Below are 72089 nucleotides of genomic sequence, written 5' to 3' on the forward strand. Positions count from 1 at the left end.
GGTACTAAATATTAACTATAGGTACAATGTTGTACAGCAGATTTCTAGGACTTATTCATCTTGCATAACTGAAACTTTATACCCAATACGAAACAATTCCCCATGTCCTCCTCCCTCTAGCTCCTGGAAGCCACCATTCTATTCTCTGCCTCTATGAGTTTGACAGTTTTAAGTAACTTATATGAGTGCAAAAGTTTGTTGACATTGGTCTTGACAATGATTTCTTGGATTTGACACCAAAAGCACAGGCAACAAAACCAAAAATAGACCAGTCATAGTATATCCAACTGAAAAGTTTTAGCACAGCAAAGGAAATAATCAATAAAGTGAAAAAGCAACCTAGGGAATGGGAAAGCATATTTGCAAGCCATCTATATCTAATAAGGGTTTATTATCAAAAATATACAAGAATCTTCTACAATTTAATAGCAAAAAAAACAAAAACAAAAGCTCAACAAAACCCCCCAAAAATGCTGGTTTTAAAAATGGGAAAGATGTGAATATAAATTTCTCCAAAGAAGACATACAAATGTCCAACAAATATATGAAAGGCTGCTCAACATTGCTAATCATCAGGGAAATGCAAATCAAAGCAACAATGAAATATCAGCTCCCACCTGTCAGAATGGCTATTATCAAAAAGACGAGAGATAAGCATTGGTTAAGGGTGTAGAGAAATTGAAACACATACACTGTTGGAGGGAATATAGAACGGTACAGCCACTATGGAAAACAGTATAGGTGTTACTCAAAAATTGAAAAACTAGATGATCAGTAATCTTACTTTTGGGTGTATATCTAAAAGAATTGAAATCAGGATTGCGAAGAGATATCTTCACCCCACGTTCATTGCAACATTACTCACAATGCTCAAGATACGGCGACAACCCAAATGTCCATCTATAGATGACAGGATAGAGAAAATCTTACATATACATACAATGGAATATTATTCAACCTCATAAAAGAAGGAAATCCTACCATTTGTGACAACATGGATGAACCCAGAAGACTATGCTAATGAAATAAAACAGTCACAGAAGAACAAATACTTCATAAATCCATTTCTATGTGATATCTAAAATAGTCAAATGTACTGAAGAAGAAAATAGAATGAACTCATTTATATGAAAAACAGAAGAATTAAGGAAGAGAAAGCATTTGTACTTTTAGCCCAATTGGTACATAAACCTCAAGGAGACTCAAAGTCTCTTTAGGATGCATCTTTTGGAGCATTCACTCAGACCTCCCAGGGACCAGTCCTGCTTGAAAGAACATAAATTGGGACAACTTGAACAAGCCTATTGTTGAGCTGCTGAAAAAGTTTGGTGAAAAAGAAGGAAAGCCTGAGGCTAAAGGAGAAGTCCCAGTGACTTAAGCCTATTTCTGTATCTCTGTTTCCAGCATAAAAGGACCACACTAATAAATGTCCATGATTTTAAATATTGCTCCAACTTCATTCCACTGTTTTTATTGTTAGTATTAATATGGGTTTTAGTGAGTTTTTCATCTATTATGATCATCAGTAAAAAAAAATGCAATTATTAGGCTAAAAGTCCATTTTAAGAACATGTTTTCCTATGTCATGAAAAATACTTTATAGCATACTATCATGTGTTTTTACACAGAATAAATGTATCTTTAATAGAAATCATGTAAAGTGGTGAAAATTGTGGGATTTAGAGTAAGATCTTCATTCAAGTCATACTTTCTCTGTACTTTTGAGCAAATTACTTAACCTCTCTGAATTATAGAGAAATTTTCTTACTTGTGAAATGGAGATAACACTAATATGATTAAATATTAGCATAGCCTTGGGGAGGAGGACGCTGTAGACCAGGCAGAAATGCACAAGGGTTTCACGTGGGAGCACAATGAGCAGCCAGGGGCTGTGGGAGACAGGCTAGGCAGTATTAAGAAAGTGAGGTATCCCAGGTTTTTATGAGAGGATATAATTGTCTTATTTGAATAATTCCACAAGCTAGAAGGGAACCCATTCAGGGATGAGCAGGAGATGTACCTGGTTCATTTGATAAGAAGGTTTGTGTGGCTAGAGTACTTTATTCACAGAAACAGAATGAAGAGGGGATTTTCAGGGTAGGCAATATGAGGAAATCCCCATTTCTCCACATGTCAAAGCAACATATGATATTGAGCCTTAGTTTTAGGCCTTACAGCACAGTAATGAAACTTAATCTTCCTGTGATTCTCTTTATCCTATTTTTTCCTTGAAAGAAAAAAAAAGAAAAGACTACCAGGATATTTATATTTTTCAAAATGACTAACAATCCCATAGATGGTATTGTAAGCTAATGATAATTTTACATGGAAAAAAGGAGGACAGGAAGAGGAAGAGGAGGAGGAGGAGAAGAAGAAAGAAGGATTTTTCAAACATGGAGACTTCTTAAAACCAATCTGAAAAGTTGCATTAACTAATGATGCTGGCTCTATGGATCCAGTCTTTCAATTAATATTCCAGGTTAAGACAGCAAAAGGTGGGGGAAAAAAGGATAAATGACAGCATTGGTGAAATTTAATTAATGGCTGTTTAAGTTAACATTGTTTTTCCCTAAACCCTTAACACAAAAGTAATACATGTATTTTAGAACAAGCAATCAAGAATAATAAAACAATAGAAAACTATCTACTGATGTTCAGCAGACCCCATTATATCCTTCCATCATTGATCTCAGTCTTTGGCCCTAATCTCAACTGGTTTCTTTTGTCTGATGTTGATCTGATAACCTGTTTTCTTCAACCACATGGTTAGAAGTTTCATCAAAATCTCACTTAGTTCAGCTTTATATTGCATCTCTAGATTTACCCTTTGCCTAATATTTAGCATATTATGGATGTAGTAACGCCATAACTTTTTTAGATCAAACTTTTTATTTTGACAATCCTTTTACCACTAAGATCTCCCATCGTTACTCAAGCAGCAGCAACTATTTCATTTCAGCCTTGGTTTCATAGTATGAATAAGAGGAATAACACAGTCCAATTTCAGGCTTTTGAGTTCTTAAGTAGATGTTGCAGAATCTATAGGAAAAGAAAATGTCTCACAGTCTATAGGTTAAGAGCTTCAGAGCTAATTCCAACTCAAAAGAAGTTTCTACATGCTAGAGAGAGAAGCAGTAGGAATGTGATTAGATTAAAAACTGTCTGGGTTCCTGAGAAAGAGCCCTACACATACCTTTATCCCTATTTCCTGCCTCTATCCAGTCTTCGGGCTGTGTTGAAATGTAGTTTATATCTGGTATGAAGAATACGTGCATCCGAAGATGCTTAGCCACAGACATCAGTGCAGGACAACAATGAACACTGATAAGGACTTTCTGAGTTACAGCTCAACATAGTCCAGAAGGGGCAGGAGAAACCAGGCAATACAAGATGTCCCTTCCCCAATGTCTGGACGGTACAAGTTAGGACTTCCTCTACTGTTAGTCCATGTAGAAGTAAAAGACAAGAGAAAACAGAAAACATTGAATAGACTCAAAATCAAGAATCAAACTTGTTAACTCAGGAATGACATAACTCATCTTGAAATGAGGTGTTAGATTGCTTTTACTGAAGGAAAATAGAAGCTTAATTTTACTAAATTCTTCAAAACAGTTATTTTGTATGTTCTAATAATAACTATAAATTTAAATCTTTTTGCATGGATAATGTCATTTTAAAAATATTGTATTTTATCTTAAAGTTAAAGGAAACAACAAAAAACAAAAAGCACCTCACACCTGCAATATTTTCTCTTAAATGTGACCCTATAACCTGTATTTGATACTCTTTAGACAGTCCATAATTTTCTATATAATTATTACTTTGTGAGTCAGCCCACGACAATGCAGGCTACTAGTTCTCCCTGGTGTTGTGATAAATGAAAATGCATCCTAGCAAGCAACCTAAACTCTTCTCAAATTAGAACAATATATAATAGCATATGATACAGTGTATAAGGAGCCCTTTAATATGCCAGGCACATTTGAAGTACTTTAGTGACATTCTCTTATTTAATCTTCTTAATAAGACTATAAAATAAATATTAGTATATTATTTTGTCATTTTATAGATAAGAGAAGTGACGCAAAACAATATTCAATAACTTGCCAAATAGTCTAACTCTTGAGCATAGTTTCTTAATCCCTAAAACATACTATGCAGTACAAAATATATTCAGATTACTATTTGATTTTATTTTTATTTATTTATTTTTTAGATATAGCGTTTCACTCCATCATCCAGGCTGGAGTGCAGTAGCATGATTACAGCTTTCTGTAACCTTAAACTCCTGGGCTCAAAGCAATCCTCCTACCTCAGCCTCCTGAGTAGCTAAGACCATAAGTATGGGCCACCACTCCCAGCTAACTTTTTCTTTTTTTTTTTTTCTGTAGAGGCAAGGGTCTCTCTGTGTTCTTGAACTCCTGGCCTCAACCAATCCTCCTGCCTCAGCCTCCCAAAATGCTGGGATTGCAGGTGTGAGCTACCATACCCATCCTACTGTTAATTAAAAATGCTTAGTTAAAAATAGCAAATTCCAATGGAAAACTGACCATACATGAGGGATTAATCATATAATTTAATTTATCAAGTTATATCACACGATTTTTGAAAAATAAACACTGCTAAATATTTCCTAATAATAGTAAAATGATTAATAACAGTTTTCTCATTTTTATATTAGAATCTGAGACCCAGGGAAAAATCTGGTGACTATGTTCACACAATTTAGTAGTGAACACATTAAATTCAACCCCTAATCTCTTGACTTTTACTACAGTGAGTTTTCTGCCAACAGATATCACTATCTGCTAAGATGTTAGGGTTTAATATGATATTGTATTTTCCATTATGGACGTTATATCCAGATGGAGAGAACAACATACATACAAAGAATATTAGTGAACTGCTCTGTGTAATAAATCCCTTCAGAGTGGCACATACAAGCCATGGGGAGGGTTGTCAGATTTGAGCTGATATAATCCAAAACAGCATCCTGGACTATGGCAGAAACAGTTAGTGTGATAGGTTTTATCAGTCAACTCATTCCCTCTGGATGTGTCTAGCTAAATCAGTTGCAGAATAATTGGAATATTTATTTAAGATGGCCATCTGTAGATCGTACTGAACAGTTCTCCCATTATTGCTGTTGCCTTAGTTACTATTTTCACCAGCATGTTTTATTTTAAGACAGTCTCCATCTTCACATATTTTTGTTTTCTTACATTCACTCACAGGCAGTGCCCGCTTTGGATGCAATGTGTTCTTGGAGACTGGGTCTTAAAGTGGATCAGCCAGAATCCTGAGTGCACAGGCTCGAACCATGGTTAGACTCATTTGTTCAAAAACTGACGAAAGTTACTGAATAATGCCGTAGATATTGCAAGAAGTGAAGTGCGGATATTAGGAAATTCTGATTCAGGAAAAAGCTAAAAAAAAAAAAAAAAAAAAAATTTCCTGAATTTGTATTTGAAAGCAAACCTGTGTCTCTCATTTTATAACAGAATTCTGCTGTTTTAGTATTTATTGCTATTATAACAAGTTGAAAGAACTAGTCTGAGTTAGGACCTTATACTTTTGCTACTATAATATTACAGTCTCACTTTTCTTTTCTCTAGAAGACAGAAATGTGTGCTTGCAAATGACAGAGAAGTCAGATTTATATGAGTGATTCTAACTGATTTCACATGGAGTTGAGTTCAGCCTAAATTGCCAACCCACAGAATTATGAGCAAATAAGCATTTGTTGTCTTAAGCCACAAAGTTATGAGGGAAAAGAACAAAAATACAAAAAGAAATAAAATAAAAGAAACCTCTTAATTAACTCCCCCCTTCCAAAGAGTAAATAGGACAAGTAAATAGGACAAAATAAGAGCGAAGCAAAGCAAATAGGACAAAATACGTTGGTAGGAATAAATCAAATTTATGAAACATATAAGTAACTGCAATACATGTAAACAAACTATAAGAAAAGCTCCAAATTTGAGTTAAATTGGCTAGAGTCATGAGGAGTATCTCAGCAAAGATGTTAATAATTTGTGAAATAGTAAAATAATTCCTTTCAAAATTAGGAATAAGATAAGGATGCTTCTTAATACTTGAGATATATTTAATACTGAATGGCACACAAAGATAGGATATAAAATGACGTATTAAAGCAAATTAAACTAAATCGTATCAGAATATGATATCAGGTCCCAAGAAATTCTATTGTGAAACATAAAGAAGATTTTGCTACTGTAGATTTAATTAAATTACCAGAGTTCCAGGAGGCCTGCTGTGCCATCCACATAAATCCTGGACCATGGTATATTGAGTGTTACTTAGGAACAATTTAAGGCTTAGATAGCAGCGAGGATGTTTCTGGGTATTGTAACTAACTGGTATTTTAGAGAGAGAAGTAAAGATTCTAATGATATTCTCGTAAATTAGAGCTCATTTTGTTGGTCTAACTAGACTACTGGGAACTCAAGGACTACAGCCTTCTTCCTCTCTTTTCTGGGGATGGTGTTACCTTGTATTTCCTTATCAGGACTTCTTCATCCCTATTTATCCCCTATAGACTACCAAACATAAACTGTTAAGAACAGATTTTGGAAGAAGAATAGACAGTAGTTAAACCTCAACAGCATTATATTTAAATTTACATTGTTATGGACATGTTTTCAGATGATTTACTGTAATGAGCAAAATAAATAAGGGATAACCATATTAATACCAAATTTTAAGAGAAAATATGTAAGATATATAGAACAGAAACTGGAATTTCCTTAATCTGAAAAGATCTACTAAAATTTTATGGCTAATGTGACACTGAATTTAAAATATGAGAAGCATTCTTTTTAAAATTACTAACAAGAAAGTGATACCAATGCTTCCCCTATTCACCAAATCATTGGAAATCTTAGCCACCACACATTAAAGAAAAAAAGAATTTATAATACTCTGAAGGAACAATACTAAACTGTTATTATTCATCAATTGCATTATCATCTACATAGAAAGCTGAAAATGATATACAAATTTTTAGAATGTATAAAATATTTTTAATAAGGAGGAGGAATAAAATATCAATATCAACAAATATAATTGCATTTTCATACATCAGCAACAAATAGAACATTTATAATTAAAAGAAACAACTTTTAATAGCAAGAAAAATAACTAAGAGAAAAAATATGTACTTCAGGTTGGGCAACTTGAAAGTAAACTTTTTTTTTTTTTTATTATAGTTTACATAAAACTATAACAGAGATACAGTAGTCTCCACTATTTCCAGTTATTTTCTTTATCCAGACCCAAAAGAGGATTATATTTCTTGATTATATAATTTACTTTGGTCAGTGAAATATAATTTATAGCATTTCTAAGGGGAAGCTGTTGAGATCCATTGAGTGTTTCTCTATGCCTTTTCCTCTGCTATCATAAGCGCTGAAACTTTCTAGTGAGATGGTAATATAATAAGTAGGTGGAGCCTCTCTATGACTGTGTCTTCAAGAAACTATAATAGCCACAGCTAGATGTTATTCAGAAAAACAGATGTTACTTTAAGGCATGGTGATCTCAGCTTATTTGTTACCACGGCATAACCTAATCTCCTGTCATGGTGAACATATTTATTATGGTCTTTCTAAACACAGTTCATATACTTACACTTCTCAGTGAATATTGAATAGGCTAAAACTTCTTTTTTTCTATGAAATACTTTTTCTAATTCACTTCAAATTCAGCCCACAATAGTCACCATAACAACCAAGATCTTACACCAAACAGTGAGAACTTCCTGAGGTCAGGAGGAGGGGGAGAGAACACACTTTTCTTTAAAAGTCTCACTGGCATGTTTCCTGTAGGAGTCTTTTGAGTTTTGTAACCTCAAGATTAGCCCTATGAGTATTCAGGGGAATTCTGGAGTTCTCACTATCTTGGTAATTGTGATACATAAAACCTACATGGAAAAAAGATTAGAAAAGTAAAGTCTGTGTTTCTGCTACCTTTTTAATCATAAAGGGGGTTGTAAAGCAATAATGGACACATAAATACATCTATACTACATTTATTTTTAAGTACATAATTGTATTTGAATAAAAAATTATTATACTTATAATAGCTTCTAACTAATAAAACAGAAGGCAGCAAGAAAAGCATACCAAAGTCTTGCTTAAAATTTTCTGTATCTTTAAGTCAGATGAATGCAGCTCATTCCAATGCTATTTGAGTGTGAATATAAGCGCGCGCGCGCGCGCACACACACACACACACACACACACACACAGGAGGTCTGTCGGGAAAGTATCCAGCCATGTACTATGAAAAATAGAGACATTTGTTGAAGAAACAAGATACAAGAAACATTGTACATAGGACAGTGATGCATCAGTCCCCTTCAAAGTAGGCACCTTGGGACCGCACACAGTTCTCCCGGTGTCTCTTAACCTAACCCATACACAGTCAACATTCTCAGGTGTTCTGCTTGTTGCAGGCCTTCCAGAACATGTATCACTTTCAACAGATTCTCGACCATCTTTGAAGCAATTGTGCCACACTTTTATTTGTACTGCACTCATTTTATCATCTTCAAAAGCCTTCTGAATCACCTGAATAGTTTCCATGGAGGAATGTTCAAGCTTAATGCAAAATTTGATGCAGATTCATTGCTGTACTAGCTCCCTTATTTTGCATGCGACAGCCACACAGTACACATACTCACTTAATGGCATCTAGCACCCCACTGACTAGTGCAGTGACATCATCATTGTTCATGCATGCATATTCTGGTCCACTCTCCTTGGCTGCCAGGTTACATCAATGTCGCACAAACCATTCTCATTATATTAACAATCGCTGGATATTTTCTGGACAGAACTCATAGAGAGAAAGAGAGAGATGTTGAGAGAGATATCTTTCCTAAAACAGGGACACTGTACAAGCCTAGACACTAACTGACTAGCATATTTAATTTAATATGACTGTGTCTTTATAAGAAGGTGATATGAAGGCACAATGGTGTCATCACAGGGAGATGATGACAAAGCCAGAGTTACATCGTTGCAAGCCAAAGAATGCCAGAGATAACTGGCAACAGCAGAAACTGAAATTATCATACCTGCTTACTGAAGAGTTTCCTAAAAATTAAATTCACAACTATAATTAGTGCTTGAAAGAGAAAATGTATTATGTAAATTTTCTGAGTGAATTTTATTTTTTTTTTCCTGCTGCTCTGGTCTGTGAAGACTAGTAAGTATATTATAGACCATATTAGCTCTTATTACTTTCAAAATGTAACAGCACATATGTGAAATTCTAATCTACTTTGACTTTTTATTATTTATCTAAGCTATTTTTGTACCTATTATTTGTTGATTATTTCCTATGTGCTAGATACAGAGCTGAAGAGGAGAGGAAAAAGAACATCCTCATTATTGAAGAATCTTTAGCAAGATAATGTGAAAGGCTAAGGTATGTTGTTGAGAGGTGATTATTTTTCCAGTGTTCCTCAGCTGTGACAAAAACCCACTGTATGTACGTTATCCCCCTGGGTCTCTCCACATCGTCCCTGGGGGATGTGGGGGCCAAAGGGAATCAATGTGAACTTGAAGCTCTTGAATGAAGCTCATGCTTCCTGCTTCACTACAAGTAATAAAGCCCATTGTGTCTGCTCCAGAAGTTTCACGTCTTCTACCAGCATCCATGACACTGCTGCAGGCTGACTTGTTAGCTTGGAAATAGGATAAAATAGAAGACTTTTCACAGGTCCTGACATGATCTATAAAAAGGTAGATGCCTCAGATCCCTGTAACTTTTAAATAAATTAAAAGGGGGAAAAGTCATGAAATTAAAAGTGAAAGAGTTAGTCTAAATTTTGCAAACTCTTGACCTAGTCATTTAATTATGTATCGTTTATCCTAAGGAAAGTGAAAAATGTATACATAGACATAGATATAAAGATATTTTTATAGTATTGTTTATACCATTGTTCCAGATAGTTCTACTCTGATCAAGGCAGTAAGAGAATTGCCTGGCTGAGGCAAACCGTGGTCTATTCAAGGTTTGATATAGGCCACTTTCTGAGAGACTTCAATATTCCCATAAAATAGTCTTTTTTTATACTACTGTTCCCAAGATTTAATCCTAGTTCAGATCCAAATCATTAATCTACCATTATGCTATCCCTGTCACCTCAAGTTTCCCTTATGACCACTTGCTTTAATTTAGACTTGGCTAGACAATGCTCTCTTGCCTTTTTCTTAGAACATCTTAATATTCATTAAATTTTAGATTTGATACCACCACCAACAGAAAACCTTCACAGTGTTAGTATTACAATCAATTTATTTCCTCCACTACAGTGAGTGATTAAAATACTTAGCTTTTTAAAATCCAAATTTTATATTAGTAATAAAATGCAAAAAAAAAAAAAAACCCACACACAAGTTAAAAATGAAATGCAGTTAGAATTGATGCAGTTAGAAACAATGTAATTATTGCGACTTAAATCACAATGGTCTCTTAAGTTTTGGACTAACTCTTTCTGGATATATGCTAAAAGTTCTTCCTCTAGGGAATGCTAAGAGGGATCAGGTTTCAGGCACTATTTCAGCAAGTCACATATTTGAAGACAGATCACATCTGTGACTGGGACTCAGTTCTTTCTTTAATATTTTCCTTCTGTTTCAGTCATAGAAACAAAGCCCTGCTTGTTCATAATGGGATCCCACCAGCCCGCCCCCTGCTTTGGAATATTGGAAAAGATTTCCCTTTCTGTAATTTTTTCCTAAATCAAACTGATTGTAAGAGAGAGTATTGGGGGCAGGGGAGAGGTTGGTTTATTATCTTTATCTCAAAGAAGCATTGTTTCTTGGCATCTTCTAAAGTGAAAGCATGTACGTATATCATTGTATAACAAAAATAATTTAGATTGATAAGATTTTAAGGGCTGGGACTTTTAAAAGAGCAAACTTAGAAGAATCACTCAAAAATATACTAGTCATTTCCAGAATAACAGAAAAAATATTAAAAGGGAGGAATAATGAAAGCATCCTAAAATATAATAGCATGAATTTTCTCAGTAATGCTTAATGCCTAGGATCAGAGCATGTAAAGAAAGCAGCAAAGTGTCAAGGAAATTGAGCATTTTAAGGAAGAAATAAGATTATTATTAATCTTCTGAAATCCTTGATCAATATTGGATGGAAAGGTAAGTGAAAAGGGAGCAGAGGTAATGATTTGAAATAATTGGCAGACACTGATCAATCTAAATTTACTGAGATAGTTCAAATTTTGAACTGTTGTAAACAAAATAGTTTCTCTCATTATGGGACTGTTTGAAGAACAATTCAAAATTTAGAAAGTAAAGCAATCATAGAGATGGCTGTCACTGTAGTTAGAAAAGTCATGGGGTGTGTGTGTGGGGGGGGTAAGGTAGGGGAGAACAAAGCAAAAATATTTTTCTTGGCATAAAAATGGAATTTTTCATCCTACTTTTCCCTTTCTTGTGTTCCTATCATATTATCTACTCTATGAAGTTAAGAGAAGAAACAAAAACGTATTAGAAATTTCTGCACCTAGGCATTACCTTTAATTTATTCTGCTGGAATAAACCATAAAATACAAGTGCTTGCTTGTTTTACCCAGGTGGTCCTCAGCATGACTAGAGTAAGCCATAAACCATGCAAATATAGCTCTTGCTCTCTATACCCAGGATAATCTGGAGTTTCTGTACATCTCTAGAAGATTGGGAAATTTTAGAACTTTCATTGGATTAAAAGTTGAGGAACTGATGTTCTAAGAAAACAAGTGATTGATATCAAAGTCATTAACCTAATAATTTTTTTTACTGATTTACTTGCACTAGTTCATTGAATTCTTCCACAAACCCTATAGATTGCACACAATATAAGAAGCTCAGAGAAGGATTAATTAATAGAGGCATTTTGAATTGCAGTGTCAATCAGTAGTTATGCTCCTAATCACGACATTCTGCTGCTTCAAGCAAGTCTGAGCACAAGATAGGCGGTGGGATTCAGGAAAAATATTTTGAGAAAAGACCGTGGTCTCTGTAGTCACACAGATTAGGTCCAAATCCTTAATCCATTAGGTACTAAGTGGGTCACCACAAGCAAGTCTACACATTAATACATTCTTTTATTACTTTTTATTCCTTTACTCATTTATATATCTATTCTTTCATTCATGTATTTCACACATCTAATGACAATTATTGAGCATCTACTGTTTGCTCGGCACTATGCTTAAACACTTTGAAAATCAGTTGATTATCTCATTCAACAAGATAGGAATCCTAATAGCTACTTTACAATGTTTTGTAAAGATTAAACAGTTCAACATAAAATTATAGCTAGTATTATATCTATCCCATAGTAGACTCTCAATAAATATTTTGTAACTATTATTATTGCATGGTACACTCATTTGCGTTATGATGTGTATCTGATAAAGTGCTTGAAAAATAACATTTTTAAGCCTGACTGGGAAGTTTCTTTATTCTGATAAATTGGAAAGGATTTAAAAAGCTGTCTATATATTGACACACACGTACTCATCAATTGCAAGAGGAAAGTCCTAAATGGAGGATGAAAATGTCAAATTTAGTCTATTTAGGCCAGATATAAATTAATTAGACAGTGATAATAAATATTTTTTGTCAGATCCAGAGGTATATGATATAAAATATTTTATAAAACCAAGTATTAAAGTTTTAGAAAATTTCTATGGGAGAAGATTCAATAGTATAGGAACTTACCTCTTTATGAAAAAATAATAATTTAGGAGATGAACTTATCATAGAATATTTGAAAACATTTATAAATATTACTATATATTTTATATGTTTTCCCAAAAATAAAACAAAGATTAATGAACAGTGTGTACATGACAATTTATATATCTTAAATTAAAAAATAGTGGGCATGTTAAAACACATTTCTATCTAGAATCTCATATGTAAGCTTTTCAGAAGTAAGTCCCACTAGAGCACATAAATATATATGTATAATATGATTTTTAAAATTGTTCTTCGTTGTGTATGTATCTCATCTACATGCTTAGCAACTTTTTGGTTTTTTAATTCAAATTCTCTTAGTTTATTCTTTCTATCTTGTAACTCAAGATGATTTTTTTAAAGCATTTTTTAAACCTCAGAAGAGTAAGGGGACACAAGTGTTTTTGTTATGTGAATACCTTGAAAAATGCTTAAGTCAGGGCTTTTAGTGTGCCTATCACCAGAATAGTGTTCATTGTATCCGATGGGTAATATTTTACCCTCATTTTCCTTTTTCTCTCTCCTGTTCTTTGTTGCCAATGTCCTTTACATCTCTTTGTGCCCATGTGAGCCCATCATTTGGCTCCCAGTTATTAGGGAGTCCATGTGGTGTTTGATTTTTTCCATTCCTGATATATTTCACTTAGGATAATGGTCTTCAGTTCCCTCCAATTTGCTGCAAAAGACATTATTTCATTCCTTTTTTATGCCTGAGTAGTACTTTATGGTGTGTGTGTGTGTGTGCGCGCGCGTGCGCGCACGCAGTATTTACGTACATACATACTGTATTTACACACACACACACACACATATATATATATATATATATATACTGTATTTACTTTATACACTCATGAATTGATGGGCACTTAGATTGCTTCTACATCTTTGCAATTGTGAATTGTACTGCAGTAAACATTCCAGTTCAGGTGTCTTTTTGATAAAATGACTTCTTTTCCTTTAGGTAGATACCCAGTAGTGGGACTGCTGGATCAAATGATAAGTCTACATTTATTTCTTTGAAGAATCTCCATACTGTTTTCCATAGAGGTTGTTTAATTTTCAGTCCCACCAACAGTGTATAAGTATTTCTTTCTCTCGGTGTTCACGCCAGTATCTATTATTTTTTGACTTTTAAGAATGACCATTCTGACAGTGGTAAGATGGTATCTCATTGTGGTTTTAATTTGCATTTCCCTGATTATTAGTGATGTTGAATGTTTTTTTTTTTTTTTCATATGTTTGTTGGCCATTTGTCTATCTTCTTTTGAAAAACTTCTGTTAATGCCTTTTGCCCACCTTTTAATGGGATTTTTTTATTTATTTCTTGCTGATTATTTTTAGTTCTTTGTATATGCCGGATATTAGCCCTTTATCAGATGTATAGTTTGCAAATATTTTCTCCCATTCTGTAGGTTGTCTATTCACTCTTTTGATTATTTCCCTTGCTGTGCAGAAGCTTTTTAATTTGATGAAGTCTCATTTATTTATTTTTGTTATTGCTATATTTGCCTTTGGGGTCTTGGTCATAAATTCTTTGCCTAGGCCAATGTCTGGAAAAGTTTTCCTGTATTTTCTTCTAGAATTATTATGGTTTTATGCCTCACATTTAAGTCTTTTATCCATCATGAATTCATTTTTGTAAATGGCAAGAAACAGGGGTCTTGTTTCATTCTCCTGCATGTGACTATCCAATTAGCAAAACATCATGGTACTGATATAAAATTAGAGATGTGGACCAATGGAACAGAATAGAGAACCCAGAAATAAAACCATCTGCCTGCAACCAACTGATCTTAGACAACAACATACACTGGAGGAAGGAACCCCTATTCAATGTGACTTTTTTTATTAGAGAATACTCTATCCAAATGTTCTCATTTATATAATACAATATAGCATGTAAATACCCTTATATAAGAATATCTTGAATGAGAATTATGTGGTTAGAGAAGGATTCATGTTTTTGGTCTACGTTAGCCAATACAATTTTTGTATTAGTTTGATCAAGGCAGAGAGACTCTATTTAGGGATTGTAAAGAACTAAGCAGCCAGCCAAGAAACAATAATATTAATTAGCTGTCATTTAGCTGCATATAAATATCAGCAACAATCTCTTTAACTCTTTAACTTTGTGTCGCTCATTAGGTATACTGTAAATTCTGGAATTTTTGTCAATAAGCTTAGATCTAGGGGCTACAGAGCTGGCAGAAAAATAAAACACTTAACTTGAACATCCTTTGACTCTTCCATTCTTTGCAGTGCAGTGGTGTTCATGTCGCAGGGGGTGTAAAAGGAATTCAGGGGTCAATTTGACTATTGCTTAATTTTCTCATTGCATAAATCATCTTACTTGCTTAGTACTTCACTAATAAACTCTACTTCCTCCTCCCCTGTCCACCCATTCTGTTCATGAAAATTATTTTTTATTGAATCTTAGAAAGTTTGAGGTTATGAACATCTATACTACCTATAATTATTTATTTAATCATTTTTCAAAAATAATTACCAAGGATCACAAAAATAAGATTTGCTTATTTTTAAACTGGAAACTTATTTTTAACACTTCAAACCACAGGTTTTCTGTGACCAATATATTATCACTTATGAATATTCCTGAATGCTGTAAATAACTTCTCTTTAAATATTCTAAATACCAATATACATAAAAATCACCACTATTTGAATTTTCTGTTTTTGTTCAGATTGTTCAATATTCAATTGTCTGATAAATGATTCCAAGATTAGTTGCACAAAAACCCCTTGGACTACAATGTCTACTTTGCCCCAAACACTCAAAAATTATTGCAAATAATGACACAACCAATAAAAAATTAAACTTTTCATTCTAATTATTAAAACCCACTGCACAAGGAAACTTGACAATAATTGGCACTTTTGCTACCAATCTCTCTCTGCTGTTGGATAAGTAATTACTGAGGGTCTATCTATAAGAACAATAACAATATTATTTTGGATTTCAGTATCTCTTCTTAAAGATAGCAATACAAAAATGCCATTGGAAATACGTACATCTATGGTGGTTCATTTGACTCTAACGTTGGCGTTGGGAGGGGAGGATAGCATACATTTAGGTCTACATATTTCAGTGAGAGAAGTGCTTGATTGGAACTGCTGTTACCAACCATGACCCACTGAGGTGTTTACAAGAGTAATTTTTATTGTAGGAAAACTCTAGAGTGCTGAACCTGAACCGTGAAAGTGAATCACTCATGAAGCCATGCCAGATGTTATTCATATCAGTTGCTGATTAATGCATACGTTTCATTTAGAGGAACTTAATATTGAGTTATTAAAATGGGAGACTGTCAGTGTCAGAATGATTGATAACTAGAATGGGAAAGATGGATGAGTTATGTCTGGAGAAGTATCTATAGCATTTCTAATGTGAATTTTTCAAGTGAGAAAACAATCAAGTATTTTTTAAAACTATTTTACCAAATTTGCAATGAGAGCCTGCTATAACCAAGTCTCTGAGATAGGTACTATGATCAGTCCTGAGACAGGCACTAATTTACAGCTAAGTGAGTTATGAACAATGCTCTCAGGTATCTGGGTAAAATTATATGATTATGTCAAGTATAAATAAAATAAATACTATAAAGAAAGTATACTATTTTGTTGAAACTAACAAAATTGTAATTCTTCTGTCAATTGCCATTTGAACTTAGTCTTCAAAGATTTGGTCTTCTAGAATTTAGTCACACAGAGCCAATGCAGGAAGTTATGGTAAATGATGCATGAGGGAAACAGCTGGCATGTAATAATATTGTATCACTTTGTTCTTTTTAGTATATGAGATAAGTAAATGTTGGACTTAGAAAATAAGACAGTTGGATGAGATGGTAAAATGAGATCATACAGGGACCTGAATGACAAACTCAGAAATTGAGATTTTACTTCATTGTCTGTGGGGAGCACCAGGAGTTTTTTGAGCATAACAAGCATATGTAAGCATCTAAGTTCTCCTTAAAGAGCACTAGAAAATAAAGTATTGAAAAACAAACACAACCCTATTGTGGGTTTTGAAGATGGCCTTGAGGCTGCTATAGTATATAAAGTAAAAATGCTAGTGTATCCAAATTTTCAACAGAATCATTAGGGCTTGACTAATAATTCTGGACCAAATTATAATTGAGTTGACCTAGAATTACAGAACTCTTCTATGAGATTTTTTTAAATAAGATCTTAATAAAAATTTGATACTAAGGTAATGCCTCTAGATATAAGAAGATATATTTTCATTTGCATTAGAATGAGAAATTGATACCATACATATGCAATTTTTGAAAGATTGACTTCAAAAATTTTAGAGAAAAAAAAGACAAAATACATATCCCAATTCAGTCTGCATTTCAGTATATAAGCTCTAAGTGGCTTAAGTGTCTCAGCTGAGAAGTCCAAGTTGATATAAAAAGATTAAACATTTCCTTATTTTCCCAGTCTGAGTTCTGAAGTTAAACTGTATAATTTATGGCTTTAAATTGAGAAGGAAATGTCCAGTTTGCCTTTAAATCTGACTAAAATGCCCATGGCTTCAGCCCTGTCAAGTTCCTGCTTCCTGACATTGGAAATAAGAGCCAGATGGCCACCAACATTATCAGCACCCCATGGTGATGAACAAGTGACAATTTGTTGGGTGATCAAACATAATTTAAAGTCTTTTAACCTTAGAAATTCAAGATATTATAGTGATAGATTCAATCATTTTTTAAAATGCGCAATTACCTGCTTTGTCCTCAACCTTCTTCCCACTGTGACCAAATAAATACCATAATTTACATTGCTCAAATATAAAGTCCCTTCACATGTTTCAGGTATAAAACCTTTTATTAAATATCCCAAATGAGAAAAAAATGCCATCCAAGGCATAGGTGGGCAGATAGAATAGAAACTTGCATGGCTCAGTGAAAAAGACCAGACATTGCCACATACAGAAATATTAAAAACCTTTAGGGTACCTAAATAGGTGGCCAATTGAGTTTTTCAAAAGGTTTCAAGATAATTTAATAGGGAAAAATGAATCTTCAATAAATGGTGCTCAAATAATTGGATATCTGTATGCAAAAAAATAAGTCCTGACCTTTTCCTCACACTATATACACATATTAAAATGAAATAGATTACATACTTAATTTAAGATAAAACCATATAACTTCTAGAAGAAAACCCTCATGATTTTTGATTAGGCAAAGATTTCTTAGGACACAAAAAGCACAAACCAAAAAACAAATAAATAAGACAAAAACCGTAGGTCCAGGTGCTGATAGGTTTATTTTTTATTCGGAGATCTAGCTATTGTTTTCTATATTATAGTTTTGAAGAAACTTTCTATTTTGCCAAATTATTAGCTTTCTCAATGCAGGAAAAAATTTAAACATCTTTGTATTTTATTAATAGTATCTGATATGGTGCTCATCATTTTAAAAAATGCTTAGAAAATGTTTACTAAGATAAAAAATCCAGTAAACTAAACTTTTCTTCATTTCTGTTATTATACTATTGAACACTGAATCATAATAAAACATGTGTGCAAATGTGTATTTATTTACCTGGAGCAATGTGTCTAGTCATAGGCTCCTCATGGAACTAAGCCAGGACATTATTTTATCTTTATGGGAAATACAAAGACCTCTTCTCAACTGCGCTTTTGAGCTTTCATGATTTTGTAACAGTGAACAATATTTTTAGTAAACAAATTTTTATCTCTATGATGGTCAGTGTCCGTAAACAACAACAACAACAAAGTGAATATGCTTCCCCCATGAGCAAGTGCACAGAAAGATTTGTTTTCCTCATATATGTATAGACTTCTTCAGCTACAAAAATATGCTCTTCAGTATCAAGATAATTAGGTCTCATAAATCTTAGACTAGTTGAGGTTGTAACATTGTGACAAAGACTGCTTTTGGGTATTGGTGATAATTTCCCTCCCCTTTAGGCCACTTACTCATGATAATAAAATTTATTATTGCCTTTATTTATTTATTTTTTTTTTTTTTGTGCTAACCTCAAGAGCAACAAGAAATGCATATATTCCTAGGAGAAGAAAGGTCAACATGAGCTCTGCAACTCTCACTCTCTTTTCAGAAGCTACCCTGCTACAAAGAATCTCAGCAAATGCCCTACTACTTTCTGTGTAGAATCATCTCAAAGTACATTTTAATTTAAAATAAGCATAAGTTCTCTCAAAGTACCATAGGAGATGTCAGGAAAAGAAAAAGACAGAACTCTAGAGGTAGGCAATTTTTTTCTTTTGCAGAGTTATTAAATTATTAAAGTTTCATGGTGTGCTATTGCAAGAACAAACTTGTCCCTGTAAACTGGATTAGAAAGATGTCACCTTCAAGCTTCCTCTCATTATTATTTGATGTGTGTTGAACACCAACAGGGAGCTTTGATAGCTTTTAGGATCTCCCTGAATCGTCAATATTAAAGATGAGGAGTAGAAGAAAAAAAAAAAAAGACACACATACAACAACAAAACTAGCGGGTCCTCTAGTCCCTAATGGATCTGGTTTATTTCCTACTAAGGATTTTGTTTCAGCATTATTTTTTTACAGATACAGGGTTTCACTTTGTAGCCCAGGCTGAATTGTGTAGTGGCGCAATCATAGCTGACTGTAACCTTGAACTCCTGGGCTCAAGTGATCCTGCAACATCAGCCTCTCCAGTAGCTGAGACTACAGATGCACACCAACATGCCAGCCTTCAAATCTCCATGAAGATTTGAAGGAACCTGGCTCAGTTTGTATAATACATAAGGAGGTATTACAGAATGACCAGCGCTTGAACGAACCTTTGATTCTAACAATCTAAGTGCCCATTCAGAGTTAATGTAGCTCTTTAGAAAACCATGTGTGCCACGATGCTGTTAATTCCTAAACCTACCTCTCTATTACCCTTCTCCCTTGTAGCTAGAGCCATTTCACTCCCAAAACAAGGTCTTCCCCTAAAGTTCTTCCTAGTGATGTTTACCAACTACCTAAAGGGAAAAATTTTGCCTCCTCTTCTCTACTGACTGGATGTAAACTACCACCCCATTCATATTACCATGCTCTCTACTTTGCATGTTTGGTGATACTCAAATACTGGTAGCATATCTGTGTGTGTATGTCATAGATTTTTTTTTCCCTAGTGTAGGTGAAAGTACAGAGTATTGCCAAGTACACTGGTCTTCTTTCTTTGCCTCAAACGTAATCATGCTTACTCTTACCTATTTCTTCTTAGAATCCTCTTTTTCCAAATCTTTGAATATATCATTCTTCCTTATTTTACAAGTTTCAGCTCAGCTGTCATTTCCTCAGAGAAGGCTTCTACAATCACCCAGTCTAAAGGTATATACCCCATCCAGTCACTCTAGCATAACATCAATTTTTTTTCTTATCATATCATATATGACTGTCTGGTATTATGTATGTTTGTATTACTGTATCTTCCCACCAATCCCTTTAAACATGATGCCATCTATGAAGGTAGGGATCTCATCAGTCTGCTCATAATTATTTAATCTAGCATTTAGAAGAGTGCCTAATATCCAATGAGTATTTTATAAATATCTGTTAAATGAAAAACAAAAGGAAAAAAGACTTATAGAAATGGGCTTTCATCTTGATAATCCCACCATTTGTGGGAAAGAAACACACACTGTTGACCTTTTTTCAGGAAAAAAAATACATTCACCCATAAAATAAACATTTAGGAAGCCTTATTCTGCACAAGGCTCCGTGGGGCTAAAAAACACACCATCTACAGATCCTGATCTTCCTTAGGATCCTACGGTCTGAGAAGATGGGATATGTTAATAAGTGACTATAACAAAGTGTTTTTAAAACGTTGATAGAATAAAGTTAATGAGGTTCCAGAAGAGACTGAATCCAACTGTGTTTGGGGGAATCAGAGCAGGCTCTTGCAAGGAAGCAAAAGATATACTTTAAGACAATGGAAAAGAGATTATAGAGATAATCCAGACAGAAAAAAAAAAGGACACCTGAAGGTCAGACAGACACACTAGGCCTGAAATGGTAGTATTTAGAAAGCTTGGTCATAGGATGAGCATGGATGTTGTTGAAAATAGGATAAAAAGTTAAACTTTAATCTGGAGGCCAGTGTTTCTCAAAATGGAGCACCTATATCCCTGGATTTACTGGGTGTGGAAGGAGCCAAATTTGAAATACAATTCTATATCAGTGGTCAGCAAACTATGGCCCACAGATCAAATCTGCCTGCTTGTTTTGTAAATAAAGTTTTATTGGCATATTGGAATATAATGTATGCTCATTAATTTAGAGTTTATATATGGCTGCTTTTGTACCACAATGGTAGATTTGAGCAGCTATAGCAGAGACCATACATACCACAAAAATAAAAATATTTATTATCTGGCACATTACAAAATTTATCTGCCAGCCCCTGCTATAGGTAATGGTAAACCACTTATTATTTTTCAGGAAAAGCAAAACAAAGTCATACTAGTATTTTGGAGAATTTAATTTTACAGAAACATTTAAAATGAGATAAAATTGATACATTCTAGAAGCAAGATAACAAGTTAGTGAGAGATGAAAAAGTCCAAGAAAATAAGGATTTGGAAGAAAGTGGTAGCAATGAAATGAAAGAAGGGAATAGATATGAGAAATATAACAATAGAACTGAGTACCAAATAAATAATAACGTAGAGAAAATCAAAGTTGATTGAGACCCAGAGCTTCAGTTACCAAGAACCTAACTGAAACCAATGTAGAAAAGTAGCCAAAGTAGAAAGCCCAGAATTAGAGATATATATGGAGAGAGGGGAAGCATGTATTAAGTATGTTTGAAGTTTTCAGCAGGGCATTGTTGTGGACACATCCAGTGGGCTTCCACTTGAATTGAAAAGTAGAAATCATAAACTGAAATGAACAAACAAGAGTTTACTTTGACATATTAAATATAACTCTGAGAGTTGCTAAGAAAGAATTTGTAGGAAACTAGAAGGGCTGAAAGTAGAAAGTAAAACTAAGTTTAAAAATGAGGGATAAGAAGAGAATGCTGAGATAGACACTTATGCTACTCTTTACCATCTGAAGAGTGGGTCCATTCACTCCTCAGCAAGCCTCTAGGAGCTGATGTACCTCACACCATGGTAGACATAAAAGACTAAACTTAAAATTGATCCAAGACATAATATCAATAATATCATAATACTTTGGTGCCAAATAATTTAGGAGACAATTTTTCATTTTAGACCCAAATGAGTAGGTACCTTTCCTGGACACATGGATCAAAATATACTGTAGCTCAACATAGCACAGAAATGGTATAAAAGTGAAACACAATGAACTGAAAGAAGAGACAAATGTCTGTTCAGGTTTGGCAAATAACCAGTAGACATTTTATGGAACATATTGAAAAGAGCTCTTCATAGACATTCCCAATAAATAAAAGAGTGAGAGCTTTCTTCAAATAGAATGGAGGCCTTGAGAAAAGAGAACAAATAATTTCACTGAATTTGAGTGTGCCACAAGAACAATGTGACACAAAAATTAATGGAAACTGGAAAATATGAAAACTGAATCAGAAAAGCCACATATAACAAAAACCACAAACCTCCCTTTAATGACTCTGGTTATATTCATTTTGATTCATTAAAAAAAGAAACAAGAACTTTATATAAGTAGTCATTTAGTATTTATAATGTGTTAAATATATTTAGAATCAATTCTAGAATTACATTTGTGTGGTTCTCATTTCTTGATATAGATTGAGTTGTCATCAGTTAAGCTTTTAGTTACCTTATATAGTTATAAATTGAGGAAACTCGCTAGTCAGTAAAATATAGCGGATTGGAATGGATGAATCCAAACTCACAATTTTGGTGAAGACATCATGCCCAGGGTGTGAATCAGATAAGTAGCACCCTCTCAGAACACTGCCTTAATGAGGATCATTTTTCTCTGTGTATCCTATATGTTGCATTGGCACAATCTTTCTTTCTCACCTACTTACTCAATTACACAAAGAATTCTTCCACAAAGAGTGCTTGAAATTTTGAGTGTTAGGAATTGCAAAGAATGTAATTGCACTCAACATGGTAGTCATCTACAATTACAAGAAAATACATTTACTGAGTTTATTACCTTTTATAGAGATGTTTATATTGATCCGTGCACTAGTATCACAAGGCATGTGTGGAATTAATACCTTTTCTGTTTTAGGAAAATGAATGTGTGATGGAAAGTTAAGAGCGAGTCCAAGGCCACACACAAATGATGACCTAAATTTTTGTTTCAGTGTCTTTTGAGGTGTCTGGGTGGTCATTTAGTTTTCTCCTATTTTCATAGATATTATAATCATCTGTAGTACATTTTTCTAATACATCTGTTGGCACCTCACCTCTGAAGGGTGAGAAGAAATAACCTATGAAGATATGTTTATTTTCATAGGTCATACAGTTATCTGATTTTCTGGAAAATAACTGAAAATAGTGTTCACTATAAGTATTGTGAGCCCAAACACTTCACCTTGAGATCAGGTGAATACTTTATTTCTGACATGAAATACAGCCCTTATATACTGTAATTGATCATAATTAGCTCAAAGTAGAAAGATGTTGCCAACCCACTAGGTATGGCCCATGAATAGTCAGTATCCAGAGATTTAACCCTAGCAGTAAACTGTCTGACCTACCATTAATTTTGATGTGAAGACATTTAAACGGGTACATCCACTAGAATTGTTTTACTAAATGTGAAAGTGGAAGTTTTTGGAGAAAAAAATGAGGGTGGGATAAACGGAAGGAGTAAAATATGCACATTTCTAATTGTGGGTATTTTCAAAGCAAGTAAAATCATCAGTACTTTCCTTCCATTTCATTACTCAGCCCAAATGCTATCAAGCTAAGTTGTGTAGGAATTATATACAGGAATGGAATTACCATGGCAACCAGCTTAAAAATTTGTTCCCCTGCTGAGAATTTAGCTCACTGGATAATACTTTGTTTTTACCTTTCTGGAAAATTAGATGGAAGATAATTTTGGAAACGTGCATAAGCCATCTCTAAGTTCAAGTCATTACTTGGGTTAGTTTTCCTAGGGGTAAAGTTTATTAATAGTTGTTTGTCCCTTAAAAAGTAAAATACAGAAATCTGAAGAAACTAGACATTCAGTCCATTATAAATTCTAAGTCATCAGTGTTCAGACGAGGTCCCAGGTGCTGTTGTGGTCATCCATTGAGGGTCTGCTGGTGAGAAAGAGCACAAATAATCATGACATCAGAGGAAATGAGATGGCATTCTGTCTAGTGATATGGTAGAATAGACACTGACACACATTCTTACTGCAGTCATCTAAAACATTAGGGAAATATTAAGAGTGAAACCTTTAAAAACTGTATTAATTAGGAGCTTTACTTGTGGTTAGACTATTAATTCCACTATAACAACTTAAAAAAAACAAAATAAAAATGCATGAGTACATAGTGTGCTATCTCTAGTTATTTCAGCTTTTGGAATCTAATCTGCAAGTAATACTTTCATTGATAGGTGATAGTACACGGATTAAGTCTGATTATTTATTTCATGTCTGCATTTAATGGCAAGGGAAAGATAAAAAAAGTATTACAGTGATGATACATGGAGTTAAATTCAGTAAGTGACCCCAATCTTGTGAAGGAATGTGTTGCTTAGGATGTAGAGGAAGAAATTCAGTTCTATGGATTGGAACATCTTGTTAGGTGGTGAAGCAGGGTAAAAATTTGAACATCTGTGTAGCAAACACATGCTTATCTCAGAAATCTTAGAAGTTTGGAAAGAGACTCAGAACAGTTTATATCTATTAATACACCACATGACATATATATGACTTGTACTAAATTTAAGAAGCTTAGAAATAAAAGTATAAGCATGAGCAACTTGAACCAAAAGTCTTGAAAAACGTTTGAATAATTTGTGACCTCCCACTCCTTTATTCCTCATCCAAGAAAGTTTCGTGACTTAATTTATAAGCCAGAGATTATTGCTAGCTCACTCTTTCTAAAGGGCATAGTCTCATTAAACACAAATATACACCTCTGTAAACTATTTTGCTTCCACAGCTTACATTATTCCATGTCATTTCCTGAGCCTATAAAGAAACAGCACATTAGAAAAAGCAAAGTATTTTGGAGCAATTAATGAGCACACTAATAATTAATTTGTATTGACATGGAATAATTCATGAATCTCATGGAGACCTAATGTTTTATTCTGCATAGACTTGTTCAATAGTGAGCATGTGAGATAGCTGTTAAAAAAATAAATAAATAAAAGAAAGCCAGCTTTAGAAAAATCAGATTTATGTAAATGAAACTAAACATTAATCCAAAGCATAAACAAGGATTGTTTAAAATGTGACATTGATTAACAAATTATAAAGTATTTTATAAATCTTTAACTTGAGGGAAAAGCAAAGTTTTGAGACATTATGCATAAAAGAAGTTCTGAAGAGTTTCAGTAGCTATTTGGAATTCTTAAATTCTTTACAAAAAGAATGACATTTAACTATTCTTGTACACTGCGGCTCACATTCACTACAATTCAAGGCCAGCAACTGGACTGATATGATGCAATCATCTACTACACAGATTGGTTCCAATAAGTATTAGTGAATTTATGTTTGAAGAAAATGTGTCATTGTTTATGGCATTAAAATGTCAGATAAAGGTAGATTTTAGAACTATAAATATAAAATTCAAGGTAAGTTTTTGAAAATATTAGAATTACACTAAGATGTTTACTGGTTATGGCACTATATAAGAAGTTCCTTTAAAATTAAACTGGTTACTATGCCAATTGGAAAGTGTGTAACCTTGTTATAAAAATCTGATTTATATATTTACCTGAATTATTACATTTATCTCTTTATAAACTTGCTTTTAGAAATATTTTATAATAATTCAAAAATCCCCAGCTTTTCCCTCAATTTATAGTTTACTTTTCAGATATTTAATTTGTTTCCAAGTCATCTAAACTTAGAGTTTTCTTTGCAATCATATAGCCTAGACTTAAAGAACTGACTTCTTTTGAAATCAGGAATATTGTAATTTTAAAAGATTAATTTTGATTTATTCTAACAGATCTTTGAAGCACTGGTAGGTACTGTTTTTTTATTCAATCATTAATTCATTCAAAAATCTTTCTTCAGTGTATACTAGATTAAGCCTCCATGTTTCTTTTTGTGAGAGATCAAAGACTTGGTAATCCTTACCTTCAAGGAATATATTTAAATAAAAAAAAATATGGTGTGGATAGAGCAATATAGCTGAATTTGAATGAGTTCAAACCTCTTTAATGAAGTATGATGTCACGATATGATCAGATTAATAATTAGTAGAAAGGGAATGGAATGCATTTAACATAGTAAAATTTGTACTCAAAGTATTAGAACTGCTGAAGGCTTTGGAAACTCACAAGTTGGATATTCCAAACTCAGTTGGCCTAAGCTGAAAGTAACATAAACCTCTAAATAAAGATCATTTTACTTGTAATTTCACATGGTTAAAATTTTATAATATATATAGTTTTATATTTATTTATATAGATAAATGTATATATTTTCTATATAAACAAACAACAAACACTTTCTGTATTACTTAGGGTACAATTATTTTTTAAGTCAAAATATTTCTTTCAGGACTTTAGATTTATGCCTTCTAAAGATATAAACAAAAATGAAAGGATATAGAAACAATTTTCATAATTTCTTTGATGAGATAATAAAAATGGTGCTTCACTTTGTACATGTTAAATACACCAAATAAAAATGAGCCATGTACTTTAATTTGTATGTTATTAAATTAGCTTGTCCCCACATTGTTAAAATTTCCCTATTCATTACCAAAATTCTACTTAATTTTATGATAAAGCTTCTGTCAGATTTATGTTAATTGATGGCCTCAATATCATCAATTGTGGTTCTAGACCTGAAAAGAGAAAATAGAAGACTAACAAAACATATCATATGAATCAATTTCACTGGTCTTTCTCTCTGAAAATCTCTGAGTAAAATCATGAATTCAATATACTTATGAAGATACATATTCTCTGTTAATACGTTATTAAGTTAAAAAATATTTACACAGAATCTATCTGAGCAATGAAAATTTGGTGTAGGAGAAAGAGAACTGGTCTCAGCATTATTATAGGACTCATCTAAATGCATAAGTTAGTTCTGCCATTATCAGCCATGCACATCAGAAACAATTATAGCTCTCTCAGATCCTTAGCTCTATCCAGGTTATTTTCCTGGCAAGTTACCACTTTTTGAATGAATTTGGTTGAATCTATATCAGTTAATGTAAAAAAAAAAATGAAGGAATATTTTAAATATGATAACAAAGATATAGTCACTTTATGCAAGGAACATATGGAAGACAAAAAAACTTGATGAATAACATGTGCTAGAGTTTGGTCTTCTCTCTGTTGTGTAGGCTTTCCTTTAAATCAAAGGGAGATGCAAATTCAGAGAGATTTGATTATCACAGCATAATATGCTATATCTGAAGATCTTGTGTCAAACTATTATTCATGAGGCTTTTTTCTTCCAAAGCAAACTTGAGTACCTCTCTTCATCAAAAGGAAAAAGAATGTCAAAAGCACATAAGGTCACCATTAGATACAGAGATTCTACTGGAACATGGAAAGTGTTTTTTGCTTGGCAATGGCAAGATATATAAACGTGTGACAAAGAAAAGAAATCTGCTTGTTTGCCTCAAAATTTATATTTATATGATCACTGCTTGACGCTAAAGCCATTCGAGCTCATTCACGATCTCAAGCAGGAATAAATGTCACCAAGTGCTGAAATATTGTAAAAGTATTTCAATGGTTACTTATAAATATGACAGGCAGGAAACTTGAATACTTCCTGTAAAGAATTTGCTAGGATGTAATCATTTCAACCATAATATAATCCCATGTATTTGATTGCTCTGGTGGGGGGACTCATGTAGTAAGATATTCAGAATATTTTTTATGGATGATCTAATTGATAATCTTAGATTACATAAAAATCACATTAGAAATATTTATTTCATTCTATTGTGAAAATTAGAAGGTGGAGAATATGCTCTTTTCAAAGATTACTATTTTATGTGTTTATTTGGTCATTCATTATTTCTCTTAATCCTAAAATCTTTTATTAATAGTTTTCTAACTCATCTAGACTATAGCATAACAGAAACCCATTGAAACTGCTGAATAATGTCTTGGTATTATGACACATAAGAGTCATGAGTATTGATAAATGTGGAGGTGGCAGTTTAGTATTTTTGTTAATATTCCTTCTCTATTGTACTTTTGCTCTTGTTGCATAGTAGAAACAAAAACAAGTAATTGTGATATGGCAATTAAGTAGAGGTTGTAAAGATATGAAGTTGGCAAATAATTTAATTGGGTATAAGTGTCTGGAGACAGAATTAATCATAAAATGTCCTTAAAAAGTTAAATAGAAAAGTAAAATGCTAGGATCAGTTGGAAAAAAAAGAGAGAACAGAACAATATGATTTTTAAAAATTTAAGAAATGTCCTTTTGAGTTGTATATAATTACATATTTCAACATTGATTAAATTATGAAGAAGTATATCCTAAAATATCTTTTAGATTGTATTTTAAATTGTCAAAGGGTCTTTCTTTGCTTTAAACCACAACTTAATAGCAGCATGAGAAAAAAAGCTGAGGTTGATTAACGCCAAACTCAACACATGAATTCATATCTGTAAAATATAAGCCAAGCCTCATTTACTAATAACCAGAAACGACATGTAATCAATGCATAATTAATCAGCTAAACAGATAATTAGCTTTGTGGTTTGAGATATAGATTAAAGTAGATTCTCAAAGCTTCTAATTGTCTTCCCAACTGGTACACCTAACTTGAAATTTAGTCTTCTGTATGACGCAGAAGCTCAGATCTCACTAGGCTCAAATTTATCTTTGATTTTGGGGTGGGGAAAAAAGGGTAAAGAAGAATAACTCAATATTTTGTTGGATATTATTGCCAATTTTAATGAATGTTCCTGAAAGAATATTAATAAAATAAGCTAACTATATCAATAAAAATGTTTTGCATTTAAGTATTTTTTAAAAGTCTATTATTAATAGTTAAATCTATTAGCATTTACTGTATTAGAAGCTAAAATTGAAAAAATTTTAAATATTTAATAATCCATTTAAGACTCATGTTTGTGGGAAATGACATTTATCCATGTTGTATGAGTACTACATTTCTTTTTTATTGCTGAGTAGTATCCCATTGTATGAATATACATTAGTTTGTTTGTCCATTTTCCTATTGATGAATACCAGGCTGTTTCCAGTTTTTGGCTGTTATGAATAAAGTTGGAGGAACACTCTTATAAAAAATATAAATAGGCCTTTGGATTGATGAATGAATGAATCAGTGTTTAATATCAATGACCTAATTTATGGTATATATGTTGCAGAATATTTTATGAGTCTTGTATGCTTTTCTTGGGGAGGTACAAACTTCTATACGGTTTTCTTTACCTAACATTCAGATTGGTTATATGTTCAGTTGACTATAAGTGTACCTTTAAGGTATATATTTGCAATGCTAGATTCAAGAAGTTTTACCATTCATGTGGCAAAACTACTTGACTACTATGGCAGGAAAGAACAAGAAAATAAACTTTATCATCCTTCTATTGATACCCTAATTTCAAGACTATTCATTTCATTATCTTTTCTTCTTTGAGGAGTTGTACTCATATAAGCAAACCTTGACAGAAGCTCTGGTCTGAAGTAAACATTTTCAAATTTAACATTTAATTATAAAACTCTAAAAGTTTTGCTATTAATTACTTGTGATGACAGTATAACCTATTAATGATAGAAGTTAGCAAAACTATTTCATTTTTTGTTAAAGGAGCCACTAGTTATTCTTGCTTGCTGCAAACATTACTTGGAGGTAGTAAGTATTCTCTTTATGCTTTGCAATATATGTATGTTATGGACCTAAATGTAATTAAGTGAGGCTTATCAAGAACCAGAAAGTCTAAAATTGTGACATAGTTTGTTCTTTCTAGTTCATATTAATTTTAGATGATATTGAGAGAAGTCCATTTAAATGAAAATACTTACATCAGGAAAAAAAGCATCAGTCTAATCAGATAAGCAGTCTACCAGATAAACCAATCATTCATTCAGCATTTTTTAAATATGATGTACAAATTATGCATCTAGCTAATTTTTCTTCTATAGAGCTGAATGAAATGTTCTATATTTTGAAGATGAAAGAAGTTAAAGACACAGCAATGTAATTTACATTATAATGTATTCTTACTTTAGAAAACTTATTTTATAATTGAAATATAACAATATTAGGGTCATTATTACCCATTTGTTATTAATTTGTATTAATTATTTAGAAATTAGGCTTTATCAGAGAAATAAATAAAAGCAAATACTCAACTTTCTTCTTGGAATAAAGGAAATATAGTAAGTTACCTAAATTATATCTACAAAGTCAAAATCCTAGAGTGTGTGGAAGATATTACCTAAATAACATTTATGGAAAGCACTCTTCACCTTCAACTTACTTAAATTATCCAGGTAAAGAAAGAAAGCATGCTAGATTTACTGAAAGCCCTTTTTTGTTCAATGCATATCTATCAGCATGCTGACTTTTGACTTCAGATGTACTGAAACAAAGATGAGCAGTTATAATAAATAATTATTCCCTGATGGATAAGGCTGAATAGTCATGTGCATTGGCAGTGTGAGATGCATCAAACATGAGAAATGGTAAAATGGCTGGAAAGGAAAATAAACACAAGAGCATGAATCAAAGTGGTAACATAAATAGGATAAAGATTCTCTCAAGTACTAAATAACAAGTTTCCCAGGCCTCCACTGAGGAATCTTCTGAAAGAGATATTTTACATGAACCTAGACTTTCAGTGAAACTGTAAGAATTTCCCTTCCTACACCCCTGTAACTATGTATGCCATTTCTTACTAACGATGGAAATAATAACAAACATTTATCTATGGTAAGCTAGTACTATTTTGCATTATTTTATTTAATTCACGTAACAGTATTATATATGCCATTATTATACATACTTTATAGCTGAGGAAACGTAAATTTAAAAAGATTTAGTAACATATGAAGTCTCATAGCAGTTAAGTTGTGCAGATGGAATTCAAACTCAAATACATATGACTTCAGGGCTTCTGCTTTTAAATGCCCTATTATATTTCCTCCTTTTACAAAGGGAAAGTCTCTATTATGTAGTCAGCTAATGAGGTTTGAAGCAGTGATATCTAATCAGTTTGGGTTTTTTTCCCCTTGTGTTTTATTAGCTGTCTTCTAAACATTCCAGGTCTTTCATAAAATTTGTTAAATTCTGATAATTTTTGTTATGTATTGAAGAAATACAAATAGAACATTTTAAAGCAAAGTATATGAAAATCACTGGAGAAATACGTGGCAAGATTTGGGGGAGGAAAGGAGGGGAAATAGTGGGAAGAACCTGCAACAGCCATTCATAATAAAGGTGGTAAATAATAGATAAGACATACTGAAACTATCCATGAAATCTTAGAGAATATTTCAGGATGGGGTGCTGAATTTAAGCTGCATGAGTATTTAACTACACATAATACCTGGAATAATGCTTGACACATAGCAAACACTATGTGTGTGTTAACTGTTATTAGTATTTACTGTTATCATTACTATAATTTTGATTCCTGCAGTCACCTATGATGTTGGATTTCAGCTACTTTTTTTGATATTCAAGAAAAGAGGCACCACAGAAAATTGGAAAACGTTGTACTTACTATATAATATCACAATTTTCACCTACTAAACTGTCAAATTATCTATTTAGACAAATTATAAATATATATCTTGATTGGGAATAAAGGCATGAAGTGGATAAGAAAATCCCAGTTAGAGTTATGACCATAACTTTATCACTTATAAAATCTGGCACTTGTGAAAATAAATAAATATATAAGTAAATAAATAAATAATTTCTTGTAATTTCAGCTTCTGTTTCATAAACCTATTGTGAAAGTTAATTAGGAGGCCAGGCGCAGTGGCTCACGCCTGTAATCCTAGCACTCTGGGAGGCTGAGTCAGGCTTGTTTGAGCTCAGGAGTTGGAGACCAGCCTGAGCAAGAGCGAGACCCTGTCTCTACTAAAAATATAAAGAAATTATATGGACAGCTAAAAAATATATATATAGAAAAATTATCTGGGCATGGTGACGTATGGCTGTAGTCCCAGCTACTCAGGAGGCTGAGACAGGAGGATTGCTTGAGCTCAGGAATTTGAGGTTGCTGTGAACTAGGCTGATGCCACGGCACTCTAGCCCGGGCAACAGAGTGAGACTCTGTCTCAAAATAAATAAATAAATAAATAAAAGAAAGTTAATTATGTTAACTTCATAAAACCCTCCATCTGTGTGTTAATTTATTTATGAAAAAGTAATTATATTTATTGTAGGCATTATTCTAGAGACAAGAGATAAAACTGGGAAAAAGATAACGTCTAACCCATTAGAGTTTTACTCTGGTGTTGAGAATAAATAGAAAAAATAAGAGTAAATAAACAACATAATCACAAACTCTGGTGGTGCTAAGAAGAAAATAAACCAGATTTATCTGATAAAAAGTAATTAGAAAGCCACAGAATAGTATACATCTTTAAACAGGTGACATTTGAGCTGAGACTTGAAGAATGAGTATCATCCAGAGTGAAAAATAAAAAGTACCAAGACTATGAATGTAGAATGAATTTGACATAGTTGAGTATCAACAAAGAAATAATTATTGCTGAAATGAAAGAAACATCATGGGAGATGAGATAGGAGATGTAGGCAGAAGATGGATCACGTAGGAGCCTTGTATATAGTTTTACATTTATTCTAAGTTCAAGGGGAGCCATAGGAGGGCTTAATGACAGCAGTATTGGGTAAGATATTTGATTTTATTAAAAAATAATTGGCTTAGACAGCAGACTCCTAAATAATACATGGATCAAAAAGAAATCTCAAGAAAAACTTTAAAAGATTTTGAACTAAATGAAATAAAATGCAACATCAAATTTGTGGAATGCAGCAAGAACAGTGCTTAGAAAAAATTTATAGCATTGAATGCATTTGTTAAAAAATTAAAAATCAATAATCTTTTACCTTAGGACACTAGAAAAACAATAGCAAATTAAATTCCAAGTAAGCAGAAGAAAAGAAATAATAAAACTTAACGTAGAAATCAATGGAATTAAAAACAGGAAATCAATTAAAACAAAATCTACAAAACCAAAAGCTGATTCTGTGAAGAGATCACTAAAATCAATAAGCCTCCAGCCAGACAAACTAAGATAAAAAAAAAATAGAGGAAAATAAAATAAATTACTACTATCAGAAATGAAACATACTACAACACTGTAGATCCACAAATACTAAAAGGATAATAAAGGAATACTATGAAGAATTCTTTGTCTGCAAATTTGATAACCTAGATGAAGTGGACCAATTCTTTGAAAGACACAATTTGGTAAAACTTGCATAAGAGGAAATAGGCAATCCTTACCAGTATATACCAATTAAATATGAATCCAAGATTTTTAGTTTAAGAATCTAGATAAATGATGGTATTTATTAAGGTAAAGAAACCTGTGAGAGGAAGTATAATGTAAATGAGAAGAAAGAACAATACAGAGTTTAAGAGGACAGACTGCAACCAAAATGCCTGGATTCTAAGCCAATCTCCACCATCAGCTACGTGCACTGTCATGGGAACATTATTTACTTTCTTTGTTGTACTCAGTTTCCTTTTCTGTAATATCATGATGATATTACTACCAACGTCAAATGTTATTCTGAGAATTAAATGAGCTAATGTACTTAAAGAACTTAGAACACTTTTGTACATAGGAAGTATGATAGAAGAATTTGTTTATACAGAAAATATGAAAAGCTATTTTAATTGCTGCTGAAAGGTTGAGTTAGAGAAAGATCTGCTTATTAAATTGACTATTGTTTTTTTTCTCTATGGTAGTTGCCATTGCATTAATGAGGCAGTTTCAGTTGAGTAGTAAGAATGTGAGTCAAACTGGACTGGCCTAAAAAGTAAATAAGAAGTTATCAATTGAAGAGACTATGTGTAGACAATTCTGTTGAGAGGATGTGTATGTGAGGGGGAGAGGGGTGTGTGCATAGAAACAAACAGAATTTTTGTTAGATGTAGACATTAAAACAGAATACATATATTCTGGAGTAAATTCATGAAGGAGAAAATAAGATGTTCGTTATATACTGGATCTTTGGTAAAGCAGATCTAGTTTTCTCATCAATATATTTTATTACAAAATAATTATTAATTACAAAACATCCTTGATTAAGCCAGTACACATTACACTGCAAGCCCAAGAACCAAATACATACTATTTCAAGTTGAATGAAAAAGTATATGTTGGCTCACATAACTGAATTCCTTGAGTAGAACTACCTTCAAATGTGAATACAAGATCACAAAAAGTCATCAGATCTCTGTCTCTGTCAACATTGCTCATAAACACACTATTCAAGTGGTTAGTGTGCTGGCGTCAATAGTCTAACATGCTCCTACCCTAGAGAACTTGGGGAATAAAAAGGTTTTGTTTTGTTTTGTTTAATAGCTCAGGTGAAGACCTTCAGAAATCTCTGGCTTCTCTGACTTGAGTTAGGTACCAACCCTTGCATGCAGCCAAGTTACACAGAGTGCTTAAATTTATTAAGACTGAATCAAGTACCCATTTCTGGGAGTTAGGATAAGTGAAGTCAACGTTGACCTTAATGAATAGTATAAAACTTGTTTATGTCAGAGGGGAGAGAAGTGATTTCCAAAAAGGTACTGGCAGTGTAAACAAAGCAAAACAAAACAAAAATCTGTCTGTTCTAGTCATCCAATAAATAATGGTTAGCTGATTGTCTCAGTTGTGCTCTCTTCTTAAACTTGGATTTTTACCTTTATTGTCCTTTCTTATGGTGCATAGAGGACATGCTATCATAGTCTGCATTTATTCTATTCCAGTTATATATTGCCAAGCCTTTACTGCCTTGACTGCAACTCATTATGCATTTGAATTCTAAGTTTTTCCTAAACAGTATTTTTCTCCCCTTCATTATTCTCATTCCTTTTGTTTTATTATGTAGTTGCTGCTTCTTTCTTCACTCAATAATTACCCTTTTTTGGGCTCCTTCCCAATGAGGCTATATTTATTACGTTCTCCTTGCTTCTCCCCTCATTGCTGCTGGCTTCCTCTCTGTTACATTTTCTATCCACTATTTACATCTAAGGAGAGGTACCAGGTCATATCCCATGGTTTCCTGGCCAACCACTTTCTTGGATCAGTGGGTAATTCTCTCTACACAAGAATATATATATATTTGTGCTCCCAAAGGAAATTATGCATTTTGAGTATGAAAATCATGACTTATCGGCTAAAGCACTCCACGAGAAAGAAACTCTCACATCCAATTCTAAAGGAATCACTTACAGTGGGAAAAAAAAATATTTCTCAAAAATATTTCCTATTTTTCTCATTTTTATATGTTCTACTGTAACAGTATTATAATAAAAAAAGGAATATAGTATGATTGCAAGGCCTAGCCAGAGATTGCTTATCATCTTTTCACTGAATATGCAATAGATTTATATCTACTCTCTCTTCTCCAATGTCAAGTTTATTCTTCCTGTGAGAGGACTGATGGTGACTAGAGATGGACACAGGCTTGATATTAAACTTTCAACCTCCTCTCTCTGTCTAGTGACTGAGACCAGTTCTATTAAAAAGTTAAAGTACTATCCCTGTACAACAAAATATTCAAAAATATATTAAATACATATTTCAAAAAAACATATAGTTGTGTAAAAGATTTTCAGCCTATTTCTGAATTAAGTGTGCATTCTTCAAAAGGTAACCACATTATCATGGGGCTCTTTATTGTATTCACATCTTGTGATCATTTCTAACTTGTAAGGTAATTATCTTCCTTTAGAACACACCTGTCAGAAGTATTGAACAGGCATTACTGATTGAATGGAGGTCTTTTTAATATATAAATTTAGTAATATCCTAAGACTGTAGGAGTTTATTCAGACTTATTCAAATAATGAAATACTATACTTCCAAAAACAGTTTATGTATTTCTTCAGACCAAAAATATGTTATTTTAAAGTATTTTTATGGAAAGGAAGTGAGAGAAAGATAACAAATCACCTGGTGACTCACATCTTTTAGTTCTCCTGCCTAGAGGTTCTTTTATGAGAAGGCTCTTCTGTTTATTATTATCTTGTAATGATTTACATTAAAAAATTATTCAAGCACATTTAATCATTATTGCTGCTTCTACCTTCTCTCAGTTCCTGACTTAAAACAATTATGAAGATTAGAGTACAATACACTTTTTTTACAATTATTATTGTTATTATTTATTTTATTTCAGAATATTATGGGGGTACAAATGTTTAGGTTACATATATTGCCTTTGTCGTGCCTGAATCAGAGCTACAAACGTGTCCATCCTCCAGACAGTGTTCACCATACCCATTAAATGTGAATATACCCATCCCTTCCTCCTCGCTCCTACCTGCCTGACAGTCGATGAACATTGTATATGCACATAAGTGTTGATCAATTAATACCAATTTGATGGTGAGTACATGTGGTGCTTGCTTTTCCATTCTTGTGATACTTCATCTAGTAGAATGGGCAACTATATCCAGGATAATACAAGAAGTGCTAGATCATCATTGTTTTTTAGAGTACAGTACACTTTTATTTCACTTCCCTGCTCCCAGGAGTCAACAAAATAAAGAATGATGTGATACACAAACCCTGTAATCCTAAGAACCCAAATAGTTAATCACTCTGTGAAAGGCTTTAGAGAAGAAAGGTCCCATCATCAGGAATTCATCAGATAAATCCACCATATCCAAGACATAAGCCTCTGCAAATATGAATGAGTATCTTTGATTGAAGCAAAGTTGAATAGTTTTGGGGGCTTTTAGGAGATTACTAATGATGTCTTATCACTAAAAGACAGATTTACAACTGGGAGTTTCAAGTATGTTTTTCTTCAAATCTAAGAGGTATGTTATATACATTTTAACATATCTGAAATCTGTATGACTATGAAGAGATTTAAGATTACGTTAGCCATTTCAGTGTGTTGATTTTTTTTCCTTTGCTGTGCAGAACCTTTTTAATGTGATGTAGTACCATTTCTTTATTTTTGCATTTTTTGCCTGTGCTTTTGGCATCAAATCCAAAAAAAAAATCTTAGCTAAGGTAAATGTCAAAGAGATTTTCCTCTATGTTTTCTTCTAGAAGTTTTATGATTTTAGGTCTTACATTTTAGTCTTTAATTCATTTTGAATTGATTTCTGTGGAAGGTGTAAGATAAAAGTTCAAATTCATTTGTTTTTGCATGTGGTTATGTAGTTTTCCCAGTATTATTCATTGAAGAATCTTTCCTTTCCCCATTGTACATTCTTGGCAATTTTGTCAAAAATTAGTTGACCACGTATGTGTGGGTTTATTTTCAGGCTCTTCATTCTGTTCAATTGGTCTATGTGTTTGTTCTTATGCTAGTACCATACTGTTTGTTACTATAGCTTTGTAATAAAGTTTGGAAGTGTGATGCCTTTAGCTTTTTTTATTATTTCTCAAGCAGAGAAGGGACAGTGGTTGTCTTTCTTCTTGAGATACAAACTTACTATTAATCAAAAATTGATTAATATATAACTAATAAATATTAATCACTTATAATGTGTCAAGCATAATTCTAACAGAAGACCATACATTAGGGTACAAAATAGACTAATTTTCTGTTCATGGAGTTTACATTTTAACTGGGGCACAGAGAAAATAAATGATAATATTGCTATTAAAATGGCAGATAGTGGTTAGTGCTACAAAGCAAAGAAAAGCAACCTGGGAGATGGAAGGCAAGAAGAAAAGGAACAGGGAACCCAGGGGAAATTTCTTCTGCTATTCTATATTTCTTCCCCTATAAGTTATTAGTTTTCTATTATCTTTCTTAAAGTCTAATTAGACAGATTTTTTCATTCTGAATTAACTCCCAGCTGTCTTAGCATTTGATCTGTATTTCCAAAGCTGTGTCATTGCACTTTACTGTTTAGAAAATTTCTCAACATTTTCAGCCAACTCTTCTTTCATTATTGTTTGATAGTCATATTTTATTAATAAATATAATTATCCAGAAGACCTTTTTAATTTGTGATTGCTTCTTTTTCACTGCAGCCTATTCTTGTTTTATGACTGCAATGTCTCCTCAATTTTTCCTGAAAACATTATTTTTAGAAAATTGCTTTTTGAATTATTATTGTTTCACCAAGTATCAATTGTTTCCTTTGTTGATTTTGATCCTAATATTTCCAAAGTAATCTTGGCTGTTTATGCATATTTATGGAAAAATATTAGGGTAAGTTATACAATTAACCCTTGATATAAGTAGAATAATGGCTTTTGAAAGATGCCCATGTGCTAATCCACAGAACATCGAATATGTTATATTACATAACAAAAAGAAGTTAAAGTAACATGGAATTAAGATTGCTAATCAACTGAGTTTAAAATAGGGAGAACATCCTGGATTGTCTGGCACGTTCAAAGTTATTACAAGGATCCTTAAACTTAGAAGAAGGAGACAGAAAATTGTGTCAAAGTGATGCAGTATAAGAAAGACTTGCCTTGACATTGCTAACTTTGAAGATGGAAACAAGTCATGAGCCAAGAAAAGCAGGTAACCTCTAGAAGCTGGAAACAAACAAACAAACAAACATACAAAACAACAAGGGAGCAAATATTCCTCTACAGCCTCCAGAAACAATGCAGCCCTGCAAATATTGCTGACATAAAATCTTGATTTTAGCCCATTGAGACTCATTTTGGAGCTGACTTCCAGACTTGCATGATAACAATAAATTTGTTTTGTTTGAAGCCACCAAGTTTATGGTAAGTTGCTGAAGAAGCAATAGAAATCTACTATAGCTCTCTACCTGGTTTTCTCTAAGGATTTTTTCTACTGATCCATAGACTTTTTGTTGTAGAGTATTAATTTTTAACTTTAAAGTTAAAAGTTAAAACTTTGAAGTTAAAATTTTAAAGTTAAAGCAGTTTTAACTTGAGGATGAGCAGGGCTGACTTTAACTTGAGGTAGAGTAAAATATGAATGATTTTTTTCTCAGAGGCTACAATCTATATTAGAAACTGCTCCCCTGGTCCAGGTAGATCTTATGTTGCTGATTTTAAACTGATGGGAAATGCTGTTCTTGTAATTACAGCGGTGAAAATGGGGCAGCTAAAGGTCTTTTGTCATACGTTTTCTGTAGATAATGGCTAGCAGTACCCTTTGTTTAATCTTTGACACATTCCATCTGCTTTTGTTTTCAGAAGTCACCAAAATCTTTGCTATTCTGATGTTCCACCTTCCAATTCATATCATAAATGTATTATTCTTGTTTGTACATTTTTACTATCATTCAATGGCATTTAGAATCAAGAAATAATTTAAAATCAGATGGCAAGTCATCCAACTTGAAGTGGAAACCAAATTTAGTTCTTATATACTTTTCTTTCCCTAGAAGTCACCGCCTCTAGAATGCAAATTAGTAGTTGGTTGAAGAGCTCAAGAGTTGGCGTGGCCTTTTAGACTAGATACCATACGATGCTCAGAAAATAAGAAGAAGTACCGTTTCCAGGCTCACCAATCTAGAGAAAGTGCTTTTTATTACAGAATGTAAGTATTGGAGAAACCATTATGTTTGAGTAACTGAGGAAGTTGAGTTTTTGTTTATCTTGCCCTCTGAAACTCTTGGAGTGATACTTTCACAATCTCTATTTTAAGTGTGCAGTGGAAGCAATGATCCTCTAAAAAGCATTACTAGCTTTTGGACTTTACAGCACTACTAAAACCTGATCGATAGTTTGCTGGTAAATATTAATAAGACATGCCTAAACATTAGTGAAACCCTATTCTCAATATATCTCACAATACCTGAGTTTAATCCTACACCTGTGAACAATATATTTTGCTTCTATATGGTGGAAGGTTAGACTGTTTCTATTGAAAGTGGACCATTCTAGCAGAACTAATACAGATTTTACATATGCAAACAAAACTATTTAGATTTGGTTGACCATTGCATAAAGACTATTCAGATAAAAACCTCTTTTATTTGTCATGTTTTCACTCATTTTTATGGACTCTGAGTAACATATACATTTTCCTGAGACTATTTTCTGTCAAAGCCAAGTTTATCTCCCAAAAGGTGATGATGTCAAATTCTATTATAGAATAATTTCATTCATGTGCCTTGGGACCTCTGAAACCAAACATACCTAGAAATGCATCCCACATAACTCAATTGCACTTGGCAAAAGAATATTTATATACTCAATCAAATGAGTACTAATAATTGTTACCGGGTAAGACTTACCCTTAAAACAAGGCAGCACGTTTAGCCAGTGCAAACATTTACAGAGCCAAATTCTTGATTTTCAACCATGTAAAACCTGACAGATTAAGTCTGCCTGCCTATCAGAGACCAACCTGAAATGTCAGAACAATACCTCAGAGATATGTCTTACACCGTGGGAGTGCATTGATGTTCAAGCCAGTTAATAAAATAACAGATATGCTAATTCCCACACAAAAATGGCATTGCCAATTAGTCTCAAGTCAAAACACTTTAAATGTATGTGCATCTTTTCTGCAAAGGCTTTGCAGAATACAGATCATTTTCTAATGACTCTAACATATGGTGAAGATACAAACAATATGCTGGAACCTGACTTTTGGTACAGTGAAGAGTGAGGGATCATTGCATGCATAATAACTTCAGTTTTTAAAAGAATACTAATTAAATACGGATCTAATGGAGGCTACCTGATTGGTAGCAACAGAGAAGTATATCCCTGCTGTTCAAATTTAAAGCTTAGTAACAGAGTTAGCTCTTCCATCCATAGCCTCTCAAAAAAAAAAAGCATCTTAGAAGTCAATGTCGTTTGCACAGTCATTTCCAATAGGACCCTTATACTCAGGCTGAGATCACAGATGCAGATAACAATGGCTAATGAGAATCTTTGCACTATAGTAAGTGGAGAACTATAATTAATTTGCTTTTTAATGTATTAAGCTGTAATGACTTGGAATAGATAAATCTAAGAAGTTTAAGATATAAAGCAGGAGAGTGTGTGCAATGTGTAAATATGAACAGGAGAGAGGAAAAGAGAGAGAGAGAGAGAGAGAGAGAGAAGAAAAATATAAATTGGGTAAAAGAAAATAGATGAAAAATGATAGAGACCAAAAGAATCTTGAAATATATTGAAGGACCGAAGTCCCATTTCTTGGAGATACATTAATCAGTTTCTAGTTTTTAAACTTGGTTCCTAGCGAATGTCAATATAAAAAAAACTTACCATGAAAAAGAAATGTGTGAAACTTACAACAAATAAGGAGATTACCACTGTAAAGACAAGAAGCCAATTTCTATCAACCATAGAAAGATGGAAAAATAGTAGTTTTCTGCAATAGGAAGCCAACTCCTCAAGAAGATAATAATCCAACAGTTTGTAGCACCCATGTGTGCTGACCAATAATTTCTAAGTAAGTGTGTGACATTCGTGTGGCTGTAACATCTGAATGAGCACATATTATGTGGAGTCAATAAATTTTTAAATGAGTATACTGTGCCAACAATAATTTAAACCAACTCCCTTCAATCATGGAGTAATTTGTTTTGACAAGAATATCTTTTTCTTGTCCAACTGATTCTCTGAAAAAAAAAATCTGGGTAATTGTGTTATCTTGAAGTGAATATACTTCAAGGGTTTTTCTGGAAATGATTGTTTTTCACTTTAAGTAACAATTAGACCGTAATGATTAGGGCTCTTTTGGAGGCAATTTTGGTTGTGATTAAAGATGACAAGAACCATTACTATGGTAGTGTAGTTATCAAATCATTTTAATGATTTTTATCCTCCTTTTGTATTTGTCTCAGAAAATGAATTCCCTTTTGGCCAATGAAGACTTGTTCTTATCTATGATATTATCTTTGTCTCCAGGGTAGTCTGTAACTTTTATAGCATAAGAGCTTCATTAAAGTTTCTCAAATTGTGTGTATACATACATACATATACATACACACACACACACACACACACACACACATATAGGCTTTTGAGACTAAGGAATTCTTCTAATTTGAAGTGAAGGTCTGTGCTAACTCACTGTATTTGACACAGTAGACATTGTGATGCCTTTGGAGTTACAAATTTACCCTCTTTTTTTCACTGCCAGATACAGATACTGGAATTACATGCCTTAGTTTTGGAAATAAAGAAATAAACTAAAGGATGGATTCAGGAATGGATGTAAGAAGGGATTAGGAGCTTGTGATATTGTGATACAAATTGAGTATCTCTTATTTGAAATGCTTGGAACTAGAAGTGTTGTGGATTTTGGATTTTTTTTTTTGTTTGTTTGGATTTTGGAGTATTTGTATACACATGATGAGGTCTCTTGGGGCTGAGGCTCAAATCTAAACATGAAATTTACTTATGTGTCATATATATCCTATATACATAACCTGAATGTACTTTTATACAATATTTTTAATAATTTTGTACATGAAATAGAGTTTGTGTACATTGGACCACCAACATATGGCATTAACATTATTCTTGATAGGGATTTCAGTTGAAGAATGAGCAGAAATGTTGTCAAAGAATCTTGCAGTTGTTCTCCAGTCCAGCTTCCCTGCAATCAGCATGAGCTGCTGACACAAAATGTTTGTATTATCAATCAGAAAGATGTCCTGGTGATCCATGCAATTTGGTTAGCACAATAATGGACTGGTACGATACTGACTCCTTGAAGACATTAAAGATGCAAACTTTCTTGTCTATCACAGCAAGTTTATGCTTATGTGTGCCTGCTGCCTTATCACATCCTAGCACAGTTATTTTGTCATTGGCATCCTTAATTCCTGTAGGTGCTGTCTCATCAGCTGTAGTCTGTTTTTCTGGGGCAAAAAAGAAACACCAAAACAGTGATCAGCATTGTAGACTTGTTCTGGTGTCAAATTTTCATCAACTCTGACACTGGCAAGTTTGTCAATGAATTTCTCTGCTGTTTCATGATCAGCAAATGTTTTATCACCACATACATTTAAAAAATTAATAATCTTAAATTTCTGCAAACAACCTACTGGATATTCACAGTTCCCGTTAATATTCAGTTCATCATGATAGATCTTTGTTTCATGGTCAGCATACTATTAAGTGTCATGTGTTCACAAGAAGCTGAGGTATCTACTCTTTAAATCTCAATACATAATTGAGATCTTCATTTTTAGTTTTACACAGTGTTTTTCTATTTCTTATTTATTTTCATTCGTCTCTTTCAAAGTAAAACTTCAACAGTTTCTTATTTATTTTTTTATTTCAAAATATTACAGGGGTACAAATGTTTTTGGTTAAATGAATCACATTTGTAATGTTTGAGTCATTTCTATAAGTGTGCCCATCACTCAGATAGTGCTCATTGTACCTGTTAGGTAGGTTTTCAACCATCCCTTCCTGCCCTCTCCCCCGTTTGACTTCCACTGAGTTTTACTTCCCTCTGTGTGCATGTGTGCTCATCAGTTAGTTCCAATTTAATAGAGAATACATGTAGTGTTTGCTTTTTTTTTTTTCATTTTTTAGATACATCACTTAGGATAATGGTCTCCAGTTCCATACAAATTTTTGCAAAAGGCATTAATTCATCACTTTTTATGATTGACTAGTATTCCATGGTATATATGTACCACATTTTGTTAATTCACTCATGAATTGATGGGTACTTGGTTTGATTCCACATCTTTGTGATTGTGAATGTGAATTGTGCTGCAATAAACATTCATGCGCAGGTGTCTTTTTGATAAGAAGACTTCTTTTCCTTTGGGTAAATACTCAGTAGTGAGATTGTTGGATCAAATGGTAAGTATACATTTAATTCTTTGAGGAATCTCCATACTGTTTTCCATAGAGGTTGTAATAATTTGCAGTCCCCTCAACAGTGTGTAAGTGTTCCTTTCTCTCTGCATCCACACCAGCATCTATTGTTTTGGGACTTTTTAATAAAAACCATTTTCACTGGAGTTAAGTGATACCTCATTATGGTTTTGATTTGCATTTCTCTCATGATTAGTGACATTGAGCATTTTTTGTATGTTTATTGGCCATTTCTCAATCTTCTTTTGAAGAGCTTGTTTTCATGTCTTTTGCCCACTTTTTAATGGGGTTGATTGATTTTTCTTGCTGATTTGCTTCAGTTCTTTGTAGATTCTAGTTATTATACCTTTATCAGATGTATAGCTTGTGAATATTTTCTCCCATTCTATAGGCTGTCTGTTTGCTCTGTTGATTACTTCCTTAGCTGTGCAAAAAACTTTTAATTTAATCAAGTCTAATTTATTTATTTTTGTTGTTGCTGTAATTTCCACTGGTGTCTTCTTCATAAATTCTTTGCCTAGGCCGTTATTTGGAATAGCTTTTCCTTTATTTTCCTCTAGAATTCTTAGGGTTTCTTGCCTTACATTTAAGTCTGTTATCCAACTTGAATTAATTTTAATGAGTGTTAAGAGATATGGATCCTGTTTCATTCTTCTGCATGGGGCTATTTAATTTTGCTAGCACCATTTATTGAATAGGGCTTCTTTTCCCCAGTGTATATTGTTGTCTGCTTTGTCAAAGATCAGTTGGCTCTTTGTGGATGGTTTTATATCTGAATTTTCTGTTCTATTCCACTGGTCTATATCTCTATTTTTGTGTCAATACCATGCTATTTTGGTTACTATGGCCTTGTAGTATAGTTTCAAGTCTGGTAATGTGATGCCTTTAGACTGGTTCTTTTTGCTTAAGATTACTTTGCCTATTTAGGCTCTTTTCTGGTTCCAAATAAAGTAAAGAATTATTTTTTCTAGATCTGTGAAATATAACATTGGTATTTTAATAGGGATTGCATTGGGTCTGTAAATCACTTTGGGTAGTATGGACATTTTAACAACACTGATCGTGTCAATCCAAGAGCATGATATGTTTTTCCATTTGTTTGTGTCGTCTGTGATTTCTTTCCTCAGTGTTTCATAGTTCTCTTTGTAGAGATCTTTCACCATCTTGGTTATGTATATCTCTAGGTATTTTATTTTCTTTGTAGCTATTGTGAATGGTATTGAGTCTTTGATTTGACTCTCAGCTTGACTGTTATTGGTATATAGAAATGCTACTGATTTGTGTACATTGATTTTGTAACCTGAGACTTTGCTGAATTTATTTATCAATTCCAAGAGTCTCTTGGCAGAGTCTTTGGGGTTTTCTAGATATAGGATCATATCATCAGCAAAAAGCAATAATTTGGCCTCCTCTTTCCCGATTTGGATACCCTTAATTTCTTTCTCTTCCCTGATTGTTCTGGCTCAGACTTCCAGCACTGTGTTGAATATAAGAGGGGATGTAGGCACCCTTGTCTTGTTCTAGTGCTTAAGGGGAATGATTTCAACTTTTCCCCATTCAGTATGATGTTGGCTGTTGGTTTCTCCTATGGCTTCTATATATATATATATATATATATAGAAACAGACTCTTACTCTGTTGTCCAGGTAGAGTGCAGTGGCATTGTTGTAGCTCACTACAACCTCAAACTCCTCGGCTCAAGCGATCCTCTTGCCTCAGCCTCCCAAGTAGCTGGGACAACAAGTGTGCACCACAGTGCCCAGCTAATTTTTTTTTTTTTATTTTTAGTAGAGATATGGTATCACTCTTACTCAGTCTGGTCTCAAACTCCTGACCTCAGGCAAACCTCCTGCCTCAGCCTCTCTGAGTGCTGAGATTACAAGAATGAGCCACTGTGCCCAGCCTATGGCTTTCATAATTTTGAGATATGGCCAGGCACGGTGGCTCATTCCTGTAATCCTAGCACTTTGGGAGGCTGAGGCAAGAGGATAGCTTGAGGCCAGGATTTCTAAACCCTTTCATGATTAAAAACTCTCAACAAACTAGGTGTAGAAGGAACTTAGATGTCTAGTTGCTCAGGGCCCTTCGATAGCTTTAGGGTGGAGGCTTGTCACCAGAAAAACCAAGGCATGATTAGAGGGTTGAAACTTTTAGTTCTACTCCTGACCTCTGGGGAGTGGATGGGAATAATCAATGGCTAACAATTTAGTCAACAATCAACCCTGCCTATGTCATAAAACTTTAATAAAAACCCTAAATGAAGGGGTGCAGAGAGCTTCTGGCCTAATGAATGCCCAGGAAGGTGGCATGCTCAGGGAGGGCATGGAAGCTCTGCTCACCTCCTATACCTTACCCTATGTATCTCTTCCATTTGTTTGCCCCTGAGTTGTATTTTTTATTACTAGTTTATTAACTAGTAAAAATTAGGCGATTTCCTGAATTCTGTGAGCTGATTTGTCAAGTTATCAAACCTGAGGTGGGGGTTGTGGGAACCCTTTACTTATAGTCAGTTAGAAGTATGTGGATGGGGAAAGGCTTACAAATTGGCATCAGAATTGGGAGCAGTTTTTTGGGACTAAGCTCTTTAAATTGTGGGATCTGATGCTAACTCCAGGAAGTTAGTGTCAGAATTGAATTGAGTTACAAGAAAACCAGTTAGTGTCTGGAGAGTTGGAGAATCATTTGGCATGGGGAAAAATCCCACACACAGAGATCATACATCATAACATGATTAATCCATTGCAAAACTATTTTAATCTCAATGCCTGTTTCAGAAGCTGCCTGCCATGCAGATACAGATACTATTTTCTCTCTTCTTTGAAAATTACTACAATCAACTCATCTTTCAGAGTTACACTCCTATCAAGTTTGCCTTTAGTTATGCATAGATGGGTGCTTGCATTTATTCATTCAATTCATGTAATTCATCCAACATCTCCTATGTATCAAGCTCAGAGATGAAAGTAAAAAAGACAAAGAGGAATGTGACCCAGTTCCTGTCTTAGAGAAAACATATCTAAATAGGTGTCTTAATACAAGAGAAATGGTTTGCAAACATGTTGTAACAATGGTTTCCAATTTGTCAGTCTTCTACCTGAGCTTGTATAGGAGCCCCCAGTATAGGTCTCCAATTAGTCTATCAACAACCCAATATATAAATATCGATTGTTATCACTGAAGTTATAGGGAAATAACAATAAAAATATAGACATAGTTCTTGTTGCAATTTGCTTACCATTAGTCCTAAACATTTATTTTTGAATAGGGCATGGTCCACACTTATCATCCCTTTAAAGCTATACCCAAGTCAATAGCAGTGCAATTTACAATAGTCAAAATGTGGAAACAACTCAAATATCCACCAATGGATGAATAGCTGAACAAATTGTGGCATGAATGAAGTGTGGATACATGCTACAACATAGATGAGTCTTGAAAATATTATTTTAATTAAAAGAAGCCAGAAACATGTTGTATGACTTCATTTATGCAAAGTATCCAGAATAGGGTCTTAGTCTGTCAAGGCTGTTATAACAAAATATCATAAACTGGGTGGCTTATAAACAAGAGAAATTTACATCTCACAGTTCTGGAGGCTGGAATGTCTAAGATCAAGGCACTGACAGATTTGGAATATGATGAGAGTCTATTTCTTGGTTCATAGATGATGACTTCTCACTCTGTCCTCACCTGATGGAAAGGAGAAGGTAGCTCTCTGTGGTCATCTTTATAAGGGCATTAATTGCTGCCCTGAAGGTTTCACCTTCATGATCTAATCATCTCCCAAATCCCCCACTTCCTAACATCATCATCTTGGATATTAATATTTCAACATATGAGTTTTAGGGGTACACAAACATTTATACTATAGCAAACAAGTAAAGCCATAGAGACAGAAAGCAGATTTGTGGTTGCTAAGGGATGGGGGAATGTGAAGTAACTGCTTGACAGATGTGAGGTTTATTTTGCAATAACAAAAATGTTTTGGAATGAGGTGGAGGTGGTGGTCATACAACATTGTGAATGTACAAAATGTCACAAAATCGTACACATGAAATAGTTAATTTTATTTTATGTAAATATCACCTTGATTTTTAAAAATGAAGAAAAAGGCCGGGCGCGGTGGCTCACGCCTGTAATCCTAGCACTCTGGGAGGCCGAGGTGGGCGGATCGTTTGAGCTCAGGAGTTCGAGACCAACCTGAGCAAGAGCGAGACCCCATCTCTACTAAAAATAGAAAGAAATTATATGGACAGCTAAAAATATATATAGAAAAAATTAGCCGGGCATGGTGGTGCATGCCTGTAGTCCCAGCTACTCGGGAGGCTGAGACAGGAGGATCACTTGAGCTCAGGAGTTTGAGGTTGCTGTGAGCTAGGCTAACGCCACGGCACTCACTCTAGCCTGGGCAACAGAGTGAGACTCTGTCTCAAAAAAAAAAAAAAAAAAAAAGTAAAAATGAAGAAAAAAAGGAAAAAAATAGAAAGCATACCCAAATAGGTGATTTCTTTTTCAAAGGTCCTGTTTTCAAAAGATAGCCTGAAATAGCAATGCATGCCAAATATGTTAGTTCCCCTTTTCTTCAAGTAGATTTGCAACTCTGAGAGCTTCTAACAAAGGAACATTGAGCAAATCTCGGTCCTCAAAGTGGAGCCCAACATTAAAATGCTTTATTCTAACAAGTTCTGGACTTTTATTTTCCTTATCAAATGTTGTTCAGTTGGGTGCCCCTACTTCCCTAGCCTCCTGTCTCTAACTCCATTTCATCTATTAATATTGTCTGTGAAATTCAATTTATTCCTTTTAAATTACACAATAATTATTTTATATTCATTCATCAGATTTTTAAAAAAAAATTTTAATAAATGTCCTAAGATCTAGCCATAAGGTAGTTAACAAAAGAAGTCCTGCTCTCCTGGTTTTAAGATTACATTGGAGAATCAGAAAATAAGCAATAAACAAATAAATCATTTATTTTCAGAAAAAGATCTGTGCTATGAGGAAATTAAAACTGGGTAATGAAAGAGAGACTGTGTCAGACAACATTAAATGGGGTAATCAGCCAGGTCTCTCTGGGTAGATGATATTTGAGCAATAATGGCAGGGACTAGAAAGATTCAAATATGCAAAGATCCAGCAGAAGAGGATTTCAGACAGGCAGAATAGAAAAGCTAAGTATTCTGGAACGAGGAATGAGCTTGGTAAGTTCTAGGAATAGAAAGAAAGTCAGAGTGACTAGAAGTTAGTGAAAAAGGAAAAAAAATGATAGAAGACAAGAATGAAAAATAAGCAGAAGCCAGCTCTTATAAACTATGCTTAAAGGGATACTTTAATTGAAGTGTTAATCTTTACAGGAAAACTGAATGCAGGGCTGTGGATTAATTACTAAACCTTATAATTATTGTGTGCCCTCTAGGGTCTAGAGAAAGAAATGAAATGAGACAAGGAATAAGATATTTTAAATACCTGCTATATACAAAAACAGTGTTAGACCTATGAGTAGCCCTCAAGAAATGCTTTAGAAGAGGAGCAATATAAACTGATTTAGATATCAGTGATTTTCTTCTTCCTTCATATGACTTTCTTTTATTGTACCCTACTTTTGGGGGTGGGGGGTCTCATATATTCTATTTAATCTTTCATTGTAAGGTTCCATGCTATAACTCAGTTAAACTCCCCAGCCACCGGCATGTGCTAGCTGTTTCCTCATTCAAAGATGCATTTCAGAGAATGAAAGACAGTACGTTTAAGAGTGCAGCCGTTAAGTTTTGCGCTAGCTAAAAGGGCTATTTTTGCAGAGTGGGTGCTCTTATCAGAAAGTTCAAGACATCTCTTTTCAGCCAGTGCAAGAAAATGGTTATTAGATGTAGGACCATTCTTATCACTTCTCCACTGCACATTTTACTCTCGAGCCACTTCACCAAAAAATATCTCCATTTCAGTCATGCACAGTAAGTAAACACCCAAATACTCAGTACAAGTGATCTATGTTATGACACAGAAAGGATAGCCTTTAGAGATAAATTAGCACTCTGGAAAAACACCAACTACATCCCCGATTTGGGGACACTGGATTATTTCTCTCGAACTGGGGAGGATCACATATTTATTTTTAAAAACAGAACATCACGGTGTTTTCAAAATGGATTTTAAAGCGGCTGTGTGGGTGACTGTCTTGACAGTATGTGACTGAGAAGACACTGTCAGTTTGAGGTTTTATTTTAATATAGGAAGATTCTTATTTTTTTGTATTTGTAATTGAGGAAATCATATACCATCTGCAGGATTTAATTTTTATTCATTATATTCATAGGAAATACACTGTTCAACTATTTGTTTATTGTGAAATAATTCAAATGTGAGGCAAGTTCATAGATTTAAGAGTTAAAGCCTATTTTCCCTTCCACATTGGTCCCCTGCCGATCCTACTCTCCTCTCCAATGGTAGCCATTAGTTACAGTTTGATGTTTCTTTTTAGAACTTTTCATTTACACTCACATAAGTATTTCAAGACACACACACACACCAACAAACACCCACACATACATACTCACACAAATATATGTTGTTTTTTATTATCATTTTAGACAAAAATTGGAAAGCTTGTCTGCTTTACTTAAAAGCATATTGTACAGATCTGTCTGTGAAAATAAATATAAAACTAGCTCATTCTTTTAATTTTTTGCTTGGAATTTCAGGTGTGGCTATCCCATAGTTTAATTTGCTAAGTAACTAATCTTCTGTTGATATGCAGAAAAATGGTTTTAAATTTTTCTTCTGAAAAATTGCCTTACATCATGCTTTTACATAATTTTTCTCTCTAAATAAAATTTAAAGCATTGAATCCAAACTTATCACTGTAAACACATCTAGGATTTCAACTCTAAATTTTCAAGTCAATGAAAGTAAAATGATTCTATAACTCACATGAATTTCAAATAATGAATCTGAAAAACTACATCACTCATTGTTACATACTTAAACATAAAAATTTTATAGAAATTCTGCATGTATATGACTTTATTTTTCCCAAATGTGGTTATAAATACATTTTACACGTTTTATGAATATAACTTGGACTGAAAACAGTGTGTACCAATCTTTTACATGAGAATTACTTTGTGTCTGTTAGTCCCAGGTGATGGAATATATTGGGCAATTCAATAAAATAAGGGACCATTTTATTCAATTTAGCAGCAAATGGAAAGATTATATTCTTTAAATATTTGCTATACACTGGGTAAATATGATAAAAATACATAAAACCAATTAATTATGAAATCAAAAAGGTAAACAATATATCAGAATGAGAAGAGAAAGCCCATGTAATGTATTATCCCAGTCACGAGAAGAATAATCTTATGAATTTTCTTTGCAAATAACTTTCATTAGGTATTTAAATACAGAAAAATATAAAAAGTGAAAATGTTTATAACTGAACTTCCCAGGTTTTCTAGTTTTTAAAAAACTGAATATAAGAGATATCCAGATTATTTTAAAAATACATTACAGAAAAATATCTAATAAAAGGCAAATACCTTCTTTCTTCCCTATCCCCAAATTCTTTGTGCCCACAATAATACCCAATAAGTGAAATTTTTATTTATTCTCTGAGAAAAATATATAATAACATATAAAATATTAATACATTCACTCACACACACACATACACACACACACACACACACGAAACAATTATATAATTAAACATTTATTTGTATAAATGTGTATAGTGTCCTTTTGTTGACAACAAATATTTACAGAGGAAATTTAAAATTCAACAATGAATTATCTTAGAGCTTCTTCCAATAAGAGAAGGTGTGGATATACTTCACAAATATTTTCTTCTTAAACATTTCCTTTTATTAAAGTATAATTAAGATAAATTACACAGATTTTTAAGAGAACAACTCAACTAATTTTTACATATGTATCTACCCATGTAACTACAAGTCAGATTTTCCCTACCACAGAAAACTGCTGTTTAACCCCTATGCAGACAAATATTTCCTCAATGTTAGTCACACATTTGACTTCCATGCAGTTAGATTGGTTTTGCCTTTCTTGAACTCCATAGACATGGTGTCATGCAACATGAACCTTTTCATGGCTGGCATCTTTTGCTCAACATGTTGACTCTGAATCTTCCTCTGTTGCCCTGGCTAGAGTGCAGTGGCATCATCATAGATCTGCAACCTCAAACTCCTGAGCTCAAGCGATCCATTTGCCTCAGCCTCCCAAGTAGCTGGGACTAGAGGTGTGCAAAACCACATCTGGCTAATTTTTCTATTTTTTTTTTTTTTTTTTTTTTGTAGATACAGGGTCTTGCTCTTGCTCAGTCTGCCTTGAACTCCTGGTTTCAAGTGATCCTCCCACCTTGGCCTCCCAGAGTGCTAGGATTATAAGCGTGAGCCATGGTGCCTGGCCAGCCTCTCTTATTAATACCATCACAAAGAGATTAGATTTCAATATGAATTTTGGAAGGAAAAAATTCAGAATATACCAGGGTTAGTTCCATTGCTTAACTATTATGAATGAAATTCCTCTTAACCTATTTTATTTAGGTGTTTCGGTGAATGTAAACACTAGTTTTTGCTATGTATATATTGAGTGAAATTCTTGATTCATGAGATATATATATATATGCTTACCTTGAGGAGATGTGGATGGTTCTCCAAAATGGTTATAGCAATTTGCATTCCTTTAAGCCAGTGGTCCCCAACCTTTTTGGCACCAGGGACTGATTTCATGGAAGACAATTGTCCACGGACAGGGGAGGGGGATATGGTTTGGGGATGATTCAAGTGCATTACATTTATTGTACAGTCAAACCTCTCTGTTAAAGATAATCTGTATTTGCGGCCATTCCCCAGCACTAGCATCACTGCCTCAGCTCCACCTCAGAACATCAAGCATTAGATTTCCATAAGGAGTGCACAACCTATATCCCTCACATGTGCAGTTTACAGTAGGGTTCGTGCTCCTGTGAGAATCTAAATCTGATGCTGATCTGACATGAGGTGGAGCTTATGCGGTGATGAGCGGCTATAAATGCAGATTAAGCTTAGCTTGCTCGCCCGCTGTGCAGCCTGGTTCCTAAAAGGCCACGGACCAGTATTGGTTCTTACCCCAAAGGTTTGGAACCTTTTTTATAGAACTAACTGGTGGGGTTTCTGTTTCCTTTCCTCTTAGAACTCCACTCCAGGGAAGGTGGAAGGGGTGAGGGGGGGAGCAGGTGGCTGGGTAGATAAGGGAGGGGAAGAGTCCCACCAGAATAGGAGGAGCTAAATTGGAATTTGAATTTTGGTGGGTGGAAGATATGTAGGCTAAACAAGAAGAACTTTTACATCTTCCCAATATGCTGAACTTTTTCTTATTATGAACAGTCCCTCTTTGTCTCTAGTAATATTTCTTTCTTTTTTCCACTAACTCAGACTGTCTTTAATTAGTCCTGTTAATAACATTTTATTGCATCTATGTAGTACCACTTACCACCTTTCGTTTTTTTTCCTCCATCATTCTTATTTAGTTATTTATTTTTATTTTATTTCAGACTATTACAAGGGTACAAACCTTTTGGTTACATAAATTGCTTTTGTACCATTTGAATCAAAGTTATGAGTTTGCTCATCCCCCAGACAGTGTGCATTGTACCCGTTGGGCGCCTCTAGTAATATTTCTTGTGTTAAAACCTATTTTTCATGATATTAAGACAGCTATTCCAGGTTTCTCATGGTTACAATTCACATAATATATTTTTTCATTCTTTTAGTTTCAATCTATTTATACCTTTAAATCTGAAGTAATTCTCTTGTAGAAAATATCTAGTAAAATCTTACTTTGGTTTATTTATTTTTTATATTTACATGGAAAATATTCGGTGGAGTGCTTATTCTACTTGAATTTAATGTAATTATTTATATAGAAATTATTTATATAGTTGGATTTTTGTTTCCATTTCTTTATTAAAATAATTTTAAAATCATTCCAGTCTTTTGAAACCTGGACACTAGTTTGAACAAAGCTTGAAGGTTGGTAAGTTGGTCTTCTACAATAGGGGACGGTAAACTATAGCACATGAACCAAATCCTACCCATTTCTTATTTTTTGTAAACAAAGTTTTATTAGAACACAGTCATGTCAATTCATTTATGTATTGTCTATGAATGCTTATGTGTTACAATAACAAAGTTGAGTAGTTGCTATAGAAACCATATGGTCCTGTTCTAGAAGATCAAACCAAGGAACTCTCACAGAAAATTATATAGACGTTAAATACACATATAGATCAATGCCAAATGAAAGAGATGAGAAATTACAGCTAGAATCTCGAAGTGAAAACAGTTTTATGAAGTTCTAAAAGAGACAAGTCCCATAACTGGAAAAAAGAGATACCCAGTGACCAAAAATTATACTAAGAAATAATAGGAAAAAATAATAGGAAAGTTAGTTCTCAGATTAAACAAAAGCTCATGCAAGACTGAGCAGTATGAGATAAAAGCAAATTTTTAAAAACCAATTTCTAGGAATGTTATAGGATAATTTCAGAATATTAAAATTTTTAAAAAAGAAATTTGAAAAGATATCAAGAAAAAATTAGTTGATTTAAATGTGATACAGATTAGATATCAGTCTTCTATCAGCAATATTGAATGCTAAAAGTTCATTTGTATTTACCAGAATGTTTTAAATATTTCTTGGCCATCTATTATTGCTTTTATCCTATGATTTCCTTCTGAGTGAATTTATCTTCTTTCAGGAATACATATTTTAGTAAACCCTCTATGTGAGAAACTGAGTAGCAAATTTCATGAACCTCTGTGTTTCTCAAATATCTTTATTATTCCTTTAAAAGGAATATAATTCTAAGTTGAAAGTTATTTTCCCTTAGTAAATATAATAGTAAAACTTGGTGAGAAATAATTGCCGTACAGGTATCTGGCAAAGACTTTATAGGGAAAAAAAATTATTTTTAAATACTTGGATTTTAATATAAAAAGTGAAGCAACCAGTTTTTAAAAATTGTCATATAATGTATATGGCGTCTTCAAGGAAAGAAAATATATACAAGTTCAATGAGAAAATAAAAAGATCCTCAACATTGACAGAGTCAGGTGCTTATTTTCTGAATTATTGGTATTCCTGTGAACCAGTTCTTAAGTATTTTAAATATTGCTTCTGGATATTACCATGTATATGTGGTTTTCTTCAATCAGATTGGCCCCAAAAGATTCCTTGTTCCTCAAGGACTTTTCTTGATCTTCTGTGTGTCTCCTACATGCACTAAAGTTTATAAGCCCCAATACCAAATTAATATTTTTATATGAGACTATTATTAAGTTTCTACTGAATAGGAAAATGCTGGAAAAATATTGTCTACTCACTTGAGTAAATAAAGATTTTTATTACTGTTTGTCTACATTTTTTTTTTGTCTTTTAATATGTATCCTTGAGATTTTACTATTCAGAGTGATTCTTTTCTATTGTAATTTACATGTAAGTGCTTATTTCCAAAACACTGATATTCAAGGGAGACATTCTGGAACAATGATTCTATGCCTTTGCTTAAAATTCTTTCATCAACAATTTTTGTTTAATAGATAGAAAAATATGTGAACTGAAAAAAAAAAAGAAGATAAAAAGGAACAGGGAAAGAAATCCAAGGTTAATAGTGGTCAGCAAATTAAAGCTTGTCATGTGATGAGTACCTGAAATGCAATCAGCAAAGCCAAACTAAAGTAATGTAATTTTAGGTATGTTATCAACTTTTCAATAACTGGATGGTGGGTACAAAATATAGTACTGCTCAATCAAAAAAGCAAAGCATTGTCCTTGTGTGTATGTGTATTTTAACTCTACCTTCCCTCCAAGATGTTAGGATGCATGAAAGCTTCCTGGAGATAAGAGAAATGCTTGCCCCTATCCCACCCTTTTCAAAGACTTATTTCTCTTAGTAACTGTAGGAAGTACAAATAAAATAAATAAATAAAGTTTAATTTCTATTTTAGGCCCTAATTCCAGCATGGTCTGAAAACTACATGGTCGATTCAGGAACTCAATGATTTGAGAGTTCCCTTGCCCCTTACCCTGGAATTTTGTCTAAAGCCATTTGGGCTGTTTGATTGCTAAGGCATTGGGGTAAGGAAGTAGGTATATGGTCCTCAATCATTGCCATCTACCTGAGCTAAAATATACTGAAGTCGGTATTGTCTCTTTAATCCACATTTTGTCCATCTACATAAATAATTAGGATAACCTAAATGTCATCTCATATTTAATGATTGGCCTATAGATACATCCTAGATCACAGGCTCTCAGCCATGGCTCTCTCTCAGGTGCTTCAGGGCTTTTCTTGAGCATTCAGGTAACAAATTACTCTTTACAATGTCCTGAAGTTCACAGAATGCTAGGTATATCACAGGCCCATTGCCTAGACATTTAACTCAGCTATCTCTCTTCTCCCATTTTAACGTGCAGTCCCCAGCCCTGGGGCCAGGGCCTGTACCCAGCCTTTTAGTAACTATTAGGTCTGCACAGCAGGAGGTGATTGACAGCCTAGCAAGTGGAGCTCACGGGTATTTACAGGTGCTCTCCCCATCGCATCACCACCTGAGCTCTGCCTCCTTCCGCCCCCTCCTCCTTCCCCTCCCTGGGCTGCAGAAAAATTCTCTCAGGAAACCGGTCCCTGGTGCCAAAAAGTCTGGGGACCGCTGTACCATGCTGTGCATGCAGGTACTCTATGAGACTGGCCTCTTTCCTGGGTTCTCTCAGGTTCTCTTACAGCTTCCAAACCCATTTGGAGTTTCTGCCATCCCTCTCTACCTCTCACCGCACTTCGGTTGGAAGGCAGGGCACGTGGTTCACGCTCTCTGACTCTTTTCACCTCTATGTTTGCGTACGGAAATTTTATCTAACATGGGTCAGATACTTGTTGATATCTGCTGTTAAGGGCACAAATATATATATATATTTTATCCTGCCGGGTTTAGGAATGTGAATCTCAATCATTCAAATTCTTGCATTTCGAGTTTCTTTTTCCCCTCAAAGTTATGGTCATACCATTAGTTTAAAAAGGTGACTTAAAAACCCAAAAGCCAATGGTGATGGTTCCAAGAGTATATACATTTGTCAAGACGAATTGAACTATACACTTAAAAAGAAGCAATAGTGTGTGTAAATTATACTTCAATGATTTTAAACACACAATAAAAATTCAGAATTTAATAAATGATTTTTTATTTCTTTGGTAATTTCTCTCAGCCAATTAGCAGAACGTACCCTAAGTGCTAACTTATCTGTGAAATGTAGTAACTGAGATATGAGGATACAGGAAAGAAAAAAATATCCCATGCAATAATATTAATAACGGTAATCATAGTGGTGATAAAACTAACACTTATAAGTGCCTACTAGGGGTCAGAAAACATAGATTTCATCAGTTAATTTGCATTATAATTCTATAAAATTAGTCTGTAATTAGATTCATTTCACAGCTAAAGGAGCTGAGGTTTGTGAGATTAAGAGAAAAACATAAGATCATGCAGCTTGCTCGTGGTAGAGAAGTGATTTAAAAGCAGACAGTCTAATTTCAGAGTCCTCACTCTTTTCTTGTTTCTTTATTTTGTTTTGTTTTGTTGAGATAGGGTCTTGCTCTGTCACCCAGGATAGAGTGCAGTGGTGTGGTCATAGTTCACTGCAGCCTCATACTCCTGGGCTCAGGCGATCCTCCTGCCTCAGCCTCCCGTGTAGCTGGGACTACAGGCTCACACCACCACACCTGGCTAATTTTTCTATTTTGTGTAGAGATGTGGTCTCTTGCTCAGGCTAGTCTAGAACTTCTGGCCTCAAGCAATCTTCCCACCTTGGCCTCCAAAAGTGCTAGGATTACAGGTGTGAACCACCACACCCTGCTCAGAGTCCTCATTCTTAGTGACCACTCCATAATAACATTTGAAGGTAATTTTTCTGGTCAGTTACAGTCAAAATACAATTAAAAATTATAATGGTAAGGTGATGACGATGCTGATGGTGGTGGCATGATGTAGATATGATGATATTCATAATTTTTAACATTTATGCCATTTATTCTTGGTGCTAATGTGCATTTAGCCATTTACTGCCCATGAAAGACTTATGACAGCATTATAGTTAACATCTCAATATTAAAAATGAGAGAACTAAGGGATAAATTACTACCACAGATAAATAACATGTCTAAAATCATACAGCTAAAAGGTATTACAAGTTAGACAGAAATATAGCTTTGACTGACTTCAGAGCTCACTCAATCTCTTTGATTTATTCCTCTTAATAGCTTGATTTTTCTCTCTTTTTAAAAATAATCATGTTATTTCTATTGTTACCATGTTTGGAATCCCATACTGAGTAATTTAACAATATCCCATTATTGTTATTCATTCGAAATCGTTAACTAAATAATAAATGTCACTGCTTTTTCAAGAAAAGTACATGCTGTCACCTTGTACAAAGCTGGGGGCTGATAAAATGGAAAAAATAGAACTAACCCCTTTCTGAACTTTGATTTATGTCAATATATTCAAATCTATGTGCATATCTAGCTATCTATCTCATATATCTTTCTATTGATAGATGTATTCAACTTATATATTATTTTGATTGTTTTGTTTTAAGCCTCCATGTGAAGATAGGATGAGAAACAGGTAAAGATGTGCAATAACTTTTACAGCTCAGTTTTGTTCCTGTTCACTACCAGTTGGAAAGTGAAGTATTACAACTACTTTCTGAATCCACAAATGCACATAAACTTATAGGCAAGTATTTACTAGCCTCCCATGAGTTCTTAATACTTACTGTGAAAACATATTGCTTCACAAATTCAAGTGGCTCAGGGAAAAAGGGAAATGTGAGACTTACGCAATAACTCCTGGGACTAAGGAATTAGGAATCCCTTGAAGGTAGAACAAGGCAAAAAAGGAAAGCTCAAGAAATACAAGATGAGCTTTGTTGATCTCCAGTCAGGCAGGAAGGTAGAGATAGTGGTAAAGCTCCATTTAAAGGTTGTGTTTTCAGAGTTATTTCTTCAATACTGCTTAACACCGTAATTTTATTAGCCACTGGACTGAGACAAAGACGACTCCAGCAGCTAGCTCAGTGTAAACTAAACATGTTTTAGCAACTCCCATGAAAAGTCACCACATTTTAAATGACATACTGTTACATGCAACATCAGAAAGGAAAACTGGCTTTTCTTTAAGGGGAAAATCATGCTCACACAAGGATATGTAGAAATTATGTACTATTGGAAGTATCATGATAACCTCCAAGGTAAACACCCTTTTATCCCTCCAGTGGTTTTACAACAATTTGTAACCCTAAATATGTTTAAACAATTTAACTTTGCTTCGAAAGGTTAAAACCTACTGGGATAAATTGTTTTTCCCGCTACTATACATCAAATATATAAGTCACACATGTTTGTGTGTCTAAATTAATCTTATTGATTTTAAATTAGTTTCACATATGAAAGCTGATGTCATTCAAGAATGAAAGTGAAGCAGTTAATTTGAAAAGTGAATTTATTTAAATATCAGTTGAAACAACTGGACAATAAAGAGTTGAACATTTTTATTGCAAGATCTAGAAATTAGACAATTCCCCCAAATCCCTGTATTAGATTAGACTAGTGTTTTGGAAATTCAAAACAACATCCAGGGTAAATTAGAATTGTAGATTTATCAAAGCCTATATACTGTTTTATTTTATCAAACCACAGTATTACGTAATGAAGCAATCAGGATACAGTAGCTATAAAACTAGCAGGGAGGAGTGGCTCAGGAAATCTGAAACATGGTGAGCATGTGACAAATTCCTGTTTCTATAGACTAAGTCAACCTTTGCATATCCTATAGGTTCATGTAGCAACTGAATGTAGGAATTTAAGGTGAAACTGCACCAGGTTCAGCATTTGAGCCTATAAATTCAGTGGTACACCTAATATGCCATTGGCCAGGTGCACACCAGTAATTCAAAAAATAAAAACATACTGATGACACGACTCACCTAAGTTATGAAACATTAAACACGTGAGACCCTAGAGACCATGGAAATAAACTGCACTTTATTGCTCTTCCCTGCCAGTTTTTCTTTATTTATATCTTCCTTTTTTTCCAGATTGGGGAATCTTCACATCTCATTTAATTTTTTATAAACCTGCAAAGAAGATAGGTACCAAATAAAAATACTTTATAAGTATTCAAGAGAAAATAGAAATATGCATGCCCATCAAATTATTGTATTAAATCTAAGGGCATTTTCTTCTCTGTGTAATCACCTTCAGTAGTCTGAGGAAAATATAACAAATGGCATGTGGTTGCCACAGCAACATTTTTTTCCTCTTACGTGGTGTTAGACAATATTTTTTTCTTTTTACATTTCCTTTACTTTGTTTTAATAGAATAAAAGCCTATCTAATAAGTGTCATTTTGCATTTTCACCAGTCCCTGTTTCTGGTTTTTGCTTCAATATAATGAATAAATTTGAAAAAGGATATACATATACATCTCAGTGATGGAGTACATATGTTGACACTTACGTGGTGGCATTATTTTGAAGAAATAATGCTTCTGACAAATACAGTGGGTTCCTGCTTCATGAGGTAATTAATAGTGTTGTTAGTTGTTCTATACATTCTCTTTTGTCATACATAATTTGTTAAGTAAATTGGACACTAAAATTCATACAGGCTTAACAGACACCAAATAATAAAATATTATCAAGGATTTAATAGTACAGAAATAGCTCTGGAAAAAAAATAGTACTCTGATGCAAATAGTTGCCATGGTGATAACTTGAAATCACTGTGTGATTTTTTAAAAATATATTTTAAGAAAATGTAAATTTTATTGTCATTAAGAAAAACTAGATTATACCAGATTTACCCCTCCCCCCCAAAAGCAAAACAAATAACAAAAACACTTAGCTTTTATTTTTACAAGTTGTCATACATTCCTATTTAATATCAACAATTTGGGATATTGAATTGTCCCACCAGTAGAAATGTTTACTCATAAATAGTAAAACCATATCAAGCGGTATAAATATTGATGAACTGATTGGAAGCTTGGGCTAAATGAATTTTATGTCATTACCAAAGCCAAGGCTCTGTGACTTCAATATATATATAAGACACATATTCAGTGGAGTATAAGCAGGAAAGCTAGCATTATCAAAATCAAAGCTAATCACTATAAATACCTGCAGAAATTATAAAACATAATGAAAAGCTCAACAAGAGCTCAGTGTCAAAAATATAGTAGACACTCTGTAAAGATCTATTGCATGAGCAAATTAATACTCTAATTATGTCATTTATCCTATCCTCATCTCAATAATAAATGTTGAATCTCTGCAATATGTAATAGCATAAAACAGTAGATGATATATCATCTAGTCCTACTGAATTAATTATACTTGAAAGATTACAAATCCTAATGTTAAGAAGCAAGCATTACCTGTAATGAATAAAAATAGACAATTGGTAGTCACCAATTACTTTTCAAAATGCAAGTCGATACTTTCTAAATCAAATGAAGACTAATCAAATGGGAAGGTCTTCTAAGAATACCGCCATACATAGAGAAATGGTTCAATGACTACATCAACTGGGTTCAATTAAAATGAGATCATGAATGTGCCCTCATATATGGGTTCTTATAATACCATCAATAATTACTTTTTGAAATAATAAACAGATGGGAGAAGACTCTAACTTCATACTTTTTCACACTTATTTATAAACTTGTGTATTCCCTGTTTTCACTAATAGAGCTGCTTTAAAATAATTTTAAATCACTAATGATTGGATCAAATACACATACATACATACACACATCCCCCCACTCACTCATGGACACATATACACATACACGCATACTATATAGCTACTCTTACTTAGCTAATAATGTCATTTAGCTAACATTTGTTTAATTCTTTAGAGTTTATCAATCACATTCTCAATTACTAATTTCTTTTAACTCTATAAGAATTCTGAAAAATATCATAATTTTGATTTCCCAGATTGAGACTAAGAAGGAAAATGATTAAGTGGTAGATCCAAAGTATTACAGGTAACAAGGATACAAACCCAGGTCTTTTGATTAGAGAGTCCATACTCTTAGATATCTAGCACTTTTCTTTCCTATCACTTCAGTATCACATATATACCATATTTTATGAATTGAACATATGTTTAAACTCTCCTGTGCCTCCTTAGCAAAATTGCTGTGTGACAATCTTTTAGGTAGCTACCAATATTCTTTAATGACCTCTGATACATTGCTGATTCAGTAGCAGATGTTGAGACGCTATCCAATTTGTGTGAAAATCCATAATTCTTGGTCAATTAGGCAATCTACTTAAATCTTGTAATCAAAATTTTTGAAAAAAATATCAATAATAGGCAAAGGTACTATGTAGAAACACATATTCTGAGACTTTAGATATTTGTACCAATTGATTGGAAATTATTCCTACTGCTCTGTGTAATCTCAGCCAGAGATTTCCAAAAGATGGTATTTGGGAAGAGAGGGAGGAAGAAAGAGGTGAGATTAATTGAAGGACACACACACAGTTAGAAAGAGAGAGAGAGAAGCACAGTAAAATTTATTGAATACCTAATATGTGCCTTTTGTAGTGATAAGCTTTTTCTGCAGAATAAATCTGACATGATCATCTTGATGCTCAGGTTGTAAATAAGAAATGCGAATGAGGCATAGGGAGGTGAAAGTGACTCATAAAATGCCATCCAGTTGGTATATAACAGCCCTGAGAGGAAAACCTAAATTTTTCAGATTCCAAAGCTTTTAGCACTATAGCATGATATTTCATCATTTACAAACATGAATGAGTGAGTCTGTGTGTGTGTGTGTGTGTGTGTGTGTGTGTGTGTGTTGGGGCAAGGGCTCAAGATGTAAATAAGTTAACTTAGATATTCACAATAATACTGAGAGGTAGGTATTTCAATTGGCACCCTTAATTGCTAAATGAGAAAACTTAGTTGCGGAGATAATCATTCTGTTCATAAGTAGAACAAACAGGGAAGCAAGTTTACATTTATAAAGTTTGCATGTTAACATTGATGGATTTTCATGAATTTGTGGCTTTATAGTCTACAAATACTTAACACAAGAAAAGTATGAACCACAGAAGTTGAAAATATATTTCTTGTCCTTTCTTTTACATAGCTGGGAAATATTTAAGATTGATTTCTAATATATTTCTATATGTTCATTTACTTATTTACCTAAAAATGTTTATTTCATTCCAAGATACTAGGAATACAAAAGTGAATAAAATAGACAAAAGTCCTTACTCTCCTAGAACCTACCTTCTAAATAGGAGCAGAAAATAATCAAGTAAATGAGTAAATATATATCACATGTTCTATAGTTGTAAATGAAGTTCACTAAAACAGAGAAGGTGTATGGTGAGATCCAGAATGGGGAAAGGGTTGCTGTAAATTGATATGGAAAATCAGGTGATTGTAGATGACCTGAAAGAGTTTAGAAGAGTAAGTCCTACAGGTACCTGAATGGATAATTTTCCTAAGTAGAAGGAATAGCAAATGCAAAAGCCCTAAGAAACAAAGAGAATCAGGGCACATTTTGAAATGCATGAAACAGTATGGGTGTAATAGGAGAATGAGTCAGATAATTACAGAGGAGGCAGATTTTTTAGAACCTCCTAGGCCATCTACTCAAGATTACTCTGAGTGAGATGCAAAGACAATGGAGTGTTTTGAGCAGAAGAATGTCATCTGGTATATTTTAGAGGATTTATTCTGGCTACTGTAGCAAACTGAAAAAAATAATTCATATGAGAGATAATAGAAACTCAAACCATGGTGGCAGTGGTGGAGATTGTGAAATGGGTGTGAAATCTAAATATATTTTAAAAGTAGAGCTGAAAATATTTGTTGATTCATAAAATGTAGGATTTGTGAGAAAAAGAAGCTTCAGGAACAAGTCCCAGATAACTGTTCTTACAATTGTAAGAATGGGTTTACTATTGAGATAGAAAAGAAGATAGGAGAAGAGAGGAGAAGCAGATTGTAGTGGAATTGAAGAAAGACTGAGCACTTAGTTTTAGACATGTTACTTGTAAGATGCGTATTATACATCAAAGTGGACAGTTTAGTAGGCAGCTGGATACGTGAATCTGGAGTTAAGGAACAAGTCGGAGTTTGAGATATAAATTTGAGATTATCAATGCTTTAATGGTGTGTAAAACTATGAGACTAGTTGAAATTACCAAGGAAATGAATTTTGATTTTTAAAACAAAGAGAATATGTTTCAGGATAGAGTCTGAGAAGGAGTTCAGGAAATTTCACCCCAAAGTATGACTCTGGTATAAAGAATACTTTGAATTGCAGCCCCCTCCAGATCGACAAAGCATTGGATGGGGCTTTCCCTCATCTACACAAACTGGACTGACCTGATCAAAAGATCAAAAGGGGCAATTGACTTCCCTTCCTTTCCCTGTTATCTCAATGTATTGTAGGAAAGAAGATCAAGAATGCAACCAGACCAGGCCCAAATCATGTGAAACATACCTGTCTCTCAGGTTAATTTACAAGTCAATATGTTTCCCCCATCCATTCATCCTCCCTAGTAACCATTTGTAGCCCCTAAACAAAATTACCTATACTCCCCATTTCCCTCCCCTCCAAAAAGACAGGTATAAAAATATCTGAACTCCACCGGGGTATTAGGTAATCACTATGTGATTCTCCCCATGCACATGGTATTGCTAAATAAAACTTACTCTTATTACTCTATTTTAATCGAGAGTTGATCTTTCAGCGAACTTTCTCAGGGGGAAAGGGCAAGTTTTGCCTCACTCCAATGATGAACTAGCAAACGCTGGTGACAAGGAGAAGTCATTAAGGAGAAAACATGGAGAATGGATTTTCTTGTAAGTCTAGTGAACAAAGTATTTCATGGAGGGAGTGATCAGTTCCATGAAAGAGACTGAGAAACCATTGGATTAGCCTCATGGACATTAATGGAAACCTCTGAAAATAGTAGTTTCACTGAAGAGTTGAGGTTAAAGCCTGACTAGAGAGGCTTCAAAAAAAAAAAAAATGAGAGAAATTTGAGACAGTAAAAATATGCAATGTTGTGTTTTACTCTGAAAGGAAGGAGATAAATGGGGTTTATGCGGTGAGGGTAAATGAACTCAAGATGTTTTTCAGATATGGGAGAATTACAGCTAATCTTATTTTCATGATCATCAGAAAGATTGCATTGAGAGAGAAAACTGATGGTGCAGAAGAGAGAGAAAAAGAAGAATCAATGGAGCGTCCTTGAGGAAGAGATATATGTTGGCATCTCAGAGGGCTCGTTTTCAGGAGAAGCAAAAAGAGAAGCACTAAAAGAGTAGTAAAGAAGAATAGTAGTAAAAAAGAAACAGTAGTAAAGAGAACATCCATTATACAGTCTTGGATATAAGAAGAGGGATAGACGTAGTGGAATCTTGATAATTTATTTCCAGATTGGTAATCAAGACTGTAAGGTTTTTTGGATTTGCCGGCGCCAGAGAAAGAAAGACGAGCAGAGTTGAAAGGGTAAGTAAAGAGGCTTTATTGGAGTGCTCCTGAGTTGGAGGTAACAAGTCGAGAGAGAGAGAGAGAGAGAGAGAGAGAGAGAGAGAGAAACCCGGGCAAGCTTCATGGGTCCTACAGTGGAACCAGAGAAGTTGCTCCTCCCAGAAGTCTGAGTGGGCTTATATAAGTTTTAGAGATGAGAGGGTGGGAGTTTCTTCGGCGGGAAGATTTCTGGGCAAAGAGTGAGGCATTTCTTTCTTGCAGTTTTAGGGCGGGTTATTGAGGAATAGGAGGGGCTTCTTCTTTTTTTCATTAAGGAAGGGAGGGGTGCCTGCCACCAGCCGTACAAAGACAATACTTTTCAGAGCCAGGCTACCTAAGTTTGAATTCCAGATTTGCCATTTACTAACTTTTAAGGATTTATACTTTCATCTTTCTCTTCATAAAATTAATGTAGTAACTGCATTTACCTTATATGGTCACTGTAAGGATTACCTGAATTATTAATAACAAAGGTAAACAGTTAGAACAGTATCTGGCACAGAGTAGACAGTGAACATGAGTTAGGTAGAAAGGGAATGAGCTGAGAAGATAAAGGAAGGAGTAGTGTGCAAAGGTGATAAGATTTTAAAATAGTTTTAACATGTTACATGTTATCTGTGGTGATACAGAAACACTATGATACACAAGTAGGAATTATGGAATATTAATATCTAAATGACATGTGGAACTCAAAACTGTATCTCTTGGAAGATAATGGATTTATGGGAAGTTCAGAGGAATAGCTAATATTTTCAAGGAGACAAAACCTCCAGGAAAGCCTATACTTAAAAATACTGTAAAAGCAAAACCAAATGTTAGCAAAGAGAAGGATTTTCCCAGCAAAGAAAGAGACTAAATGAGAAAGGATCCATGCTTCCTGAAATGCCCTCTTCTCTCCATGTAATACATACCTACATGCCAGTGGCCACTATGACATAACCATACCAAATTTCCAAATAAGCCAAGTTTTCCACATTTTAACACTTTTTTCACAGTGACCTTTCTCCTTCTGTATTTTTTTCCCATCTAGTAAACATATATTCACTTTTCAAGGCTTAATTTAAGCATAGCCTCCTCTTTTGTGAGTGAAATATCTCCATTATGGCCAATAATTCTCTGTGCATATTTCTATTAATGGTACATACAATATTTTATTGCATTATTTGTTTACATGTTTCTCTCCCTTTACTAAATTATAAGCTCCTGAGAGAGAATCTTAGCCACCTTGGTTGTCCCCTAGCTTAGCAGAGTACATTAAAGAAGTAGATGAAGAAGAAATATATTTGACTAGATGAACTGATCCATGAAGTTATGAATTCACTATTAAATAAATAAAATTCTCAAACACCATAAACCTATAACTATGATAAATACAGATTAACCCACCTAATTATTATAATACTGGACATCTTTGCAATGCTTCAGAGGTAAGCTGTTAGTTATAAGAGTATATTTAAATAAGACACACAAAAAACTCTAATAAAGAACTGTACATGATTTAATCAATAAGTAGAGACCAGATAAGTTTGGACTAACCACTAATATTTCAAGTTCAAGTTTACCTCAACTTTCCATGTATAATTTTCTAAACCATCCTACATTACAACAATCTCTTCCTCCTCCAAAATTGGCCAATATTTATTGTCTGTATTACTCACTGGATTGTTAATCATGTACTACCTTGTGATCATTCTTATACTGTTACATTAAATAAATTGAATTATTTATTTCCATTTAGCACTTTGCATTATTTTATATTTCTTCAACACATTATAATATCATAGAAAAGTTTAATTTACAAAACCTGTCAAGCATGTATTAATACTTGTTGAGTGTCTATGCTGTGCCAGAAACCCTTCTAGGTATTAAAGGAATAAGCAATTAAAAAATAAAAAGCCCTTTCCCCCCAAAGTTAAATCAAACAAGGGAGATTAATGTAACATCATTAACAGAGATACATATAAAATGCTAAGGAAATCCAAGGGGATCCATGGAAATCTCACAGAAAAGCTGACATCCGATTTTTATCTTAAAGGGCAGAATAAAAATTTTTCAGCTGAAGAATGAAAATAGGAGCATTGGTAGCTAAGAGAACAGAATATGCAGCCTAAGTGAATATTTTAGTAATTAGGAATATTTCAACCTGCCCATGCTATGTGACATTAAACCAATTCAGTTTTAATTCTCAATTTCAATTTGGTTCATTGTATCAGTCCATCACCACTGTCCCCTGCTAGGACACATGTAAAATAGAAATAATAGAGCCTTAAAGCCAACTGACCCAGTTCAAGAGAAATACTTGACCTTTCAGTAAGATCCTAAAAGACCTTATCTTACTCATTATCTAAGATCATCTAAAATTAGCACATCAAAAAACAGATCTTAAAGGATTTAGCTAGTAGAGGTCTCCCTCGGCTTGAGAAGAGAAATTTTATGTCTTAGCTGCAGTAAAGAAGAAAGAACATATGCTATGGAGGATAAAAACAGAAAACCCACCCCCTTTTCAGTTTCAGGGCAGTTGGGAGAAAGAGAAAAAGAGTAGGAAGGCAAATTGTCAAAATTTAACTACTGATTTCTGCTCTCTAAGCATCTATTTGGAAGATATGGAGTAGTTTTGGATAAGCATACAAGCTGGTTAAACATGGTCAGGCAGTAGGTGAAGAGAGAAGGTTGACATTTAAGAATAGAGGTGGTTAGCTTTCGTGGTTTGACAGTGGACCGCCAGACTAGCAAGGTGGGTGTAGAACTTTGCCAGTAGCTGAAGGCCTATAGCTATTCAATTTTCATGTACAGATAGTAAGGGTCAGCTAAGGAGGGTTAAGCAAAAAAAGATTAGATGACAATTTAACTCAGCCACAAATGCCGATAGAATAAGTACCACAGGTGGGCATAGAATCAAGCCCACAGATCACAGGTGTAAGAAAAAAACAATTATGCCAAGGATTCTGACATAGGATCCAGCCAAGGAGCTGACTCTTCAGCTACTGAGAGAAAATATAAACCTTTCCCTCTATTAATGCAGGTGCCTTAAAACTAAGAAGGGGAAGGCGTGGCTCTGAGTGAGACTGATCAAAATGTATCACTAATACTGAAGGTTCCTTGAGTGGAATATTTAAATGATTAAATCAGACAATGCTTTAAACAGGATTGGCTATATAGTTATGTTAGCTAGACAGTGAGGACCTATGGCCCCTCCTAGGGACAAAGGTAGGAGCTCCAAGCAACTGCAACACCTGGGGGAGGAGGGAACACCTTACCATTTTGCCAATCAGAACTTAGTACAACAGGGTCTGGAAGGTGACCTAGAACAACCTAAGGCTAATTACCATGTCATTAGCTTAAATCTACATTGCAGTTCACCCACCAAATGGGCTTTCAGAGAGGCTCATGGGAGATCTGCATGCGCAGTAAGACTCAGGTCATATAACTGCCAACTGTCCATCACAGTGGTTTGATGGCAACATTTCAACCATGAGGAGGGCCCAATCCAGACACTATAAAACAAGACCCCAAACCATAACCAAGATCCTTTTTGTTACAGCAGGGGGTCTGTTCTTTGTGGCGAACATATCTTGCTCTTGCTCTGTAAACCTATCTTGTCCTTCCTCAATAAACTTTGTTTCATGCTGCCTTGTTTTTGTTGTGTCTGGTCATTCATTAGCCAAGAGCACACCAAGAACTGAGAACAGACAGTTGGACTCTGCAGCTGTAGGTGTTGTTTTTCCATGTTGACCAGATGATTGAAACTTGGGGACTGACCGGGTTCATTACATGATGTGTGTGTGTGTAAATAAATAATTCACAATTCTGTCCATCTGAGCTGTAGTGGAAATAAATGTATCATCCTGCTACAATTGGAACCTGTGCAGTTTGAATTCAGGGACCAAATGGAGCATGAATAATAAAGCTGTTACTAGAGACCAACATTTTGTTAAATAATGAAAAAGAGAAAGTGGGATAACCAAAAAGGGAAAGGAAAGGAAAGACAGGACAACAATAGTATTCTGCTTGCTCATTTGACTGTATTTAGGAGGCTGAGAATATTTGTAGATTGAAAGGAAAAGAATCAGTGGAGAGAGATTAACAATGCAGTAGTCCTCCATTATTCACGATTCCACTTACTTCTGTTTCAGTTAGCTGTTGTCAAATGTGATTCAAAAATATTAAATGGAAAATTCCAGAAATAATCAATTCATACGTTTTAAATTGCATGGGATTCTCAGTACCATGATAAAATCTCAGGCCATCCTGCTTCATCTTGCCCAGGCTGCGAATCATCCCTTTGTCCAACATATCTACACTGTATACGCTCCCTTCCCTTTAGTCACTATCTTGGTTTCAGATCAACTTTCCTGGTACCAAAGTGCCTGTGTTCAAGTAATGCTTATTTTACTTAGACAGCCCAAAAGTAGTGATGCTGGCAATTCGAATATGCCAAAGAGAAGCCATGAAGTGCTGCTTCTTTTACATGAAAAGGTAAGAGTTCTCCACTTAATAAGGAGAGAAAACAAATTGTATGCCCGATAAAAGGAGCCAACAGTCAATTGCTTATAGCACTCCCAGCAACTGGGACAACAAATCCTTCACTGAGGAGCCAAATGGACAACACATTACAGTCTACCTACTGCAGGCATTTATGGTTATCAAATTGCCATTTCTATATGTCAAAAATGCTAGCATATCAGCCATTTCATATGATTCAGGGTAATATATATTCTTTCAATGATGTATATGTTGTTTTGTGTAAAAACCAGAAAGGTATCCTGTAGTCATTTGTAATATGGCTAGGGTTGGGTAGCTCAAGTGTGTTTTTAAAAGGTCACGTAACTGAAGATTCCTAATGTGGAGCTAATAGCCAACTAAAGACATCAAGCTGGTAAAGACCTCAAGCTAGGACAGACTCTAAACAGGAGATAATTTTATGTTATTACGTTAAATATTGTAAAACAGGAAGGAGAGCAGGAGTGACTCCATGACAGGCTGGACCTCCTGGAATAGGCCTAAGTTTCAGTTTCCCCGATGTGGGTCCTCCCCTTCCCCGAAATGCCGCTGATGACAACTAAAAGGTCCCAAGACTTGGAACCAACCAATCAGAAGCCAGCACGACCCTGGAGCCAACCAATCAGGAGCCAACATGATCAGCCACTCCTGAAGGAGGAAATGAACTAAGGGAGGGAGGGGGATGGTGTAACGTATGTATGTAACCAGTGTATGTAACCTACTGAAAAGTATAAACCTACTGAAAAGTATAAAAGCTTAATTTTTACCCCAGGATGGGGTCCTGGTTCGTGGAGAGGCCACTGCATTGTTGCTCTGGGACTTGGACCCTAGCTCGAGCTAGCCAATAAACTCGTTTGCCTTTTGCAGCCTTGGTGACTCTGCCTCTCTGTTCCTGGGGCTGAGGGAAACTGGTTCTAACATTTTGGGGGCTCGTCCAGGATCCCGAAACCCCCGGAATGGAATCCAGACCCAAGGAGGAGTTGGAACCCTGAAAATCCCTGTTGTGCAGGTAACTAGGCCCTGGGAAGTGACTGGAAGAAGGCCTAGGCGGACGCGCTGGAGGGTCGCTGGTCGGGAGCAGAGGGAGACGTCCCTCGCCCCCTCGGTAGGTTTCCAGCGCGGGCAGATAGGGTCCCTTTGGGAAGGAAACCAAGTCGGCCACAGGGCCAAGAATCAGGGATTTGTGAAATGTCTTGTCATTGTCGATCCGTATTATTGTCTTGTCATTGTCGTCGTTCCATATTTGAGTTTTTGGTGTCAGTTTGTCGCTTGCTTCGTCGCTTTTGTCCATGTTTTATGTTTCTTTTTCATTCATAGGACAGTGAACTTGATCTGATGTGCAGAGAGACGATTCCTGGTCCAGAAAATTCCTTGATTAACAAAAGAGTTAGATGTCCGTATTGTCACAGAAGGGGCAAAGACGGGTGGACCAAATCCCCTTGCCCAGTAACGTTTTCTTCTCCTCCGCAGCCTACAGAGTCTCCCAGTCCTTGGCCCACGACTCCACCGAGGCCCTGGAAACCCATCTCCTAAGGCCATCCTTTCGATGATCCCCTCGGTCTCTGGAGTTACTGCTTTTTGGTTGCAACTTATCTTTCTTGGCTCACTAGCTCTGGCGTTCGGTATCGGCTTATACTCCATCACACCTCCATCTTGGGGACCTCCAAAGAAGTGCGTTCTCATGCTTTTCTACTGGGTCGTAGTGGGAGTCCTCCCATGGCTATGAACTGCCCCCCCTCTAATATTCTAACCCTTTTTACATTCATAGGAATGGGACAGACTCAGACGACGACGCTGTCTATTTTCATGGATCATTTTAAAGAAGTCAAAGATCGGGCTCATAACCTCTCCGTTGAAATCAGGAAAGGAAAATTTATTAAGTTTTGTGAGTCCGAGTGGCCAACCTTCGGGGTTGGGTGGCCCCGGGATGGAACATTTATTTGATCTTAGTATTACTTGTAAGGTGAAAGAGATTGTCTTCGATAAAGGGCCCCATGACCACCCTGACCAGATCCCGTACATCATTGTCTGGCAGGACTTAGTCCAGGATCCCCCACCCAGGTTGAGGAAGATCCTGCCCCCAATGGGACACAGCAAGATGATGGTAGCAAAGGG

Source organism: Eulemur rufifrons, chromosome 6 (assembly GCF_041146395.1).
Source record: "Eulemur rufifrons isolate Redbay chromosome 6, OSU_ERuf_1, whole genome shotgun sequence".
Taxonomy (NCBI): domain Eukaryota; kingdom Metazoa; phylum Chordata; class Mammalia; order Primates; family Lemuridae; genus Eulemur; species Eulemur rufifrons.